The 72,089-nt window shown below is 37.6% G+C and overlaps 1 pseudogene; it reads left to right on the top strand.

Annotated features, from left to right (window-relative positions):
* Positions 1-42,012: 42,012 nt before the first annotated feature.
* Positions 42,013-43,928, top strand: LOC142433337 (large ribosomal subunit protein uL30-like; annotated as a pseudogene).
* The last annotated feature ends 28,161 nt before the right edge of the window (positions 43,929-72,089 follow it).

The raw sequence follows: 72,089 nt of genomic DNA, 5'->3' as shown, positions 1-72,089 counted from the left end.
CTTATACTAGAGTATGTACAGTATATCAATTTGGGCTGCTAACTGAAACACCAACAGTTTGAAAGTACCAGCTGCTCTGTGGGAGAAAGAAGAGGCTTTCTACTCCCATAAAGAGTTACAGTCTCAGAAACCAGCAGGGGAAGTTTTACCTAACCCTGTAGGGTCACTATGAATCAGAATTGACTCACTGACAGTGAGTATGGACTGGTTTGTAATCGACTCATTAATGTCTGGGTGATGGACACATTGGATGTAGCTTCCTCTTGTATACACAGGCAACATTTTGATTTACTGGTGTCAAACTACTATGCTGTTCTAAAAGAAGACCTCAGCCATTGGGAGGTTTTTTATTTTTGTGTATATATATATATATATATATATATATATATATATATATATATATATATATATATAAAATACAGCAAGTTCTTGAGCTAGTTCTGTGTGACTGAGAATACATTGGTGGCTAGTAGAGCTGCTTGAAAGTTTTGATTAGCTATGAAGGAACAACAAGCAGCAGAGGCTGGGCTGATGAAAAAGAGCAATGTAACAAAGACTGCCATTTTCAGGGAGTAATAGGATTCACCACACTCATCTTTGATTATGCTTTGCCTAACACTTCAGAGTCTTTGTAGGTTTCTCTTCTCTGCTATTCCAATTTAAATTCTGTCTTCTACCAAGACATAATTCAAGTCTCATTCCTCTCTCCATTAAAAACGTTTCAGCGTCTTAGCTTTCTGAATTCCTTTCCATGCACAGCATCTGTAAAAATCATTTGCCTGAGATTTTATCCAATGTATGACTTTAATAGACAACATTCTTTGGCAGCACTATCATTTGAGATATGTGAAGTCCATATTTACAAAATAAAGCTTACATTCTTGAGGTCTGGTGGTGCATTTTATACATAGTCGGTATCATTACAGGGCTTGACATACAGAAAGTTTCAGAGATACTTTAGATTTTTTGAATGAAGACAGGATAGCATTGTTTGTTTTTGTGTGTGGTATACTCTTTTATTTATTTTATAAATCATTTTATTGGGGGCTTGTACAACTCTTTTTAAAAAAATACTTTTATTGGGGGCTCTTATATCTCTTATCACAATCCATACCTTCCTCCAGTGTGTCAAGCACATTTGCACATATGACACCATCATCAATTTCAAAGCATTCTCTTCCCACTTGAGCCCCTGATATCAGCTCCCCATTTCTTCCCCCTCCCTCCCCCAAGATATCATAGTTAACATACAGACATCCCTACATGTGAGACAATAACCTTCAAAATAACAAATATTCTCTTTAATATGATAAAATACAATTTCCAAAGATCAAAAATATATTGAATAATATTAATAAATGTTAACAATCTATAGATAATAAAATATAAAGATAACAATTCTTTAAACAGGGAAAATGATGTTCAATCTTTTCACTGACAGATTGGCAAGGACTTAGAGTGGATTTGGTCACATAAGTTTTCTCTCTCATGAAAAAACTGCTTTATATCAACTATGTGGGAACTAAGAAGTTACCATCTGATGATTAACCATATCGTGAAAATGTCATTCTTATGTAATTTTGACAACGTAATGGTACTCATTAAGATGTAATTTTGCCTATAACATTACATTATATAAATAAAGAATACAACATTTTTGCATTGCTTAATATAATATTTCTGACAGCATATTTCATGGGCTTATGTTAATAAGTCATATATTCAAAAGCAGGTTATTTAGTCACATATATTTGAGAAAGGTAAACCGACCTCTCAGTGCTTTTTATATATTCATGTGCATTTTGAGTGTCCAAAAAGAAATATGTTTTGTGATATTTCCTGCACTACCTCAATCTAAGGTTGACTACAAAATATAAAGGAGCTGCACTGGGAAATGTTTAGGGTGATGGGATTGCTCTGAATGGTACTTTTGGGGTGAATATATGACTACATAATTGTTAATGTGCATAGACTTTTTGCATGATTTTATCGTGCATTTAAAAAAGATTTATAGATAATCCAGGGTGAAGTGTAGATTTGACAAACTAATCAAATTGCATAAGAAGTGTATGAAGTAACCTCAGTGTATGAGGTGGGAGAAAAACAGAATCGTATCCAAATAATTCAGGAAAAGCATTTTGACTGGAAATTTAAAGTCTAAATGCAAAAGAAAAAAAGTGTAGGTAAACACTATATTCTAGTTAGGGAATGCACGTCTCATAGGAGTCAAGGTTTCCAATTCTGAAACGACTTTACATATATTCTGGGACAATTTTCTCACTGTCAAAAAAAAGAAGTTACAAATAAGCAAGGAAGGAGGAGAGTTTAGAACAAACTCCATGGCGCCGCATTATAGTCAGAAATGTTAGTATGAACTAATGCTTATTGATAGATATAAATGCATACGTAAAATAGATAAATCTATTTTACATGTAAATACATGTGTACATGTTTTAATACACACACATATATTTCCTGATTTTAGTAGAGCTTTGAGAAGCAATGACATTCCAATAGCAACAAGCACAGCCAGCACTTCATTTCTCAGTACGACGTTTCAATAAACAGAACCGTGGCTGCTTGGAGAAGTGCTGACTTTCAGTTTGTATTACAGAAAATACAACATGATCTAGATTTAGTTTGTGGTACTAGAATATTGTAGACGTGCTCAAAATGGAGAGTGAATAGTAGAGGCTTGTTGAAATGACAGAATGAGATCATGATGATATATGTAAATGATCTAAAAGAAAAATAAATGGGAAAGAAGGAACAAATTAAATAATCCTTAGAGAATTATAATTAATAAATGTAGTAGGAATGAAGGAAATACAGAAAATCCACATTATACCATTACAATGATAATTCATCAATGTATGCTAAAATTGATGAGCACAGTGGTTTTTAACACAACAACAACAAATTATTTGAAACATCTCAACAAAGTGGAAATTTCTTCTCCTTGAGTTAATGGACTTAGTGACTTGCTTCTAACAAAGTGAACATGGAAAGGGGAAGATACTAACTTTAGTGTCAAGAAAACTCAGAGATACCACTTTAACCAAGTGATCAAGGTTAATAATATCAAATAGGTAAGGCAAGCTGATAGCATGTATTCTTTGAAATGATGCAAAGAGGACGCTTCATCTCTGTGATATTCTTCCCTCAAATCTATAATCAAGAGAACACATCATAAATACAAATTGTGAAGGACCGTTTATAACGTACCTGGACCAGCACTCTTGCAAAGTTGTCAAATCATGAAAAACAAGAAAAAGGTTAAGAAAGTCTCACAAATTGGAGTAGACTCAGCAGACAATGTTACTAAATGCAATATAGTATTATGAACTTAATCTCAAAACAAAAAATTCATATTGGTGAGAAAACTAGGAAGTTATACATGAATCATATAATTACTGAAATATAATTAATTAAATATAAATAAGCCCAATGTTAAGTTTTTCATTTGATAATTATACCATGGTTGTATAACATGTTAACATGAGAGAAAATAATGTGTACCTCTTCTATTAAATTCATCATTTATTTTGGAATAAGACACAAAGTTACTTAGAATAAAAGTAAAAGTATGGAATACATTTGCTAGGAACATTTAGAACTATGATAGTATTGTCACCAGAGTAGAATAATGGACCAATAAGCAGAGAAACATGCCTAGAAACAAATCTTTTCCAATTTCATATTGTTCAAAATGAATATATTTTAAATGTAACATGGTAAATTCTAACAAAAGGAAAATTAGTGTATCTAAATTAATAGCAAATATGATATAATTCAAGAATTTCTCAAAATAAACAGGAATAATTAATAATAAATAGGATACACTAACACGACATTTGCTATTCTACTCACACATTTATAAAAAACAATAGAGCTTCAAAGCAGGAAACAAGAAGTATACATAAATAGAAAATCCATAATCCATAATGAGAAACATTAGCACACCAATCAATGCCCAATAACATAAGCAAGTGAAAAATCCATTAAACCTATACTAGAATACTGAAATTAACATAATCAAGTAAATTTACATATGTGCAACAATAGATTTAACAACAACATACACAATCTTCATAAATGTATATGGATTATGTACCAAAATTGATCACATTCTGGTCTTAAAACCTGACCAAATATTCAGAATATGTATTTTTTTTACCACAGGGGAAGCTAGAAATTAATAGTAATAAAATAACGAGAACATCCTTAATAGTCTCTAAGAACTTAACAACAGATGTCTATATAAGCCATAGTTCAAATAATAGATAAATTATGAAGTTAGAAAGTGCTTTTGAGGAAATAGAGGAAAGAACCAGGAGGCTTGAAGATAAACAAGTAGCCATCTAGCTGCGTAGTAACAAAGCCCACATGGCAGAAGCACACCAGCCTGTGTGATCATGAGGTGTCGATGGGATCAGTAATCAGGGATCTAAGACCCAGAACAAAATTATACCCAATGTGAATGGGGGGGGCACATAGAGTGGAGACCCAAACCCCATCTGTAGACAATTGGAATCCCCTCACAGAGGGATCACAGGGAAGAGATGAGCCAGTCAAGGTGTAATATAGCACTGATGAAACACATAACTGTTTTCTGGTTCTTTGGTGCTTCCTTCCCCCCACTATCATGACCTCAATTCTACCTTACAAATCGGATTAGACCAGAGTGTGCACACTGCTACAGGTAAGAACCCACAACACAGGGAATCTAGGATAGATAAAGCCCTCAGGGCTAACAATTAGAGTAGAGACATCAGGAGGATTAGGAGAGGGTGGGGGGATAAGGGGGAAATCAATCACAAGGCTCAATCTAGGGGGATGAATAATGGAAAATGGGTGAGGGGAGATGGAAGACGATGTAAGATATGGAAATAATAATTTATAACTTATCAAGGGTTCGTAAGGGAGGGCGGGCGGGGAAGGGAGGGAGATTAAATGGGGAGCTGATATCAGGGGCTCAAGTGGGAAGAGGGTGCTTTGAAAATGATGATGGCAGCATATGTGCAAATGTGCTTGACACTGGATGAATGTATGGACTGTGATAAGAGATGTAAGAGCCCCCAATAAGAGTATTTAAAAAAAAAGAAGAAAGTGCTTTTGAATTCATTGATAATGAAGATGTGACATATGAAAATGTTTAAGATGTATTTATAGCAAGTGGAATTGATAGATTTATTTACATAGACAAGAATTAAATACTATAAATCTATTATCTGAGTTTTCATTTCCAGAATATAGAGAGCATCAAATAAAATCTAAAAGGAGTAGAAGGAAATAGGAAAAAGTAAATATATAGAAAATCAATGCAATTTAGAAAACAAACGCAATTCCCAATGTCAGATCCCTAAAAATATTTACACAATGAATAAAATGACAGCAAAACTCAACATGAAAAAGGAGAGAAAATATTACTTATACTTGAAATGAAAACATGAATATTCATGATAGATCATACTGATTATAGAAATATAATAAGAGAAAGTTATTTTAACTTAATGCTAACATATATGACATTTAAATGAACTAATAAATTACTTAAAAACATAAGTTATCAAAACTGACATAATTATATGAAAAATGGAATAATTTAGATATTTTGAAGCAATTGTATCTATTAGTAAAAACATTCCAACAAAGACATCACTAGACCAGTGTTTCTCAAATTGGAGAAGACTGCTGACATTAACCACTTTGGGCAATATTGCGCTAGATCTAGATGGAAGGTTCCAAGCATTTAATGAATAAATAATAACAAACACTCCACCCCAAAACAAAATACCTTATTTAATAGCACACATGGAACGTGCTCCTTAATACACCATATGTTAGGCCACAATGGAAGCCTCAGTAATTTTTAAAACATCGAGACAATAGAAAGTATCTTCTTAGATAACAACTCTATAAAATTAGAAACCAACAATAGGAATATCACGGGTAACGATCAATGTGTGAAAATTGAACCACACTGTGCTTAAAACTATTGAAGAAATAAAGAATATAATGAAAAAAAATTCTTCAAACAAATAAGAACAAAAATATAACAAACCAAAAACATTTGAACTACAGAAAATGCAGTACTCAGAGGGAAATTTATAGCAATAAATACACACATCAAAAAGAAGAAATAACTAAAATGAACACCTTAACCCAATAACTCCAACAACTAATAAAAGAGCAGCAAAATAATCCTGCAAACATCAGAAGAAAAGAAATAATAAATATTAGAGAAGAAATAAATGAATCAGAAAACAGAAACGAAATTAAGACAGGACAGAATGTTGGTTCTTTGAAAAGATTAATAAAACTGATCAATCACTGGCAAATCAAATGTAGGAAAAGAAGAAGTTATAAATATCTTGAGTAAGAAATGAAATGGACAATATCACAACTTAATAAAATAAAATAATAATAACACAATACTATGAAGGACCGTATTGCAAAAAATTTTAAACCTAAAAGAAACAGACAAATTTTTAACAACATACTACCTACCTAAGAGTTTGATATAGAAAATGTGAACAAGCCCATAACAAAAGAAGAAATTGATCAGATCTTTATAAAACAAAACAAAAACAAAAGTCCAGGAACCAGATAGCTTTAAAAGTGAATTTTACCAAACATTCAGAGAAGTGTTGACATTAATTCTACTCCTATTAATCTAGAATATAGAAAAAGGAAGTCAAGCTCCTGAGTTCATTTTATGAAGTGAGCATAACCAATAATACCAAAATAACATGAAGGCATCATCAGAAAAGAAGGTTAAGTACTAACATGCCTCATGCAAAATGTCATGCAAAAATGCTCAACAAAAATAGAATCTAACAATCTACATATAAAAACCCAACCTGCATACCAAGTCTCCTCATTCAACATCAGGAAAATATTCAAAGCAATCCATTTTATAAATGAAACAAATGAAATGAACTATATGATCATATCAATTGATCCAAAAAAGGGCATTAGGCAAAATCTCATACCCACTTCTAATACAAACACTCAAGAAAATAGGAATATAATAGAATTTACTCAGCATAATAAAGACCATATATGCAAAACCAATGGCCAACATCTTGGTCAAATGGTGTGGAAGTGAAAGTGAACCAGACAAGCATGCCCTTCATTACCACTCTCATTCAACCTTGTGATGGAAGTCTTATCCAGCGCTATTAGGCAATAAAGGGAAAATAAAGATAAACAAATTTGATGCTATGATATGATTCTATATATGAAACACCTCAAAGAATCAACAGAAAAATTATTTTGGCATTAACTGAAAGATCCACCAATGTGACAGAGTACAAGATCAACACCCCAAAATCAGTTGTATTCCTGTATATTAACATAGTGAGCTCTGAATAGGAAATCAAGCAAACAACACCATTTACATTAGCCACACAGAGATGAATAAACCTAACCAGAGAAGCAAAAGACTTATACAAAGAAAACTACAAAGCACGACTACAAGAAACCTACATAAATGGAGAATATACCATCTTCATGGAGAGAAAGATCGAACATTCTGAGATTGTTTATACTACCACAAACTATCAATAAATATAAAGCAGACCTACCCAGTATCCAGCTTTATTCTTGGAAGAGGTGGAAAAATGAATCACCACTTTATATGGAGAGAAAAGAGAACTGGTATAAGCAAAGCACTACTAAAGATGAATAATAAAATGGGAGACCTTTCCCTTTGTGATCTCAAAACACAGACATGGTAGTCAAATGAGCCTGGTACTGGGACCTGAATGTAGAACAGAACTATAAAGACCATCAATAACAAATAGGGACAACTTTTGGAACCTTAATATATGGCACAAACACAGTATCAAACATAATTAAACACACACACAGAACAAAGGACAAAATAGATGACTAGGATTTCCTTAAAACAGGCATTATGTGCATCAAAGTACTTCATCAAAAGAGTAAAAAAAGAAGCCACAGATAGGAAATCATTGGCAATGACATATTAAACAAGAAACTCTAAAATCTATAGAAAACTCCAATATTTGAACACGAAAAAGATAAATAATGCAATTTTTTAAAAGGGCATAGAACATGGATAAACAATTCACCAAAGAAGACATTCAGGCAGCCAACATACATATGAAGAAATATGGATTGGAAAGGGGGAACCGATGACAAAGATCTACATGTGACCTCCTCCCTGGGGGACAGACAACAGAAAAAGGGGTGAAGGGAGACTCCGGATAGGGCAAGGTAGGACAAAATAATAATTTATAAATTATCAAGGGCTCATGAAGGAGGGAGGAGCGGGGAGGGAAGGGAAAAAAGAGGACTTGGTGCAAAGGGCTTAAGTGGAGAGCAAATGCTTTGAAAATGATGAGGGCAATGAATGTATGGATGTGCTTTATACAATTGATGTATGTATATGTATGGATTGTGATAAGAGTTGTATGAGCCCCTAATTTAAAAAAAGAATTAAATGTGAAAAAAGAGAAGCAAATTTAGACACCACCTCACCTTAAAATTTATAGCAAAGTCAAACACACACACAAAGACAACCCCAAAGCAAAGCAAAACAAAAACAAAAACAGCAAATGCCAGAGAGACTTGGACATTCATATACTGCTTGGACTGTGAAATGCTACAACCACTGTGGGAAGGGCTGTGATGTTTCATCACAAATTTGGGAATATATATTCTATATAACCCAGCAATCTATCTATTTGCATATATCATAGCATTATAAGAACTACAACATAGGAAATTATGCTAAGTGAAGTCAGCTAATCACAAAAGGAGAAGTACAGCATGAGCCCCTGAGGTAAGTGTAATCAACACGGTAGGTATAGAAGAGAAGCCACCTATATCATAAGAATTGGGTTGAGATTCAAGGAAGTGGGAGGAGGTTAGACCAAACTCAAGGAGGTACATGTTGGTCCAACACAGTAAAGGGAAAAGGACAGAGTGGAGAGGGAGAAAAAGAGAGGAGGGTGAAAGTGAAATGATAATGGAGGGAGCAGGGTACTAATCCACCCAGAGGGAGAGTACTGGTCTTGTCTCCACAGAACCTGGAAGAGCATGCAGACCCTACCAGGAAGCACCAAACCATGAGACAGCGTGGTCACATGGAAGAATGCATGAAAAGAGAGAGCTACAGGGCTGGCCCCAACCAGGGCCAAACTGACCCCCTCCCTGGAAATGGTTTGGCAGAGAGCAGTTTGGGGAGAGGGCCCAGCATGCTACACCCACTTGGAGGTAGGCCGGGAGGGAAGAAGAGAAAGAGTTGGACTCGACCCTATGCTGGCACAGAATGTCAGAGGATGACATCCCTGCTGGGAGCTAATGGGACTCAGAGGGGACTGGGCAAATGAAAACAGCATGTATCACGCTGTCCCTTTACTGGACCAGACTGTGACAGAGGACAATTCTGTGACAAGTCTGTGACAGACTGTGACAGAGGACACATGGTGGGGAAGAGCATGGTCTGAACCCCCAAAATGGAGCAAATCAAGAAGGGAACATACCTGGATAAACAATCTGGAGGAGAAAACAACCGGGCTGACTGTTCAGGGGGACAAGGGAGAGGGGGAGTGGGGTGGGGGGAAGGAAATGGTGCTAACAAACTCAGGGCCAAGGGAAAAACAAGTGGTCCAAAATCAGTGGCGAGCAAGGTGTAGGAGGCCTGGTAGGGCTTCAGCAAGGGTAATGTAACAGAGGAAATGCTGAAACCCAAATGAAGGCTGAGCATGATAGTGGTACAAGAGGAAAGTAAAAGGAAACAGAGGAAAGGACTAGGGGGTAAATGGCAAATTTATGTGCATATATTTATAGGTTTAGTACTAAGGTACCAGATGGACATTGGGCCTCCACTCAAGTACTCCCTCAATGGAAGAACAATTTGTTCTATTAAACTGTCATTCCATGGTGCTCACCTTCCCTACATGATCACCGAAGACAAATGGGTGCATAAGCAAATGTGGTGAAGAAAGCTGAGGGTGCCCAGTTATTAAAAGATATAGCATTTGGGGTCTTAAAGACTTGAAGGTAAACAAGCAGCCATCTAGCTGAGAAGGAACAAAGCACACATGGAAGACGCACAGCAGCCTGTGTGATCAAAAGGTGTTGAAAGGATCAGGTTTCAGGCATCAAAGAAGGAAAAATCATATCATTGTGTGCTCTCCTTCCCGATTCAATCGCTGAGGACAAATGGTGGCATAAGCAAGTGTGGTGAAGAAAGCTGACGGTGCCCAGCTATAAAAAGATATAGTTTCTGGGGTCTTAAAGGCTTGATGGTAAACAAGTGGCCATCTAGCACAGAAGCATCAAAACCCACATGGAAGAAGCACACCAGCCTGTGTGATCACAAGGATCAGGTATCAAGCATCAAGGAACAAAAATCACATTATTGTGAATGAGGGGTAGTGCAAAGTGGGGACCCAAAGGCCCAACTTAACACCCCCTTACAGAAGAGTCTCAGGAAGGAAACAAGCTGGTCAGGGGGCAGTGTAACAACGATGAAACATACAACTTTCCTCTAGTTCTTAAATGCTTCCTCCCCCCAACTGTCATGATCCCAATTCTATCTTACAAATCCAGTTGGACTGGAGGATGTACACTGGTACAGATGGGAACTGGAAACACAGGGGATACAGGACAGATGAACTCTTCAGGTCCAGTGGTGAGAGGGGTGATACCAGGAAGGTGGGGGTAGAAAAGGGGAACCTATTACAAGGATCTATATATAACCCTCTCTCTGGAGGTCGGTCAACAGAAAAGTGGGTGAAGGGAGATGTTGGAGTGTAAGATATGACAAAACAATAATGACTTGTAAATTATCAAGGTTCATGAGGGAGGGGGTAGTGGAGAGGGAGGGGAAAAATGAGGAGCTGATGCCAGGGACTCAAGTGGAAATCAGATGTTTTGAGAATGATAACGGAAACAAATGCGCTTGACACAATTTATGTATGAATGAATTGCGATAAGAGTTGTATGAGCCCCCAATAAAATGATTTTTAAAAAAAGAACCACAACCCGAGTAGCTATATGCATGTCCATGTTCATCACAGCACTAGTCACAATGGCAAGAGGAAACAACTACAAAGTCCATCAATTGAAGAATAGGTAAATGCACTTCACTCCATACACACAATGCTGCATTAAAGAATAGTGATGAATCTGATTAACATCTCATAACATGTATGACTAAACAGACTTTGGTGGCTACAATGTATAGGAGGGAAAGGAAGGGAAGGGGAGCTTACAGAGTCTGTTATTTTAGTGTGGAAACTTTTTCTTGACTCTTGGGTGAAGGGGAAGACAATGTTCAACAAAAGTTTGACGGAAAATTATGGGAACAGGGAAAAACATTGGAAATTTTGATGAGTTGGGTTACTGGATGTAAAACTGATGTTCTGCTCTATAAACTTTCACTAATTAATAATAAAAAGTTTTTTTAAAAGATGACTATAAAATTTTGTGTAGTGTTTCAACAGAAATTTATTGTTGTTTTTAAAATAAACATAACCCTGCAGTTATTTATTACAACAAAATCATTTTAAGCTCAATTTACATGTATCAATATACCTACAAGACATAAACTCTATGCTAATTTAGTTTTTGAACTTTGTAATGAGCGTCTGTCAGAGATGCTATTACTCAATCATACTGTTGTGTTGAATCATGTGGTTTGGTCTACACACACTACAGGAAAGCACTGGTGCTGTTTTTGTTGTTGCTATTGTGTAAAGCCACTGATTTTGTCAAAGTTTCTGGTGTTTTAGGCTACATTGCTTTGTAAGTAGTATTTGTGAAACTATATCAATAACTTTTTAAAGACATAAGTAGTAATTAAAGGTAAAAAAGGAGAAAAAGTATTTTAAAGGCTTCTGTTCAATTACTGGTTATGTTCTAACTACTATTGTAAGTTAATGCAGACAGATTATAAAACATTTTGTCAGTCTTCATATCATTTAAGAAATATTATGCATAAACAATTATTAAGTGCAGTTATCATATATTATTCTGTGATTAAAATTTAAAATAAATATAAACTTTATGTTAAAGATTATGTACGGTCTGGTGGGGGAGGAACCCCATGGGGTGGGACACAATAGGTTCATGACACCAAACCTAGTAATGCCACTGTCGGAAATGATAAATGCCCTAATAGTAAATGAAGTAAATAGAATTTTAGTGTGAGCTTTTATGTTAATATGGTTGGGAATTACGCTATGTTTAATGTTTTCAGTAGTTGTAGGAGCCAGAAGTGTCAAATTCTTACAGTGTTCTTGTTTTTGTCTACTCAACAAACTTGGAGTTCCCTGCATAATCCTGACAGACTTGTGTCATATTTTTGAAACGCTTATCTGTGAGTTTCCTGCACCCTGTTGGCTTGTCTGTTTCTGTGAGGCTGGGTGCTATGCTACCAGTATTTAAAATCCCAACAGGGTCACCCATGGTGGAAATATTTCAGCAGAGATTCCAGATTAAAATAGACTAGGAAGAAGGACTGGGTGATCTGCTTCTGAATAAAAATGGCCACTGACAACCTTATGAATAGCAGTGGAACATTATATGATATGTAATGGGAGAGGAGCCCCTTAGGTTAGAAATCACTCAAAATAATACAAGTAGAGAAGACTTTAATGATGTGAATGGAGCAAAGCTTCCGGGCCCTTTGTTTGGTATTGTGGAACAATTTAAAATAAAATGAAATAGCTGAAAATATCCACATATAACTGGAAAATGGAATCAGAAAACCTATAAATGATGAAAAATGAAATGGAACCCATAAAAACAATCCCCTTGACATTAATGAAGTGAAATTGGCTGGTATTGGGAATTTTGAATCAGTCAATCATATAGTATGCTATGCTAGGTGTGATAGTTAAGGCTTTATGTCAATTTGACTGTCTTGATATCTCCTTGCTGGCCTTAGATTCATTCACAAGCCTGACCTACAAACCTTAGATCTATTTGTCTCAGTAGCCAGAATTTTGGTTATTTCCCTTCCAATCTTGAGTTCACTAGTTCCTGTAGCTACATGAGTCAGTAGGAACCTCCAGCCTAACATCAAACCCATGGACTTGGAATTTCCTATTTATACAACTCTCTCCACATAGACGAGCTTCACTGGTTTTGCATCTTTTGAGAACCCAGCCTAAGACACTAGGGACCACATATTGATAAGAAATGCTGTTCAATTCATTGTTAAAAATAATATTATACAATCTAGCTACTAATACAACACTTTTACCAATAATAAAATATCCATACACCTTTAAGGAAGACTAGTTAATACAGTTATTATTAAGTGTACACACCAACAATTAATGCCAAACATAAAGAAATTTGAAGGGTGTTTTTGCCAACTTCTGCAGTCTGAAATTTATCAAACATGAGGTCAAGATGCATTGATAACTACTAGTGATTAGAATATGAATGTTGATAACAAAGAAAAATCCAACTAAAAACCACACTCAGAACCAATGAGTTCATGCCGACTTATGGCATCAGCAGATGGAAAATATTGCCTTGGTGACAGAAACAACTGTGGAGATCACATGATAGAATTTCATTGCAAATATCTTTTTTTCAACAATATAAATAGTGACTATACATGTTGACCTCACTGGATGGAATACACAGGAATCAAATCATCTACACATTTGGAAAAATACACTGGAGAAGTGCAATACCATTCCTCAGAACAAATCATTAATTTCTCATATGCAAGTTCAAGTCGATGCTGAAGAAAATTAATAAAAGCCCATTAGAGTCAAACTGAGACCTTGAAGATATCTCAAGTGAAATTAAAGACTACCTTAAAAATAGGCTAGCTATTTTTCACTAACAATCAAAGCCCAGATGGGTTGTGGAATGACATCAAGGAATCAAGCATGAAGGAATCATTCAAAGGTCTGTAAAGGGAAAAAAGGCCAAAATGGATGTCAGAGGAGACACTTAAACTTGCTCTTGAACATAGAAGCCCCAACTAAAAAAAAAAAAAAAAAGGAAGAAATTATGAAACTAATTGAATGCAAGATTTCAAAGAGCTGTTTGAGAAGACAAAGTAACATATTATAATGAAAGGTGCAAAGACCTGAACATAGAAAAATAAAAGGGAAGAACAAACTTGGCATTCCTCAGGTTGAAGAAAAAAATCAGACCTTCAGTTGTAATATTGAAGAATTCTGTGGGAAAATTATTTAATGGCATTAAACCAAAACTAAACTCAGTGCCTTCCAGGCAATGCCAACTTATAGTTACCCTATAGGAAAGGGTAGAACTGGCCCTGTGAGTTTGAGACTGTAACTGTTTATGAGAGTAGAAAGCCCTGATTTTCTCTCTTGGAGAAGTTGGTGGTTTTAAACTTTCAACCTTGCGGCCCAATTCATAAGCACTATGACACCAGGGTTCCTTTGAATGACATGGGATGTATCAAAAGAAGGTGGAAGGAATACACATAGACACTGTACCAAAAAGTAATGCACACAAAAGACTAGTGGATGCGCAAACGTTTCAAGAGGCAGTACATAAGAAACGAAATGATGGCATTAAAGGGAAAAGTTCAAGTTTTATGGAAGTCATTGGCAAAAGACAAGGTCCCAGGAATTGATGGAATAACAATTGAAATATTTCAACAAGTAAGTGAGACACTGACACTGTTGTCTATGCCAAGAATTTGGAAGACTTGAGTCATCAACTGCTAGAGATTCATATTTGCGTCCATTCCATTGAAAGATGACTCAACGAAATGTGAAAGTTATTGAATAATATTAACATTACATGCAAGTAAATTTTTGCTGAAGATGGTTCAAATATGTTTACAGCAGTACAACAACAGGGAGCTGCTAGAAATTCAAGCTGTAATCAGAAGACGTGGAAACAGGAATGTCACTGATGATGGCAAGTGGATCTTGGCAGAAAGCAGAAAATACTAGAAATATGGTTGCCTGTGTTTTATTTTCTATGTAAAGACATTCAACTCTGGGGATCTCACCAAATTATTGATAACATTATTTGGAATGTGAATTCCAGAGCACCTAATTATCTTTAAGTGGACCTGTGCTCCTGAGTTCTGACCTTCACAAGTGTTTCTTTACTTTTTGATGATACAGGAATGCTGGAGTGGGAAAATGCTCTTTCTCTAGAAGAAAATTACTCTTCTCTAGGTGGGATAGAGCTCTGGCCAAGTTTCTATCTGTCCTTCTAGTGTAAACCTTTGTCTCCAGCAGATAGTTTGAGTATGTTTCATAATCATTATTTCTTTCTCTCCTTCCAAATCCATAAAGGAATATGTCTTGGCTCTTCTACTAGATAACCTAATGTTGTTCCTAGGGGTAAAACTCCTAAAAAGTGTGGGGTACATTTAAGGTTGGTGCTCCAGAAGTTTCTGAATCTCATGCTAGACCACACTCAGCCTCCAGCAATTCACTAAAACAATCATTTAAGTGTTCCTACAACTTTATGAATGCAGAGTCTTCTACTCAAAATCAAGAGATATGTTTTGGCCCTGAATTTCCTTTATCTCCAGAATTTGAGTTGGTGGTTTGCTCTGTCACTTCATTTCTCTGATTGGTCCATGTAAAGTACAAGATTTTAGTTTGTTCATCATTTTCCTCCTATAAGGGTGGGAATGAAATATTCAACTCTACATGTTGGAGCTGAACTTAGATGTTTTCACTTCCACAGAACTTTTTCACAGCCAGTTAACCCTGAAATATTGCTTCCTTCCTTTATAGTCTTTAGAACCTAGAGCAAACTTTACTTTGTAAGGCAAGCCAGGTGTGTTGGACAGGATTCTCTAGAGAAACAAAACCAGGAAATTTATGATTAGATATATAGATAGATAGACAGACAGACAGATACAGCATGAAGGAATATAATAGCTAATTAGTCGGCACAGTACAGAAGACTCAGTTCAAGTCCCTTTTGTCAAACAGTTAATATACTGGAAGTACTTCAACTCACGAGGGCTTCTGGGTCTAAAGTCAAATAAGCAAACAGCTAAGTCTTCCAGACAACAGGATCCAACAGTCCCAAGCTCAAGCAATGTATACACCAGTAGCGTGGCAAAGCAGGTCTCGAAGGAAGCTCAAACTCTAGCGACACGATCAACAGGTTGGGTATCCCACAGGAAGTGTAGCTCACAAGTTGAGGCAGAGAACTAGTAGCTGCACGCTGGTCTGATCACCAGAGAGCAAGAGAGAGATAGATGGGGCTTGCAGAGTCGTTTATCTCTGCCCTCCAATCAAACTGCGACCTTATTAATCCCACATACTCCTATTGGCCAGGTTGGCACAATAAACCTACCCATCACACCAGGTAAAAAAGCATTTGTATTGTACATCAAGGCATAGACTATGACAGAAAACCGGAGTATTTTTAAGACTTTTTCTTGCCATTCTCTTCCACATCTGTTTTATAAGTCGGAATCTCTGTAGTTCTACTTTCCAATACCCCCTGCCTATGCTCATGTGCCCAGGTGAAACCTCCATATTTTGAGGAAACACTGATCTGTAGTTCTGCATTATAATGAAGCTCTGGTTGACAACTGACTTGAGTTTGATATATAAAGAGAAAAATTAATCCTTTCACTGTTTCCATTGATCAAGGAGTTGTTATTCCTATAAGAGCTGGGGAATGAAAACCAAAATATTTCCTTTTACAGCCCTGTGGACACAGACCTCCAACAGCTCAAGGTTGGTTCTAAATTTAGAACTGCTAAAGTTGGAGTGCTTGCTTAGTCTAACAAATACACTATTCTCCTGCGTGTAATAGTTAGAGCCTACATATTTACCCAATTCACAAAATGCTAGAAATTGTGACTGCTATTTAACAGGAAAATTTAAAATTCCAAGTCATTCTGACTTTGAACTTTGCTAGGCCTGGTAGGACCGACATGTTTTACTAAAGCAAAATTTATTTACCATTTTCCCCATGTTATTTTGTTTTAGATTTTTCCTGGATTTTCTCCAGAATTTAATATTTGAAATGCCATTTTGGGAACATATTTGCTCATTGTTTCCCTATTTAGATACGTCAAATGATCCACGGTGCTCATTTGTAACTGCACCTTTCCTGCTGCTGAACTGCCCAAGGCAGGAAAATAAGGTTGTGCCAATCTGCTCCAGAATTTGGAGAATGGCGGAAAACTCTTACATTTGATTAGATGTTACTTTTCAACCATTTATGGGTATTTTCCCTTCTTAATGAGAACATTCTGACTCTCAACAAGAATTTAACTATCCCAAGAGTTTGGGTGGCTTATGAACAGAACGAATGCTGTAGTGTCCACGAAAAGTGGGCTCCCAGCATCCATGGATTGTTCTGTTTGTAGTGATAAAGCCCATGTTAGGTGCTTAGTGGCTCACTGCTTCAGTAGTGCATTCAGTCTAAATACAAATACATATATGTGTGTGTGTGTGTTAACGTGCATATGTTTTCATTACAGTGGTTTGTTAGATTGTTCTTTCCTTTGAAGCAATTTAGAGGTCTACACAAATGTCTGTAGGTGTCTATAGTATGAATCTATAGTGTGAAAGATGAAACCTAGTGGATGCGAGAAGGGGCGCTAATACATGAGCCGCATTCATGACTCATGAACTTTATTACAATCACGGTGCATGTGTCATTCTTGGATGGAAGGGCTGGGCCATAATGAAGTACAATTTTTCTTTTCTTGTCATACTGAAGCATTTAGGGTAGATTCCTCATCCTAATGTCTCTTGAGTCTTCAGAGGTATGCCTACAACATGGTCTCTGCAAAGCCCACTGTAGTCTCCGCTCATCTGCTTCGTTTGTTTAGGGCAGTTATTTCCAGGATGGGAGAATTGATGAGTTTTCTGCTTGTTAACAGTTTAGAGCTCAAACTCATAGGCTACACTCACAGTCTGTTTAAGAAGACATTATAATTAGGTAATGTTATTTTTCCAATCAGATAATGTCTTGTTAAAATCCCAACTACCTGACATAAAGGAGGAGAATGTCATGGACAGCTTCCTCCACAGGTAATATAACTATATTTTACCTGAAAGGTAAGTTTCTAATGCCAAGGTGGAAAGCAAGACTTGAATTGTTGAAGCGAATATATATAGGTTATACATATATAGGTTATAACAATATCACTGAACATAGAGATTGTGCTAAGTTGTAGGTTTAAGGTTAATTTCACATAAAGCCAGAAAGGGTGTATCATTACTTTAGATTTGAGTTCTGAGAACAGTTTTAGCAAATTAGAAATAACATCCTTTGTGGATTTAAATTTCAACTTGGCAGTGAAGTCATTTTGTTTTTCATGCTGATTCACCCAGAACATGCCAAAAAAAGTACCCATAAAAAGTTCATAACATTTTTGGTAAATGAAGCACAGGGCAGAGAGATTGGTTTTGAGGCCTTATGAGTTATTTCTCCAAACTCTTCTTGAATTAGGAAGATAAATCTGTACTTATTCAGGCATTGAAGGTCAAGATAGACTAGCTATGACTTTTCCAGGAAATGAGTAATAGTAAGACCATGGGACTCATTTCTGGAGGCCAGGAGGAACTTTGTATCCAGAACTTGTAGGTGGGGATTTTCCCCCTACAAAGACTTCAGGGAGTTCCAAAGGCGTGTGCAGATTTGAAATGGGAATAAGCCAAGTGAACACAAATTCACCCCAGAGGCTCTGCCACCTCTCTTAATTCTCAGACTGGTTTTCCCCACTCTGGGTGGCTGATCCCTTACATTCCTTCTTACATATTCCTTCACCCTCCTCTTACTTTCAGCTCACTTTTCAATCCATTACTCTTCACCACTCCAAATCTTTAATGTCCATGTGAAAGTCTGAGCTTTCTTGAGTAAGCATCACTTAGAACTTTCCCTTCCTGGAAAACATAAATGCAAACTGCTGCCAAGTGCTGTTTTAAAGACTCACACACATGCTACAGCCATGGCAAGCTCATAAGAACCATTGTTGGGAGGGCCACGGTCATCATTCTTTTCAAATCTGAATTCTGTTTAAAGAGAAATTTCGTTTTAGCATTAAAAAGCAGTTAATAACTTTATTTTCTTCAATCGTTCATTTGACAACAAAAAATTATGCATCTACCATATGCTATATATGGTGTTGTGGGATATTGAGATAGGAAACAGTCTTCCTGGCTATCAACCGTAGAACTACACTGGTCTTCCTGAAATTGCGGTCAGAGCTGTCATCTCTGTGTCTTCTGCACAATGATGACCTGAGGGGCTCAGCCTTTCTGTGAGGCAATGCTTGTGCTCGAGGTTGTCTAGAGAACAACATGAATTTGTGCAGTAATTCTGGAAACCATGGATCGGACCTATATAGCACTACCATATGTGCAGCCAATCAACTCATGAACGGTGTATTGATGGAGCATGCCCAGCTGAAGGAAAACAGAAAATAAAACGGCACTGTTGGGGAAACACCCTTAAAGACCTTTTCCCTCTATGTTCGCTTTTGAGCTTTTCCTTCGAGTTAACTTTGTTGATTACCAAAACCTCAGCTACTATGGTCATTTTGAGAAGTGAGAAAATGCCACCAATGTTGCAATGTTTTTCCCCAAACTGAGTTTTTCCCCAAATAAGCAGTGATAATCAGCTTTACTGCATTGTTTCCAAGCAAAGCCTTGGGCATGGGGGTGGGGTGGGGGCTTCATGAAAATGCAGAGCAAATGGATAGTCAGGCTCTTCCAGCCAAAGGGTCCTGAGATGCCTGGGAGGAAAGCATGAGGAGCAGAGGGAGCTTCTAGGATATTGGAACTTGGGGAATGAGTGCTACTTCATTTGGGAAGAATTCAAGTTATTAACAAAAGCCACGTCCTCGGGCTTATGAATGTATTGGGGCGTTTTCGAGCACTGAGTTTGTGGAAGACTATGGTTTATACTGGATGCCAAAATCCATTTATGAGTCTCCACATGAATTCTGGCGCCACTGAATTCCTTCTGAACATGAACCAGCAGTGTGAATAGTTTTGCTCTCAGGCAGAGTGCATTCAAAGTGGATTACTGTTTCCCTTCTAGCCAGTCCTGGAGAGAAGGGACAAAATGCTTACTAATTTGTCTAGATGTCCCTTTAACGGACACTGGGGTTCTAGAGCCACATGGTCATGATTACCTTGGTCGAAGAGACTTGAACCAAATCTTGTAAGCTTTGTCTAGCAAAATGTATGCATCCCAATCATGTTCTCATTCTTGCTTCAACAACTGTGATGTATTGATATTGATCTGTCTGTCACCAATCATGATTTTGTGACACTTTGCTTTGCCTTCCCATGCCATTTCTAAGTCTTTGACTCTCTGCAAACCCTTGAATATCATTACAATTTGGTGCTAATGGTCTTCTTCATCCAGATAACTATGTCTCTTATTTTCTCAAGACATAATAAATGTTCTGCATACATTATATTTGAGAGTGGGGATCTCTTTTGTACATTCCACAACAATATGATTGTATAAGCACAATAGTGAAGCATGCTAAACTTTCTTGCACATCCTCTTCCCTCTCTGTTATGCTCTCAATTTCAACTGTCTCTTTCCGATCTTCTCGCTTCCTAATTTTCAGAAAAGCATGAATGGGCTTTTTTTGTGGTTACAGTTTATTGCTTACCATTCACAAGGATATTTGTATTTAGGAAGTTACTTCAATGAGTGATCCTGACTTGTTTTATGACTTGAAGGAAGGGAAAAGGCAGAAGTTTCTACCACAGGATTCTATTTGTAAGTCAAACGAGGGTGAATTCCAAGTGTTGCCTGCATACTTTAGCTTTGCTGGCTTGTGCTTACATTTAGTGTTAGGAAGACTTAGAAAAGTTAGCACTTGTTTGGAAATATTTGGTGCAGTGACACTGATGAACTTGATAGCTCCCAACTTTCAAACGCCGTTACTTCAGCAAATTAGATGCCTACTAACTTCCACCTATTATTGGGCATAAAATTAATAAAATAAAAGAAACAGGATTATTTATTAATTTCACCTACTTTTCTATGAGAAAAGAATATCTGAAAATGTCATGAAATGAACTGTAAATGAGTATTAACCCTGCTAACACTCATTTCTCTCTCTAGAGTCAAACACTGCTAATATTTCCTATTTTCTCATAGATTTGATTCTATTTTCTAGGCATACACAAAATATTAGCATTTTTAAGGTGAGAAATGTTCCATTCTAATCCTAGATGTAGGTGCAATAACATATATACTGCTTTGATGTATTTAATTTACTTTTTCTCAAGGTCTCTTCTGTTAAAACTTTTTTTTAAAGTTATATTTCTTAAAATATACCAGGAGGTACCCCCCAAAAAAACCCCAAAATTCATTTTCAAACCTATGTATTTAATTTCTTCTTTTTTTTTTTTTTAACAAAACAACCTTATCACCCTCAAAGTACTCTCCATTACACGTAATACATTTGTCAAAATTGTGATTCCATTCTTGGAACCAGTTTTCAAACTCAGCTGTTTGGATGGCTGACAGCATCTTCCTTGATTTTTCTTCACCTCTTCTTCATTGTCCAGTCACTGTACTTTCATGTCTCTATGCATTCATGGGGGAAAAAAGAAGTCCCATGGAGCAAGATCAGGTGAGTAAGCAGATGCATTGCTATGGTAGCAAAACCAGTTTCCTCTCTGTCAAAAATCAGGCCTTTTGGTCACATTTTGTTACGCGATCTTTTTAGAACCTCTAAATAGGAATGAATTTCAAATGCACCACGAGTCGACATTTGTGCCCATTCAGGAAGGTGAAGGGCATTCAGAACAAGGTTTGTCATCAATCAACATTTCACCTTTTTGAAATGAGAAAAAAACCACTCCTACACTTAAGTTTTCCCCATATTGCTGTTCTTGTAAGCTGTATTCAACATCACAACAGTTTCTACGACTTTTTCCTGAGCAGGAAACAAAATTTCACAATCACATGCTTAAATTGGGCATCACAAAAATGAGGTTCGAGCAAAATTCCTTTTACGATAAAATTCACTGTGATCAGAGAGAATCTTCCCAGGAAATGCCACTGGGTGCACAAACTTAGAGCAAGTTGTTTGATGCCCGCCTAGTGGGGGAAAATGCATACTATGAAAGTTCGGCCCAGTGGAGCTTTCTTCAATTTTTTTTTGCAGGGCGTAACCCCTCGCACATATAAGGAGTGCGTTAGGCAGGGTTGTCTAGAGAAACAAAACCAGGACATTTACGATTATATATATATATATAAAGATAGGTTTACACAGAAAGAAGGAATATAACATGTAAATAGGACACAGAGCATCACAGAGTGCTTAGTTCAACTCACTTTCTTGGAACAGTTAATATAATGGAAGTCTTCCAACTCACGAGGGCTGCTGGGTCCAAAGTCAAGGAAGCAGACAGTGGAGTGTTCCCTCTGGCAAGGCAGGCAGTGTATGTCCACTGGCAGCAGACAGCAGGGTGGGTCAGTAACAGTCTGTAGCTCTGGGGCTTAGCAAAGCAGGCCCTTATGGGATCTCGAACCCAAGCACGGTGACAGGATCCACCAGTCTTGCTTGAGTGCAAGCTCATGCAATGTACGCACCAGTAGCATGGTGCAGTAGGTCTCAAAGGAACCTGAAGCTCTTGTGACATGATCCAGAGTTTGGGGATATTGTATTGGTTGTTGAGCTCTTTTCAAATCATACATACATTAGTGACAGATATATTTACATGAAATGAAAAGTGAGCAAGTTAAGGACAATAATGTATGTGTAACCTGTCCTCAAGAAAACACATGTTGGATGCTTTGTATTCTGTGAGGATGTTGCATTAATAAAGTCTGTATTGTTTTACAAAATACCACATTAAAAATCCATTACTGTGCTTGATTCACCTCCTTGAAGCTATGACTATTTGAAATTTCAGGAAGTTATTGATATGATTTTTTAAGAACCAACGCTCGTTCTATTCTGTGTCTCACAAATGACAAATTACAAAATATTGGGATAACATTAATCATAGGTTATGCTATTATCTGATAAGAAAATAGGATGATTTTTGTAGTTTTAAAACTGATTTTAGAAGAACAAAATCCCAGTGAAGTGAATGTTTAGCTTCCTGAATGCCTTTTAACAAGACTTTTCTGTTTTGTTTTGTTTTCCAGCCTTGCTGAAAGCCTGGATTCCAAGCTCTTCTTTGTTGCTAAATACCAAACTCTGAGACCCAGCCAGATCTCCTGCTGTCTAAATTGATCCATTTAACCAGATAGTTGCTAGGTTTCCACTTCAACAGAAATGACTCACACAGAAACTAGAATGGGGCATTTTAAGATGAAAAATTTCCAACCCCTGCTTTAAGTCTATATATTAGTAATGTGGTATGTCCCCCCAATGGTGTAAAATTTTTAAATTTATTGGCATATCATCCACACATCATGCTATTTAATAGTTCAATCATATCAAGAAGAGTTGTACAATCATTACCACAATCAATTTTAGACATTTTTTTCTTTTGTACTTTCTTCCTGTACATTTCATTCTTGTACTCCCCCCAACCTTTCTTGTCATACCCCCAAGAAACCGTTAATCCAGTTACTGTCTCTATAGAGTCATGCATCCTGGATTTCATATACCGAAAAACATACAAAAACGAAGACAAAGAAACAAAAAGGTAACAACAAGAATAAAATAGAGAAAAACTTCAATTGAAAAGAAAGCAGACCATATTAAAAACTCTGTAAAGCCGGGTTGGTCTTATAAACAGTGGTTTGCTACTTTGCCATTCAAAACGTGTGTACGTGACTGAGAGCGCAGTGAGTGCACTAGCACTAGTGCACACAGGGCGTCGTCTGGGGACACGCATGTTCGCTTGAACCTACGCATTCGCAAGAAGGCATCCGGATGGGAAGAAATCTAGGACCTTCTGCCAGCAGGACGAGGAAGAAGTCCACATTTGCTGAACTGTACAAGAGAACAGCTTTTGAATCTTATGCCTTTATTTTCTTCTAAATAGGATGTTAGGGGAAAGCTCTACAATAGATCAAGATTGTTGTTGGCTGTTCTTAAGGCTTTTAGATTCAGTTGGACTCGGTGCAATCCCACATGCAACTGAGTAAAATACTGCACCACTCTCACAACCATCACTGTGTTGTTTTGTTCTTCATTCATTCATCTTTACCTGCTCTTCATAATGTTATTATGTTTCCAAGTCTACACATTTTCGCTTTTTTTTCAATCTTTTTATTGGGGCTCATAAGGCTCTTATAACAATCTGTACATACATCAATTGAGCAAAGCACCCTTATACATTCGTTGCACTCATCACTCTCATAATTCACCTTCCACTTGGGTTCCTGGAATCAGCTCGGTTTCCCTTTTTTCCCCCCATCCCCCTCCTCCCCGATCCCACCCCTGGTCCCTTGATAATTTATAAATAATTATTATATCTTATCTTACACTCCCCGGCGTCTCCCCTCACCCGCCTCCCCCTTGCCAATCTCCCAGAGAGGAGGTTACACATAGATCTCCGAGATCGGTTCTCCCTTTCTACATGCCCTTCCCTCCTGATGTCGCCACTCCCACCGCTGGTGTTGAGGGGTTCGTCTGTCTTAGATTCCCTGTGCCTCCAGATCCCCACTGCACCGTTGTACATGCTCTGGTATAACCAGGTCCGCAAGGCAAGGTAGGATTGGGGTCATGATGATTGGGAGGGGAGGAAGCGTTCAGGAACTAGAGGAAGGTTTTGAGTTTCATTGTTGCTACACTGAACCCTGCGTGGCCCATCTCCTCCTCACTACCCCTCTGGAAGGGGTGTCCAGCTGTCTACAGGTGGGCATTGGGTCCCCATCATGCACTCCCCCTCTTTCACGGTGATGTGATTCTCACCACCACACCACCTTTGATGTTGGAGACCTGGTCTCCTCTGTCCTTCATGGTCACCTATGTTGGTGTGCTGCTTCCATGTGGGCTCGGTTGCTTCTGGGCTAGATGGCCGCTTGTTTGCTTTCAAGCCTTTAAGTCCCCAGACGCTATATCTCTCAGTAGCCGGGCACCATCCGCCTTCTTCACCACACTTGCTTATGCACACTTTCGTCTTCAGCCATTATGTGAGGAAGGTGATCACACAATGATTGAAATCACACTCTCAGTTCATTACATTTCCCATCCATTTTACTGGGCAGAACTATAGTTGTTCTATGTTGTCTAAAACACAGCTAAACTATGGTTCTTTATTCATCATCTGCATCTGGCATTACAGGAAAACCTAGATCAAGATAAAAAACATTAGAAGAATGACCAAATCACAATTACTTCTTCTTCTCACACACAAACCTCTCGGGATGGTGGCTCTTCCCTGGCCCGCTTGGTTTCTGTGCACACTGCTGATTGGTAGCCCACTTCATGTTTCTCCTCCATGCATACAGCCAGGCCTTGTCAGAAGGCCAAACGCAGTAGTTCTCTGGCAATGTGCTTGCTTCAGCTTGTTAAGAGTCCTCAGCAGAAGCTGTCTTTAACCTATACATCATACAAAATAAGCACCTTTGGAGGGATGACGAGCTGAAATGTTGTTTTAAAATCATCATCATTTGTGGACATTCAAATGAAGCAACCTGTCAAATGAAGAGGCTGTTTGGGGGATTTGTTTTTTTTAATCTTTACTCTCTTTTGAATGAAATGTGTATCCTGTGCTACGGAATACCAATGAGTCCCAGAACCCAAGGTTTTCGGGCTTCCCTCAGGAAGGTCATTATCAGCTTTGGTTGGAACTAGGGATTCCAGTAAAGCAGAGTAATGCTTGGATATGGTCTGGGAGAAAGGGGAAACAGAACAGAGGGGAACTACTACATCAGAAATGAGGATGTCCCCCAAGACATAATAATAATTGAAATGGCATCTCTATATACTACATGGAAAGGCAGCGAGATCCTGGCCAGAACCGTCTGTCTTCCTGGCATGCTGTGGAGTGGCTCCTGGTTCACTGACAGAATGACTGACTTCTCCAGAACATGGTACGAGCCTTGCTATGCCATTGATGGAGTCACTGTGCCTGTCTATCAAGTTGAGTTTCTTTGGTGACCTACTTTACCAAGCATAATGTCTTTATCCAGGGACCGCTCCCTCTTTATAACATGCCTAAAGTAACTGAGCCAAAGTCTTGCATCCTTCTTTTGAAGGAGCATTCTGGCTGTACGTTTTAGTGAAATCTCTTCTTTCTTGTGTCAGGCCGTGGTATATGCAATATTCTTCACCAACACCATACTGCAAAGTCATCAGTTTTGCTTCAGTTTTCCTTACTCTTTATCCAGTTTCATATACTAATGAGGCAAATTAAAATACCCTGGTTTGGGTTAAGTACACTAATTAGTCCTCAGTGTCATCTTTGCTTTTTAACCCTTTAAAGAGATCTTTTGCAGCAGATTTGACCAATGCAGTACTTTGAGTTCTTCACTGCTGCTTTTATAGGTGTTCTTTGTGGATAAAGTTAAAGGAAATCCTTTATCCTGCCAGTATTTTCTCCATTTATCATGATATTATTTATTGATCTAGTTGTGAGGATTTGGATTTTCTTGATGTTGAGGTGTAATCCATACTAAAGCTGTAGTATTTGGTCTTCCTCAGTATATTCTTTAAATTCTTTTCATTTTCAGCAAGCAAGATTGTGTCTTGCATATCAGATTGTAAATTAGCATTCCTTTAATCCCGATAATTTGTTGCACTTCATATAGTCTAGCATCTCAGATTGTTTATTCAGCATACAGATTGAATAAGTCTAGTCAAGGAATACAATGCTGACATTCACCTTTCATGATTTTAAACCACACAACACTTCTTGTTCTGTTTTAAGGATGGTCTTATGGTCTATGTGCGGGTTTCTCATCAGCACAATTTAGTGTTATGGAATTTTCATTTTTACCCACAATTTGTTGTGATACACAGAGTAATTTCTATTTTCAATCAACATCCATCTGATATCAGCCATGATATCTCTGGTCCCATATCCTCTTCTGCAACTGGTTTGAATTGCTGGCACTTCTTTATACTACTGCCACCATTTTGAATGGTTATTACATTTTTACTGGTGTGTGGCATTAAAGAAATTATTTAATAATTTGTAAATTCTGTTGGATCACGTTTCTATGGCAGGGACAGAAAGGTGAATCTCTTCCAGTCAGTTGAGCAGTCTCACATTTCGTGGTCTGGATGAGTGAGCACCTGCAGTGCTGCCTGCTTTTGCTGAAACATTGAAATTAGTGTTCAACCTGTTCCTTGGTTTTCACCAATGCCCTCAGGGCAGCTTGCACTTTTCCTTCAATACAATCGGGTCCGCACTATCTTCTAAAATGACAGAATGCTGACCCATTATTTTGGTACAGTGACTCTGTGTATGAGTATCACTTCCATTTTATTTTGATGTTTCCTCTGTCACTCAATGGACACAAGGTTTGAATTTTTCTTCAGTTCTTTCAGCGTGTGAAATGCCAAGCATGTTCATCCCTTTAGTTTGTCTACTTCCAATTTTTATATATTTCATTATAATAATTCCCTTTGTCTTTTTGAGGCACCATTTAAGATCCTCTATTCAGTTCTATTATTTCTTTTTTTTAATTAAAAAAATTTTTTTTCAGTTTTTTTTTCAGTTCTATTATTTCATCATTTGTTCTATTTCCTCTACTAATTCTACTTTCAAGAGTACGTTTCAGAGTCTTTTCTGATAACTATGTTAAATTTTTTCTTTCTTTCCTGTCTTTTTAATGACTTTTTTTTCCCCCTTGCATGATGTCCTTGATGTCACCCCCAACCAGTCTCGTCTTCAGTCTTTAAGGTTCAATGTCTCGGTCTATAAGTGATATAGCTCTAAATTCAGGTGAACTATGCTAGAGGTCATATTTTGGCTATCATGAACTTGTTTAACATTTTTTCAACTTGAACTTGCTTGTGAACAATTGGTGGCCAGCCTCTGAACTTGCTCTGACTGATGTCATTGAGGTTCTCCATTGTCTCTTTCCATAGCTGTAGTCAATTTGATTCCTGTGTGTTCCATCCAGTGAGTTTCATGTGTATAGTCATAGTTTAAGTATAAAAAATATTTGCAGTGAATAAGTCATTCATCTTGAAAAATACCATTATGTGATCTCCATATCATTTCTACCATCAAGGCCATATTTTCCAGCTACTGATCCTTCTCAGGTAAGTATTAGAGTATTAACTGCCTGTTCTACAGTTCCAATCCCCCAGGTGCTCCTAGGGCTAAAGGTGAGGCTATCTGCTTCCATAAATATTTACAATCTCAGAAACCCTATATGAATCCCTATGAGTTGGGGCCAAATTCATGAGAGTAGGTTTTGTTTATTTGTTTTTAGTTTGTATCCTTTTTTGTTTGTTTGTAACATTCACCCTCAAATCACTAGTAATTATCGATGTATCTTGATTGCATCTTTGATCAATTTCAGACTGTAGAAGTTGTTAAAAATCTTCAATGTCTTCATTTTTGGCAGTATTAGTAGGTGAGTAAATTTGAATAATTTTCATATAAATTGATGTTCTTCATAGGTACATGGATATTTTCCTATCACTAACAACATTGTATTACAGACTAGATCTTTAATGTTCTTTTTAATAGTGAACACAGTGCTATTCCTTTCTGTTATTCCCAGAATAGTAGTCAACGATATGGTTGTCTAATTCAAAATGGCCACTATTAGTCCAATCACTGCACTAATGCCTATCATATTGATCTTCAATGTTCCATTTAATTTTTAACAACTTCTAATTTTTCTAGATTCATATTTTGGACATACACATTTCAATTATTAATTGATATTAGAATCTGTTTTTTATTCTTTTGGATAATGCTATGTTAGCATATGAAAGCCCTGGAAACTTTATTCCATCCACATCATTATAAGTTAAGAAGTCAGATACAAAATGCCACATATTATATGATTTCATAAAAACCACTGAATTGTGCTTATTGGACATCGAACTTTATGGTATTGAATTTTATCTCTATAAAGCTGTTTTTTTAACTAAAACTATAACTTCCCAACTCTAAAGAAAATAACAATTTACCATGGATAAGACTGAGTCATTGTTGATATTTAGATTTGAGTCTCTGGCTTTTCATCCAACATGTCAGTGCCATCAAGGTAGGTACCTGTCACCTACCTACCCAATTTCTTTCTGACTCGGAGTGTCTCTGTAAGACAGAGGGCAGCTGACTCATGTTGTTTCCAAGGCTGTAAATATTTATAGGGCAGACTGCCACATCTCCCTGCAGAGCAGCTGGTGGGCTCAAACCACTGATCATTCAGGTAGCAGCAGAGTGCTTAATTACTGTGCCAATAGGGCTCCGGTCAGCTACTTAAAGGGGAACATCAGAAATCACCAACCAATGTCAGATTCCATTTTGCCAAAATTATAACCATCAGGATCCCTGGTATACAAGCAATAGATATTTAGAAGAAATATTTGTTGAAATAAATTGCATTGCAATAAGTTCTATCAGACAACAAATTATATTTATCTGTAGGAAACTCACAATTAATCCCCAGCTGCATTGCTCTGATTCTGGCCACCTGTGATGTTTACATGGATGGTTATTACCTCCAATATCTTTCTGTTTTCACTGCCAGCATTAGTGGCTATGAATATTCTTGGTCTGACTTGTTTCACCTCATTCTGACTGTGCTGGGCAGATTCACTTCCAACTACCTGTCAAATGACTCCAGGCTGTTGGAGAGGTTGAAGATTCTGAGACCACCCACACTCTGTAATTTAGATAAATGCCAAAACCTGGTCTCCCCTGTTGCTCTCTTCACATTCTCATTTTCACTTCACATTATAGCCAGAGTAATTTCAAAATAAAATGTAAGATGAATCACGCCTCTTTTCTGCTTAATTGTCCATATGAATTGAGTGCTTAATATCAAGTGCATTTTTAAAGCCTTTATGTCTTGATGTGTGGTAGTTATATAATTGTCAATTTAAGGATTAAGCATGTAGGGGTAGAGTCTAGCCTGTCAATCAGGTCATAGACAATGAGGCTTCTGTGTGGGCATAGCCTTCCCTAAGAATTCTGGAAATTCCAGTATTTCCTCCTTGGAGATGGGAGACACTCTGCTCACACCCTGGGAGATGTAGCAGCTGGCAAGACACAAGGATACTCTCTGATGCAGCCCTGGGTGCTGGAGAAGCCATGTGGAGACCCCTGCCAGTGCTGAGATGTTTCCAGTGCCACTGGATCCAAAGACTTTCTACCCACTGACCTGAGATCTTCTACATTCGTTGTCATTGCTTGTGTTTCATCAGTCTGAAGAGGACTTTATAGATTTGTGTCGAAAATATGGGCTAATATAAGTCTTATGGACTTGATCTGGACTGGGCTGGGATGTTTTCTCAATGTTCAACTGCTCTTTTATATAAATCTCTTTCTTATACACATATGTGTGTCCATGGATTTGTTTCTCTAGTCTACCCAGACTAACACATGATGCATTAAATCTTGACAGCAATAGGTATCATTAGTCCCATTTTATAGATGAGCAAGCTAAGGCACAGAAGAGATATATTGCTCGTCCAAATTCTCTATCTTTGAAGTGGTTCGAGTGAGTAAATGATGATGATGTCAACATATGTACAAATGTATGGATTATAAGAGCTGTATGAGTCCCCAATAAAATAATTTTGAAAAAAATAAATGACTTGAGAATCCTTGCACTTAATACTATGTGTTCCCTTTTTAATAGTTGTGCTTACCATTGAAATGAAAATCCTAACCATAATCTTCAAGACCTGCATGATCTACCATCTTCTAGCACCCTACTCATCCAACCCACTGCCATTGGATCAATTCCAATTCATAGCACTCTTATAATGTTTCTGAGGTTATAAATCTGTACAGGAACAGACAACCTCATCTTTTTCCCCAGGAGCAGCTCTGGTAGGTTTGAACTGCCGATCTTGCAGCAGTTCAACACTTACCCAACAGCACCTCTAGGGCTCCTTCCCTGCATCCTTGGCTCACCAACTCTAGTCACACTAGCCTGCCCTAAGTTGATAGTCTGTGTAAAGATTTGTCACAACTCAGAGCCTTTGCTCTTAAAATTGTCTCCATCTGCTATGTATCTCCTCTCTTCCCTTCCCCCTTTACCTATCTGCTTGCTTAAACTTTGCCTGATTTTCCTAATTCCCCTCCACTAGCTCTTTATCTCCATACCATTCTCTTATGACAATGGCCTCTTCATTTCTTTCAATAACTTTCTGTGTGGTTGCCAGATTGCAAACTGTCCCCTCTTTATTGGAATATGAGGTCTTGGAGAGAAAAATTATTTCTAGTTTGTTACCTGGGATGTAGCACACTGCCTGGCACAATGTCACCACTCAATCAAAAGTTAGGGTATGATGAAGTGGACTTGTCAACTTATGTTGTAATTGTTTTGTGCATTTATTTATTCCACTAAACATAGGTTGTCAAGGTTGAGTCACTGCATGGATAATTTTTACCCTGAGTATCTAACATATACTAACATTCAGTAACTATTATATATTGAAGAAAGGGAAGTAATAAAGAGGAGAGTTACTGAGGACAAGAATTTCTCAGGGAAAGTTTCATGGAAGAAGTATACTTGAATGACTTGCACCATTTGCCAAAACATTTCTTTTAACATGAAAGATAAGCATTTTAAAGACTGCTTAGGGAACAAACACCTCATATTAAATAGCATATCACAATCATTTAAGGGTAAATGAGAAAATACCATGCAGACACTTGCATTGAAAAAAGCCATGGGCTTCAGTTATATGTGAATATACAAAGAAAATAAATTTTGCCTAACGTGTAAATAGTGACAAGATATTAATACCACTTGCAAAATCCAAAAATGCTGCAGAAAACCTATATACACTCTAAACTGTATCGGGGCCAGCTGACTTAATTCTCATAATGCTGGCTGCTGTGGATCAATTTTATTCCATTCAAACGAGTGATGACGAAGGCAGATACGAATTAATTCTGTTGTGGTAGAAGTTGTTCACTTCATTTTACTCATATTAATAGCAACCTACATTTTACCTTTGTTATAGTACCGTGCATAAGTCAAAAGTCTCTGGTCACAGTGCTTGGCTTGAATTACAACTCTGTCATTTGCTAGCTGTCTAACTTCAGACAAATTAATTGATCTCTCTGAAATTCAGTTTCCTCGTCTGAAGTAAAATGGTAACACCTGCTCCATTGAATACAAACTGTTCCCCACAGTGTCGGGAAATAGAAATTCTTAATAAATGTCAGATAGTGGAAATATTATTTTGGTCATTACGAAACATTATGAGACAAAGCATTGAATAGCTATCAGGAGATTTGAATTCTAGGTCCCGTTCTTAAGTAGTGGTAAGGCTGTAGGAAAATGTCTTGGTCCCCCTCTGTACCAGTTTCTACTTCTATAAATAAGGGTGTTTATATGTCTATGTGTTTCAGGTATGTATTGCTTCATAATAGAAAAACAGTTCATTATTTCTCATTATTCTGGCTATTAACTAATAGCAACAGGGCGGTTCTTTCGCTCTATGTAGGGTGGCTGGAGTGTCAGTTCTATGACTGCACACAGCTGGACTTTTGGATGGGGCTATAATATGCAAAATGATCTCTCTTCATTCTCTCTCATCAGCACTTCATTCCATTTGTACGCCCAAATAACATTACATTGTATGGACGTACCACATATTCTGTATACACTCATCATTTGCTTGGACATTTGGGTAGTTTACTTTTTTACTTTATGAATAATGAATGTGGCTATGTGCATACAATTTCTTAAGTATACATATATTTATAATTCTCTTGGATATATATTTGAAAATGGAATTGATGGGTCATGAGGCATCACCAGTTTACATTCCTAGGAGCAATGTATGAGGGTTCAAAGTTTTCCTTATCTACACCAAAGATGATTCTTTCCCACTTTTTTTATTGTAGCTATCTTTGTATGTGTGAAGTGCTATCTTATTGCCTTAGGCTAGGTTCTCTAGAGAAGAAAAACTAGCAATGACTAAGAATGTATACAACCCCCAAACTCACTGCCATCGAGTTGACGTCGACTGCTTATCCTAGGTCTCTTTTCTTTCCATAAAGAGTTGTTGATGAGCTTTTATATTCGAATTTTTTGTTTATTTTAGTAATGCTTTGTAGTTTTCTTTTTCGCAAATCATTTGTTTATCTGGGTAGATTTATTGCTAAGTATTTAATCTTTTATAATGATATTGTTTTCTTAATTTCCTTTTCAGAGCTCTCTAATATACAGGAATCCAATTGATTTTTATATGTGATGATCTTGTGCCCCGCGATGTTGCTTTATCTTTCAGTGGTTTTCAACAATTTTCTGGTTGAGTACTTCTGGTTACCAATGTATGGGATCATATCACCTGCAAATCCAGAGTTTTACTTTTTTGTCGATTTGGACGTGCTGGGTTTCCTTTTGCTGCATAATATCTCTAAGGCTTTCAGCACAATATTGAATAAAAGTGATGGTAATAGCCACCCTTATCTGGTTCCCATTCGCAAGGAGAATGTTTTCAGTTTCTCTCCATTGCACATGATGCTGGCCATTGGTTTTTGCATATATGGCATTTATTATGTTGACAAATTTTCCATATATTCCCGGTTGGTTTAATGCTTTGATCAGGAATGGCAGTTGGGTTTCATCAAATGCCTTTGGTTCTTTAATTGGTATGATCATATAGTTATTTCCCTTTTTCATTTATATGGTGGATTGCATTGTTTTTCTATCGTTGAAACGTCTTTGCTTATCTGATATGAATATCCTTTGATCATAATGTATTTAAAATATATATATTGTTGGACTCTCTTGACTAGAAATTTGTTGATAATTTTTGCATCTGTGTTCATGAGTGATTTTGGTCTGTAATGTTCTATTCTTGTAACATCTCTGTCAGGTATATGCTTGCTTTGTAAAATGAGTTCAGGAGTTTGCTGCCCTTTTCTGTATTCTGGAATAGTTTGAGTTGAATTAGTGTCAAGTCTTCTTTGGATAATTGCTAAAATTTCACTTGTGAAGCTCTCTGGTCTTGAACTTTTTGTTGTTGAAGATTGTTTAATGACTTAGTGTATTTCTTCTTTTGTTATAGATATGTTGAGGTTTTGCACATCAAATTGTGCTCATTTAAGTAGTGTGTTTATATTGATTTGTTCATTTCTTCTAGGGTTTCAAATTTGTTGAAGTCCTTCATAGAATTGTATTAATCTTTTTAATTCACTTTGGCTTTATTGTGATGTCATCCATTTCATTTCTGATCCATGACACTTGTGTTTTTTCCTCCTTTGTTATCCATTTTGTCAATCCTTTCAAAGAATGAACTTCTAGTCTTGCCGATTCGATTGCTTTTGTGTTTTCTGACTCAGTTATTTCTTCTCAAATTTTTATTATTTCTTTTCTTCTGGCAGCTAAAAATTTATTCTGTTGCAGTTCTAATTGTTGAGGAGGTTGAACTAATATACTGATTTTGATTCTTCATTCTTCATCAGTGTGTGCATTTATTGCTATAAATTGCTTCCTGATAACTGCTTTTGCTGTGCCCCAAAATGTTTGGGTCCGTTTTCATTCTTATTTGTTTCAAGGTATTTGAAATTTTTATTCTTTATTTCTTCAATTAGCCAGTAGTTTTTAAAGCAGAGTTCTGTTCAGTTTCCATGTATTTGGGTTTTTTTCCCCTTCTTAGTCTTCCTATTATTGATTTCTCACATTAGGGTAATGTGATTTGAGAAAATGGTTTATAATATCTCAATGTATTTACTAAAACTTGCTTTGTGGCCAAACATATGGAGAATATTCCGTGTGAATTTACAGTGAAAAAGAATGTAAGTTGTCATGCTTTTGCAATGAACTGTGTAGATCTAAGGGATTAAGTTGATTAATTGTGTAATTTCATTTATCTGTGACTTTGTTGAGGGTTTTTTAGTTCTGTTCTTCCCTGAGAGTGGTGTATTGAAGTCTCCTATTATTGTAATATTATCTATTTCTCTCTTCAACTCTACAAGAGTTTGATCGATGTGTTTTGAGGAGCTCTCATTGGGTGCATAGATACGTATTATGGTTATATAGTCCCGTTCAATTGTCCTTTCAATCATTATGCCTTTGTCTCTCATAGTGGATTTTACCTTGAAGTCTCTTTTAACAAAATTAATATTGACCCCAGTGTTTTTAATAGCCATTTACTTAATGTATTTTGTTCTAACAATTTATTTTAGTCTATTTTTGTTTCCTTGTTTTTTATTTGCAGCGTGCTTTTTGCAAGGAACAGATTGGTGAGTCCTCTTAAGCACAATTACTCTCTGCCTCTGGATTCATGCATTCAATCCACTTATATGCAGTGTCATTACTGATAGTAATGCATTTGTTGCTGTCATTTTGCTGCGTTTTGTGTGTGTGTGTGTGTGTGTGTGTTATTGATGGTTTCTGTGCTGAATGCAACTTTTTTGTGAATTTACTTTTCAATTCTTCTTTGCTCTTATTTTCCAGTTTTCCAGCATTTTGTGATTTTTCTCATTTTATTTTATGAAGTTTTCCCATTTTCTTTGAAGCTACATTGTCCCCAAGTTTAAGGCAGTCTGTTCTCTCTCATGAACTATTTGACTTTCTGTCCAGTAGAGGATTTTATATTGACAATGGTTCCCTACTACTTTGCAATTGTCTTCGTTGTAGAATTCTTTATATCGGTCTCTGTTTTAGTCTTGTTTTACTTTGAGTACTCTTTCAAGTGGGTTTATTTCTGAGTGGTGACAAATTTATGTCGATCTTAGTTTGATGGCCACTGCTGCTCTTGATTCTCTGTCACATTTCCTTAGTAATTTTTGTAAGTTTGGTCTTGTTTTCATAAATTCTTTTCATTTCTCCTTACGTGGAAATGTTCTTATTTCTCCTTTATATTTGAGGGATAATTTTTCTGAGTATAATGTTCTTGTTTGGCAATTTCTTTCTTTTGGAGTTTTATATATATCATTCCATTGCCTTCTTGCCTATATGGTTTCTACAGAAAGGCCTAAGCTTGCTCTTATTGGTTCCATTTGTAGGTAGCTTTTCTGTTAGTCCCAAACTGCTCTCAGGATTATTTCCTTATCATTGATAGTAATAAATTTGATTATGCTATGTTCTGGTGATTTTCTTTGGGGCCTATCTAGTTTTGGGTTCTTTCAGTTTCTTGAATAGTATTTTCTTCTCTTTTATGGTGTTAGAGTAATTTTCTCTCAGAAGCTCTTCAACGCTTTTCTCTGTGGGAAATTTTGATTCTTAGTGTTCTTGAAGACCTATCAGGTGAATATTATTCCTCTTGCTAGTGCCCCACACTTTGATTTCTTCACATGTTTTCTTCTTTTTATTGATTGTTATACTGAAAAATTGGTATTGAGAGATTCTCCCCAGAGTTAACTCATTTAGATTTCCATTGCATCCATTCCACTGCTTTGCTTTGATAAAGTAATGTCTAAATCTATTGTCTTAATATTAATCTTCTGGGCTTCTATTTCATTTCTTGTTTTTTTTTAAATTTTTCATTTATTTTTTTCCAGAATGTGTTTATAGTGTTTTCTCGAGTTCTTCTAATATTTTCCCCCAGAGGTTTCTGGATATTTTTCTCCATCCATTAAAATTACCTGAGACTCCTACGTCTGAATTTCTCTTCTGGTGGTTCCAATGCCTTTTTATCCGTGGGAAGATGCCATGCTTCTGTGCATTGGTCACTCATTTATTTCATCCTATCTTGCTTCTTCGTGTGGACTGAAAGTGTCAGTTGTTGTTTTCATATTTGTTTTTATTTGCTGGTCAGATGATACCGGAGTGGGTTTTCACTCTTTCTCACTAGTTATAACTGTTGAAGGTGCAGGGGTGGCTGGGTCATATGGGGATAATTGAATCTGTCAAGTGGAACAAGAAAAGAATAATAACACGTACGAATATGCAAATAACAAGACTGAGAAAATAGTCACACGTGCACAGAAAACACACACGCACACACCAGTCAGAAACAACAGCTGCTTCCTCTTTCACAGTCACAAGTGTGTGATTGTCAAAGAACTTCCTAGGATGCATACAATAAGAGTACAATCTCATGTGTATAAATGTGGGAGTTGGTTGCATCTCTGGTCAAAATAGGAATGTGGGAAGTTAGGCATGAATCCACCTCTGTTGTCCTATATTTCTCTACTTGTGGTCTATCCTAAAAACAAAAGAATAGGGGAAAATAAACAGACCAAATAAACCAGAACTGGCTGCTGCTTTTTATCAAGGCCCCTTTTCTGAAACAGACTTTCCTGTTTTCCAACATATGTCACCAAAAGGGACAAGTCCACCACTGTGTGGCTATGTTTGTTGTTTATCAAGATAAATGCAAGAAGGAGATGGGTGGGGATCCTAGTCTTTCCTTCATCCTCAGAGTCACTTCAGACCTAGGCAGCAGCTCAGAGTCAGTCTTTGCTGAAGCCGAGTTTCAGAGTGGGGGCCAAATGCTAGATAGTAGCTGATTTGACTGACTGCCTGAGTGCACATTTATGAGCCCGTGTTCTTCCTGAGCTGTAGGGTGCCACAAGGAACCTGGTGGGTGTAGCTCATCTGGTTACCTCATCATGTTCACTGAAAAATGCTAGACCCTCTTAATGGTATTTTTTAAAAAGCACTTTGAGGTAGACACTTTGCTATTCCATTTTCCAGAATCCCAGAGAAGCTAAGGAATTTGATCTAGGTTACACAGCTAGTAAATTGCAGAGCCGGTATGTCATATTTATATGAAGACAGTCTACCTAGCTTCAGTATTCGTGTTCTCCACCATAATGAAATGTCTCTCAATGAAACAGGTTTTGAGGAATCCCAATAATGTATAATCTTCTTTCCCAGCTGAGTTTTCAAGACTTAAAAAAAGAGATAAAAATGTAAGCTTTACTTTTACTAAATAAAGCATGCTCATTATTTTTCTTTATTTACATTGTGTGTAATAATTTATTCAAAGCCTCTCTCTTTCCATCTATGCTGTAAATTCCATGACTTTCGTCTTCCCTCTTTCATATACTCCAACATTTTTGGTGCTGAGAATAAAAGTTGGTAGTTAAATGTATAAAAATAATCAATTTAAAGAAATTTAAATGCCATAGATTTCATATTACTTAAAAATGATGGTTTTTTAAATAAGGAAATTATAGCTCCCCCCCCTCACCCAGGCACACACACAAACATTTTCTTTTTCCCATTTAGTCCTAATATAGTCAGTTGTTTTAATCAATTCAATAAAATAGTTAATTCAGCTAAAAAGCACAGTGCTTTTGTTGGGCTGCATTGATCACTAATTTGACTGGGTGACCAAGAGAGCACTTCGATTCATTAATAGTGCCATGGAACACAGAGTCCCATGGGAATGCTTTACTCAGGTCCAAAGACACAGCCAACTCTATTTACTGATTGCCAGTTGTGTCTGTCCCTTCAGGGACACCCAAGGTTATTTTAAAAAGAAGGAGCTATTTGGCAAAGATAAACAAAAAGCATGTCTGGTTGGTATCCAGCTTTCCCTGTCTCTGTGTTGATTCTCTTGGGAACTGAGCATTTGTTATGCTTGGGGAAATTGGAAAAGGTAACACAGAAGAAGAAGAAAAAAACTGTCATTGCTTCTTTCCTCGCTCCATTCATGTGTAAACTTCCCAAGAAACTCTTGCATCAAAGAAAGCTTGACATGTATGTTTTGATAATTGACACTAGAGAAGGGAATTTTTTCTCCTAGATTTTTCTGGGGCGCAAACAGCAATAGGTCCCAGATTCACAGGAAATTCTCTGAAATTGGCCGTTGCTATGTACTAGGATTTTAAGTCCTGGTAATATTTCAATATTTGTTTTATTTACAGAGCTATCATTTTATTTTCTCATTCTTTAGGGTGAAGATAAGACTTTAAATTAACAAGGGAATTTCCCCCCTACAACTGTCATTTCAAATGAGCCAGCTTTTTCTTATTGATTTCCTGAGAACTTGAATTCTTGACCATGTTACATTTAAAAAGGCTTTTGTAGTGTGTGAGTATATATGTACATGTGTTTTAATATATTAAACACAAAATATATATGACATGTTCCTTTACTGTCACATGAATAAAATTAGCTTTCCAATTACATTATAAAAAGTTCTTTTGACTCTGTTGCAAGTGTGAAACAATCTGTTAGGCATAGTTTAATGGTTTAGAGTTAGAGATATTACTATGAACTCATTTTTAGCTCCATATGGGTACAGATGACTGCATTTAGCAATATTTATACTTCTGTGTATATATACAAGTTGGTATATAAACAAGTACCTTCTGGTTATGTCAGCTAAAATAAATGACACCCTAGTAGACTGATGAGCCTACCTATAAATCCAGGTCCTGATTCCGGCATAATTCTTTAATAAAAGGAACTAGGACCTCAAAGACTTGGAAAGAAATATTCAAGATGAACTTGGAGAATCTTGTAATTCAGAAAGTAAGGAAATGTGCAAACAAACATGATCACAATGTTGTGAGCATGTCAAAGGAACATAAGAACCAACTGAAAGTGTTCCCAGTAGCCAAAGCTCAAATAATTTGAGAAGCAAGTAAAATAACATTGGATTAAACCCAAAGAATAAATCAAATATCTAGGAATCCATACTAATATCAACAAATTATTGAATAAATACACCAAATAGAAACATTTTTTGTTGAATTCCAAGTAAATCATGTACATACTCAACCTTGAAGGAGATGAGACATAACTCCTCACTCAGTAAATGTGGGCTATGTATACTGCCTTTCTTCTATACTATACTCTTCTATACTAAAAAGTACAGTATAGAAAAGGGAACAACAACTTTACAACAGAAAATATGTCAAACGATATTTCATACAGTTGATCAACTTTAATCAGGCCATGCTGATAGTACATGCTCTATATATTATATAAAGGGAATGACACTTCTGTGATTTTCCTTCCTGAAACCCACAATCCAAGGCTAATAATGAGAAAATATCAGGTAATTATCAATTGAGAGACATTCTAGAAAATACCTGAACCAGTAACCCACAAACCTGTCAAGGTCACAAAAATAAAGGAAATCTGAAAAACTCTCACAGCCAAGAGGAGCCTAAGGCAACAAACTAGGTATGTGAAGTGATTTTCTATCATCTGTGCCCAGGGAACGCAAGATTACTAAGTATACTTCCCCAAAGGTTTTTGTGGGGGGATGTATCCCAGGCAATTTGATGCGGACACCACAGTTGAGCTCTAGTCAGGTCCTACTCAACTGTCGCCTTCTCTGCTAAGCCAGCAGCAGAGAAAGCCAACTCTCTGAGAGAACCATCCCAGGGAGGGAGGATGGTGGGGTCAAGGAGGTCAAGTGCTCACTAAACAGGGGGCTAGGGTATGTGGGGAACATGACCCCCCCCTCCCCCATTGGCACTACACAAGGTGAAATTCCTGGACGAGATCCACTGTAACAGTTACCATAAGGAACCAGTTGGCTGTTAGGCCTTCATTGCTGCAGACCAGATGGCTGTGCAGACATCAGTAGCAGCTGGGCAAGAGTGAGAGGCTCCAACCTCAAGATGAAGCCCTGGTATTGTGGCACTCAAACACTTGGGTGCCCTGGCCTGTGTATGTATTTTAAGTTGCACATTGTCTAAATATATATTAAGTAATACATACCTGGATAAGGTGATATCCTGGATGGAATCCTGGAACAGAAAAAGGACATTAAGTAAAAGCTAAGTAAAATAGAATAAAGTGTGGAAATTAGTAAATGATAACTTACTAATAATGGTTCATTAATGCTGTTGTTATGAAACAACATCATGAATATATCACCTGCTAACAATTTTTTATAGTAAATAATCTTTAAAATGACTTCAACCATTCATCCACAGATAACTACCCGAAATTCATCCTGAATTCAGAAAAAACATAGAACTGGGGATATCACTGTGGATGTCAGATGAATCTTGACCCAAAGTAGAGAATCTCAGAAAGAGATTTGTTTATTTATAGTGTCTTGACTATGTGATAACTGTGTGTTATAAAAAAATTATGGGCATTACAAAGAATGAAAATTCCAAAAACACTTATTTGTGTTCATGTGAAACCTGTACATAAAGCAGTCATTGGAACAGAACAAAGCAATCCCTAATGGTTAAAAATTGGAAAACTGTGTTGTAGGTATGCATGCTTTCACCTTACTTGGATCGTGTCTCTAGAGTTTAATATTTCTTCATCACATGAACTTGAAGCTGGTCGGTCCTGTTGCCTTATATTGCTTGAGTTTGGTATCTTATCCGGGCCTGTTTTGCTAAGCTCCCAAGCTACTGACTCTTACTGCCCTGCCCTGCTGTTTACTGCCCATGGTCAGACTCTGGACTCTGCTGTCTGCTTCCTTGACCTTGGACCCAGCAGCCCAAATGAGTTGAAAGTAGGACACACTGGGAAAGAAGAATGAATAGAAATGGGAACCATGTGTGGGGGAGGGCAAGGTGGTTAGAAGAGTGCTCTTACATTGAAGGAATTATGAGTAATGTTATAAAAGAAAATATGTATATATTGTGGAAATGAAAATGAATTTGCTTTGTAAACTTCCTTCTAAACCACAATGAAAGAAAAAAAAAACCCAAATTACAGGATTCATTGTGGCTTACACGTAAACATAGAGAACAAAATCTTCACAGCTAGTCCATGATAGATAGGGAAAATTGAACAATGATTTAATTCTACTTTCATCAATAATCAAACAAAATATTGTATTCAGAAAATTTGATGCAAAAGACTTTTTTAAAGTTTTAAAAAGCAAAGATGTCACTTTGATAATTAAGGCACACCTTAAGCAATCCATGATTGCCTTATAGGCATATGAAAGTAGGGCAACAAAAAAGAGGATAAAAGAAGAATTGATGTATTTGAATTGTAGTGTTGATGAAGAATTTTGAATATATTCTTAGAGAAGAGGGAACAAATAAGTAGTAAAAAGTACACACAAAACCTCCTTTTTTAAGCCTCTGGAATCGTGGTGGGTGTCACAGAGAAAATTAAAATGTTCCTACTGTTCCAGAGACACTTAATAAAAAGTGAAGGTAGCCAGGCACCATCAGTTTTCTTCACCACGTTTGCTTATGCACCTGCTTTGTCTTCAGCGATTGTGTAAGATGAGCATCATAGAATGCCAATTTAATAGAACAAAGTCTACCTTAATACTAAACCTATAAATATATGCACATAGATCTATTTTCCCATCCTCATATATAAATATGTTTACATATATACATGAAGACAAAGCAGGTGCATAAGCAATTGTGGTGAAGAAAGCTGATGGTGCCTGGCTATCAAAAGATATGGCATTTAGGGTCTCAAAGGCTTGAAGATAAACAAGTGGCCATCTAGCTCAGAAGCAACCAAGGCCACAGGGAAGAAGCCTGTGATCACGAAGTGCCGAAGGTATCAAATATCAGGCATCATCAGAACAAAAAAATCCTATCATTGTGAATGAGGTGGGGGGAGTGCGGCGGAGTGGAGACCAAAAGCCCATTTGTAGGCCACTGGACACCCTCTTACAGAAGAGTCTCAAGGAGGAGACGAGCCAGTCAGGGTGCAATGTAGCAATAATGAAACATACAACTTTCCTCTAGTTCCTAAATGCTCCCCCCCCCCCACTATCATGATCCCAATTCTACCTTACAAATCTGGCTAGACCAGAGAATGTACCCTGGTACAGATGGGAACTGGAAACACAGAATATCCAGGGAGGATGATCCCTTCAGGACCAGTGGTATGAGTGGTAATACTGGGAGGGTGAAGGGAGGGTGGGTTGGAAAGGGGGAACTGATTAGAAGGATCTACATGTAACCTCCTCCCTGGGGGACAGACAACCAAGGGAGACTTCGGACAGTGCAAGATATGACAAAATAATAATTTGTAAATTATCAAGGTTTCATGAGGGAGTGGGGAGCAGGGAGGGAGGGGAAAAATGAGGAGCTGATGTCAGGGGCTTGGGTGGAGAGCGGATGCTTTGAGAATGATGAGGACAATGAATGTACAAACGTGCTTTCCACAAATGATGTATGTATGGATTGTGATAAGAGTTGTATGAGCCTCTAATAAAACGATTAAAATTTTTCTTAAAAAAAAGAAAAAGTGAAGGAATTTTGCAGAACTAAATATCAAGAGCCTGAAAAAGAAGTTTTCCCAAAAGACGCTTCAAAAGGCAAGGAGAGAATTTATTTATGAGAAGGGCAAGCATGATCACAAGGAATCTAGGCAGATGTATGGAACTGAAATCCGAATGGCTGGGATGGCAAGAAAAGCTGGCAACTTCTATGTACCTGGAGAGCCCAAGCTGGCATTTGTCAGGATAAGAATTCTCGATGGTGTGAGACCAAAGGTTAGAAAAGTGTTGCAGCTTCTTAGCCTTCGCCAGATTTCCAATGACACCTTTCTTAAGCTTAACAAGGTTACAGTTAATATGCTGAGGATTATGGAAGCACACTGTATGGGGATAGCCAAACCTGAAGTCAGTAAATGAACTCATCAACAAGTGTGGTTATGGCAAAATTAGTAAGATGCGTATTGCCCTGACAGATAACACTTTAATTGCATGATCTCTTGGCAAATATAGCATCATCTGCATAGAAGATCTGATTCATGAGATCTATACTGTTGGGAAATGCTTCAAAGAAGCAAATAACTTCCAGTGACCCTTCAAATTGTCTTCTCCAGAACGTGGGATGAAGAGAAGGACCACCCATTTTGTAGAAAGTGGTAATGCTGACAACAGGGAAGACCAGATCAACAGACTTATTAAAAGCATAAACAAGGTGTCTGCCACAATTATTTCTGTAATCTGGTCAGTTGATAAAACAGTAACTGCTTTCAAAGGGGATAAAAAGGATACATGGAATCAGACAAATGTATTTTGTCTTGCTTTCGTTGGACACATCATCAAGGAAGATCAATAACGGTAGAAGGGTATAGGTTTGGTAAAATAGATTATCAGAAAAAATAAAGTCCACCTTCAATGAGATTGAATGATACAATAGCCACAAAAAATAGACACAAAATACCAAAGATCATGAATATAGTGTAGGACTAAGCTCTGAGCTGTAGTTGATTCATAGGTAACTAACAATGATTATAAATTATAACAGGGTACCCTTCTAATAAGATAATAATAACCTTTGGCAGAAAGATCTTAGACTTTGAAATGACACAAACTTAGATATTCCTTGAGTAAGCCATTTAAACTTTTCTGAAACTCAGTAACAATTTTTTCCTTTTAAATGAGAGTAGTAGCATAAGATCAAATTAGGAAATAAACTTAGATTTTGAGTAATTGGGCATAGTAAACCAATAATAAAACCCAATTCACTGGCATCAAGTCTATTCAGATTCATATTGGCCCTATGGGAATGAGCAGAATTGACCCCGTGGGTTCCCGAGACTGCAAATCTTTAGGGGAGCAAAAAGTCTCATCTTTCTCCCATGAAGCAGTTGATGGGTTTGAACGGTTGACCTTTAAGCCAGCCCAACACATAACCCAATGCCTTTTCCACTGTGCCACGAAGGCATGTTGTTAGTGTTGTTAAGTGCTTGGGAGTCAGTCATAGCGAACTTTGCACAACAGAACGAAACACATATTGCACCATCCTCACAATCATTGTTATGTTCGAGTCCTTAGTTGAAGCCACTGTGTCAATCATCCCATTGGGGTCTTTCATTCACTTTTTTGTAGAACTCAATACAAGCTAGGCTTTTGGTTTCTGGTGATAGCTTGTCACAGCAAATATATCCACTCTAGGATCAGGTTTGGATTTGAATCCTGTCTCGATTTGAGGTTGGATGGCTAAGAATCAGTTTCCTTATCAGAAGAATGAATTTAATAGTATCACAATGCGTGGTAAGCGTGAAGGTTAAATATATCAGCCTAGAATGTAGTAGTCACTCAATAGCTAGGTTATTTTTCTTCCTGTGGTAACCATCTATATTTCATTATTATAGTATTAGACACATCTGAAATAATGACCAGTTTCTGAGAGAATGCCGTAGAGCAAAACTAACAGCTGTAAGGTTCCTAGGCTGCAGTAAATTACAGCTTCTCTCCTTAATCCACTTCATTTCTCTATATTAATAACCAAGCATCTGCTAGTATAATGGGGAAAAGATGTAAGCAAAATGGTAACTATTCTTCATGACAGCTGAGGACATCTGGGTGCTCTATTAAAATTTGACCTCAAACTCTTGGCGTTTGACCTGAAAACAGAAAAATGCAAAATTTAGATTAGATGAATAATTGTATACTTGTTTTTAAAGAGTCCTAGGCTTAGCAAACAACTGTTACACACAGTCTAATCATTGGAGTCTATTTTATTTAGTCTTAATATGATAGAAAATTGTTTTTAAAAATATTCTCTTCTCATAAAAGAAAAGCCAGAAATGAACTGTTATTTTGCCTTTCGACCTACAGTGAAATCATAACTGAGGGTGAAAATTAAGCTAACTTTCTTTTCACCTCAATTAAAATTAGATGAAAAATAGTTGATAAATACACGCTGGTTTCATTTTAATTTGGGCCCTCTATTTTTATAATGGATTCATGGCACTTTACATCTACTGTAAAACCTAATTAAATGAAAGAACACAGGGTTTCAGTCATGATATATATGGGGAAAGTGAAAAAAAAAAAACCAAATGATTCATTTTTCCATGGTCAACTCTGTTACCAAGTTTGAGTGAGTTATTTTTAAATGTGCTTTAATATTGGAATAGTAATAACAATAGCAATAGGATATGTAATCTTCTATAGTGCTAATAATAGTGGAGACCAAACTGAAACTTACTTCTTCCAATTTTCTACTTAGCACCAAGTGGCCCTGCTGGTTCATTTAAAAGTTAAATTCCATCATCAAGTTAGGTGAACTTGCCCCAGAATTCCATGGATGTTCTTGGGTGTGGAAAGAAGTGAAACCTGTTACATCGAAGCCCTGCATGGAGATAAATATACAATTCTCTGACTCTCCCTTATTGTAAGAGCCTAGATTGGGCTAAGTTTGACTACATCACATTTTAAAAGTCTTCATTTAACAGCATTTACTTATTTCTTTAGGCTGTTATGCTTGTCCACTGAGTAACAACTATGTGAGGCTGCACCTCAGGGTTCTTCCCAGCTGCCCACCGTGTTCTCTTAAATTCAAGGAAATCCTTCTGCAGTATCTCTTCCCTTGCCCTTTGTTTGTTTCCTTTAAAAAATTATTTTATTGGGGGCTCTTACAGCTCGTATGACAATCCATACAGAAATCCAGTGTGCCTAGCACATTTGTACATATGTAATCATCATCATTTTCAAAACATTTTCTTTCTACTTAAGTCCTTGATATCAGCTCCTCAATTTTTTCCTCTCTCCCCCACCTTCCCTCCCTTATGAATCCTTGAGAATTTATACATAATTATTTTTTTCATGTCTTACATCTACCACGGTCTCTCTTCACTCACTTTTCTGTTGTTTGGCCCTGGTGTGATCAGTTCCAAATTTCTCCCCCCACCTTCCCCCTACCCTCCTGGTATTGCTACTCTCATTATTGGTCCTGAGGAGTTTATCTGTCCTGGATTCCCTGTGTTGCGAGTACTTACCTGTACCAGTGTACCTCACTCATCTTGGACTTTGATTAAAAGCTAGACTCACACTTAATCAGATCTGTCAAATCAGGAATCATAATTTTAATCAAATCCTTAAGAAATTGGTGTGCTTATGAACATTTGACTATTGCTATCTCAAAGGTCATTGTTTTCCATATTTAATTACCAACAACACATATTGTTTTAGGAGTATTTCTTCAATGTTTAGAACTTAATATATTTTGATATTATATACTAGAAACAAACTATATGCTTTAGAAAAGGAAAATGAATTAATGTATTGAGTCTTTTGGACAGATTTAATGCAAAACTAATGGTTGTTATTGTTAGGTGTCGTTGACTTGGTTCTAACTCATAGCTACCCTATGTACAACAGAACAAAACACTGCCTGGTCCGGTGCCATCATCTGTTGCAAACACTGCATCAATTTGTGTCATCGAAGGCCTTCCTCTTTTTTACTGCCCCTCCATGGGCAGTAAAAGAAGGCATCATGGCCTTCTCCAGGGACTGGTCTGTCCTAGGAACATGACCAAAATACGCGAGGTGATGTCTTATCATCCTTGGTTCTATGAAGCATTCTGGCAGCACTTATTCCAAGACAGCTATTTGTCCCTTTGGCAGTCCGTGGTACGTCCAATACTCTCTATCAACAGCACAGTTCAAATGCATCAGAAACGATGCCAGTGACATAGCTCTCAGCAACACAGCAACGCACGCTACCGCACTACAGCAAACTGCCAGACACGTGTTGGAATGCAACACTGTAAGTCAATATCAAAGTGAAGCCATTTTAGTCCTTTAAACAAATGTAACACAAACCGTGTTTCACCTTCAACTACAGATATGATTTTCTTTGACTTCTGAGTGTCTTACCAAGTTTTCACCCCCTGAACCCATTGTTTAAGGAAATTGCACCACACTAGTTACTAACCAGATCTTTTTAAAAAAATTTATTGGCCTATGGTTGTTTAACATACTTAGAAGTTTTGTTCTCCCCAATTCTATTTTTATTCTATTTCAATTCACCCATTTATTCTGCTATTCAGTAATATGTAGAGGCCTTCCTGTGGGCTGAGCCCCATGTTAAGTGGTGGTAAACAGGGATGAATCAAATCAATGTGTGTTGTCTTCATGGAACTCATCGCCTTATATGGAGACAGCAAGTCTGTAAGTGGATGTAATCATGATTCATGAAACAGTGAGAAGGAACCAAGGAAAGCCTCCCTGTGATGCTGATATTTTAGCTAATATCTGAAGCAAGAGGATGAGTCATCTACTCCTAAACCCAAGCCAGATGAAGAGCACCAGTTCGAAGGAAGAGGAATACACAAACCTTTCTAAACGGGGAAAGACCTTAAACTTCTCAGAGGCAATGTGGTCGAACACTGTGATTGCCACTAAGACACCCCTTCAGTAAATAAGTTTTGGTCCTAGCTTATAGTGTTACAAAGAGCCCACAGACTCCCGTGTCAACTCTTTTAGAGGCTACCTCAGTCACAGAGGTCATAGATGTCTCAAAAACACATCACTGTCAGTGATCATTCCACATTGAAGTAAAAGATTGGGCCATCTCATTTCAAAGCCATTGAAAACCTAATGTCACTCCAGAATTCCCTACATGGTGAGCAGGGTGAGTCACTGGGCTGGTATAAAAGCTCAAGTTCATCCCATCCTCACTCTGCTTCCTTCTATTCCCATATCAGGGGGTATTCCTAATACACTCTCTAATAAGCATCCTGAATGTTAAACTCCAACTCAATGTCAGCTACCTGAGAAATTTAACAACACCAACTATGACCAGAGAAGAATAGTTCAAGGTGAATTAAGATGTCAGGCTTGGTCCATGGCATTTGCTTTTATTATTAACATAATGAAGCCACTGAAAGTGTTTAAGTTCCCTGTCTCATTCCAATCATGAGTAAACACAAATTGTGGGATATTTGACAAAATAACTCATCAATACTCTTCAAAGTCATGAAAATAAGGAAAGAATGAAGAACTTTCATAAATTGGAGATTATGCAAAAATAACAATTACGAGGGTGTACCCCCCAAAAAACACGTTTTTTTTTCAAAGCTATGTATTCAATTTTTTAAAAAAGAACAACTTTATCACCTTCAAAGTACTCTCTATTACATTCATACATTTGTCAAATCTGTGATTTCATTCTTGGTAACATTTTTCAAACTCAATTGTTTGGATGGCTGACCGTACCACTTTCATGATTTTCTTTACCTCTTCTAAGTCATCAAATCGCTGTCTTTTCATGTCTCTCTTGAGTTGCAGAGGCAAAAAAGAAGTGGCACAAGTGAGGGCAGGTGAGTAAGGTGAGTGGGGCAAGAGAAGTATGCTAATTGTTTGCCAAAAACTGGCACACAGAGATGGCTGTGTGAGCAGGTGCATTGTTGTGGTGGCAAAACTAGTTCCCTGTTTGCCACAAACCAGAACTTTTCCACCGCAAACTGTGATGCAATCTTTTCAGAACCTCTAAACAGAAAGCTTGATTAACAGTCTGACCTGGTGGAACAAACTCCAAATACACTATGCCCTTCACATCAAAAATCAAACAAATGAACATCATCTTGATCTTTTATTTCAGTTGATGAGATTTTGAGTGGGGCGAGGGGATAATGTCATCTTCCACTGGCTTGATGGATGTTCACGTTCAGGGTCAAAGGACAGAATGTTTTCACTTGATGCTCTTTTCCCTGGTCAGTCAGAACTCAGTGCACAAATTTCACAGTGACCCTTCTCATTCCCAAATCTTGCATTAAAATTCATTGAACCGAGCTCCAAGGTAGTCTAGATAACTTCTCCATCTCTTCAATGGTCTGTTGTTGGTCTTTGAGCACAAGTGCATGAATTTTCTCAACATTTTCATCTGTTCAGGAAGTTGACAGACATCCAGCACGAGGTTTGTCATCAATCAACATTTCACCTTTTTTGAAACAAGTAAACCACTCACACACTGTCCTTGTAAGCTGTGTTCAACATCACAACAATTTCTGTGGCATTTTTCCCGAATAGGAAACAAAATTTCACAGCCTGATGCTGTTCTCTTAAATCAGCCATCACACACAACAGAACTAGGTTCGAGTAAAACTGCTTTTATATATAAAAAAAATTCACTGCAACCGAAGAGAACCTTCCCAGGTGACATCACTCGGTGCACTACCTCAGAGTGAATTGCTCAATGCTCACATAATGGGAAATATGTGTACTACAAAAGCTTCGCCCAGTGGAGCTTTTCCCCATTTGTGGGGTGGGGGTACTCCCTTTAAATGAAATGTATGATATTGGATAGGATCTGGAACAGTAAAAACAAGAACATTATTGGAAAAACTTTTGATGTTAGAATAAAGCTTGCAGTTTAGTTAATAGTATTGTACTAATGTGAATATTCTGGTTTTGATAGCTGTACTATGACTATGACGATGTTATTATTAGTAAAACCCGAGTGAGGAATATAAAGGAGCCCTCTCTATTATTTTAGCAACTTTTCTCTAAGTGTTAGGTTAGTTCATAGATGGAATAATTCAAGCTGATATGTGGAAAAAGTGCTGAAGGAAGAACAAAAGTGAAAGATCACCAATCCAAAGATTATTATAATAATCCAGGTGACAGAGGACTACAGGACTTGAACCAAAAACAATCTGCCAATTGAGGTAAAAAATATACAAGATTCTGGGCTTGGATAATCTTTGAACATTTTATTATTGTTGCTAATTACAAGGGCAAGTTAAAAGATATTGCTACAAATTCATAAAGATATATATTGTGAAGGCATCCTATTGAGAGTATGGCAAATTTATTACTAAGAAAACTTGTCTTTATCCATTCACTGAACACAGAGATGTGTTTAAACATGTTTTATTTAGAATAAACCCACATATGCATGGATTGGAACCCTAATAGCAATACATTTTGACTTAGTCTTGTTTTCGATCAAGTCCACATATAGAGTCCCTGTTTATATCACAAACACACACACAAAAGGTGTTTGACGTGAGTAAGTTCTTATCTTGCAAAATCTTATTATTTAACCTGTTGAGGAAGCCTTTGGTGTAGGACATTAACATTGGACTGGTTTAGCAGTTCGAAATCATTGGTCACTCTGGGGGAAAAAGATGAGGCTTTCTACTCCAGTAAAGATTTACAGTCTCAAAAACCTACATGGGCAAATTCCTCTAGGGTTGCTATGAGTTGGAATCAACTGAATGGTAGTGAATTTGGATTTGGTTTTGTTTCTATCATGGAGGTCATATTTCCCAAATACTAATTTTTCTTTTTTGTGTCCAACTTTCGCATTCTAATCACCAGTGCAGCAGCAAAGCACTAACTAGAGTTAATTCCAACTCATATGGAGCCTGTAGGATAGAGCAGAACTGCTCTTTGGGTTTCAGAGTAGCTGGTGAGCTTGAACTGTTGACCTGGCAGTTAGAAGTCCAATGCTTTCCCGATGGCACCACCAGGGCTTCTCCCTAGGACAGAGTAGAACTATCTAACAAATTTCAAGGCTGAAATCATTCCAGAGCAGATTGCCACATCTTAGTTTTGAGGAACAGCTGATGGGTTCAAACCACCAACCTTTTGGCCAGCTGCCAAGTGCATAACTACTACACAACCCCAAACTCCTTCCAAGCCACTAGGTGGGTTCCAACAGCCAACCTTTAGGTTAGCAGACAAGTGTAAACTGTGTTACATAGGGACTTCAGAAGGTCAGTAAAAACCCTCAAGAGACAGATATTATTATTGCTGCTATGTAAAAATGTATGGATGTGGACAAAGAAAGAGAACACACAGAATTGAAAAAAATGCTGTTGAAGGGTAGTGAAATTTTAAGTGCTTTCCTCTAATCATTTTTAAAATCATTTCCTCTAATAATTATTAAAAATCATTTTATCATACAACTCTTATTACAATCCATACATACATGCATTGTGTCAAGCACTTTTGTACACTTGTTACCATCATCAATATCAAAAAATCTGCTTTCTACTTGAGCCCTTGGTATCAGCTCCTCATTTTTGCCCTCCTTCCCTGCTCCCCCTCCCTCATGAACCCTTGATAATTTATAAATTATTGTTATTTTGTCATATCTTACACAGTCTGATGGCTCCCTTGATACTGGGAGGGTGGGGTGGAAAGGGGGAACCGATTGTAAGGATCTACATATAACCCCCTCCCTGGGGGACGGACAACAGAAAAGTGGTGAAGAGAGACATCCTCTAATCATTTTAGAACTTTTATGCAATGCTTTTATACTGTCTTTAAATCAACAGAGGAAAATATGACACAATCATACTCTTTGATGTAATCTTTTGAGTATTCCAGTCTATAAAAAGAAGTTGTTCTTGTTTGATGCTGCTGGGTTGATTCTTACTCATAGTCACTGCCTGTTTAAAAAGAAGTAACCGCTAGGAAACAAAGGAAGAGGAAGTAGTAGCTGTTAGAATTGCTTATGAATAATAGCCAAGGGCAAGATGAATATGTAGACGTCAGGGAACATGTGTGAAAATCTAAAAGCATATTTGAATATATAGGTCCAGAGTTTATAACCACAGGATTAAAATGGCGCTAAATTACTCCTACGTAATAAAAAGTCTTTAGTTTGTTTTCTTTATTTATATTTGGAATTAGCCAAACTCCGAATTAAATGAATGGTGCAATACCTGGCATATATTTGGTCAGTTTCCTTCCTTCCTGTGAAATACAAGTTACTCTAAATTAAAAGTAGTTTATGACCCTAAAAGAAAAAGAGCTCAGGAATGAAAGTCAATGTTAGCTTTATTACAGGAAACACTTTTAGCTTTGCTATACTTTTTTAAAAAGGAGAAAGCCCTCTATTAATTGGTTTTTCCTAATTTTTTCTTGCAAGTTAAATATTAAAATTTTTGAAGTCTATCAGGTATTTTAGTCCTGTTTCTAGGAGATGGCAGAGTCAGCTCAATTATACTTTCTCTCTATTAGCTGTATTATCAAGAAAAAGAACCTGCATAATTTAGTGCAAATATATATATATGAAATAGAAATGGTTGGGCTTTGTTAGGCTATCTGGAATTTAAGTAGTTGTTACAAGAAACCTGGGCCTTTGGGGGGCAACGATTTTGAAGTTCAAAGGGATTGAAACAGTCCATTTGGGGGCGGGGCACTCAATTTCAAGAACAGCCACTTCTTAATGATGTGGTCAGGAGGTAGTTACAAAAGCCTGATGCCGCTGGCCTCGGTGAGCAGCTGCAGCTTCCTATCCAATCAGTCGTTTCTTCATTCGGAGTACAGTCCAGGCTAATGCCTGACTTATTCTTCCTCTCCTTCCTTTGGAGTCTGACCTTTCTGTATACAGATACAAGTTGTCTTCCTCCAGAGCCTAAATCTATGACCAGACTCCTCCCTGCTCCAAGGACCAGTAAACCCACGTAAGAGTGTGGTATTTTTATACTCTGCATCTAACTCACCATTCATTTGTTTTGTACAATAAAAGCTAGAGATGTTTTGACTTTGCAATTAAGGTGATCTCAGACATTAAAAGATTGATTTGGTTACTTGAGACTGGACCTCTTTTGACTTCTAGTAACATTGTAGCTGCAACCCAGAATAATGTTTCTCCACTGAGAACAGTCTCTTCAGATATGATAAGAAAATGGCATTTTTATAGAGGCAACAATTTATCTAAAGATAATTTCAACTCCGACATTATTAAAGGAATCTTTTATGTACCGTATACCAAGATGCATGAAACATGTGTATTTTGCCCCCACCCTTTCTCTCTGTGTGGGTATGTTCTCTATGAGCATACACATTTATATACGTGCATAAAACCCCACTGTTTTTGAGTGAATTGCAACTCATCACCACCTATAAACACAGAGTAGAATGCCCCCACATGGTTTCCAAGGCTGCAAATCTTGATGGAAGCATCTTTCTTTTCCAGAATGGCTGGTGGGTTTGAACTGTAGATCTCTTGGCTAGTAGCCAAACCCTTAACCATGGCACTGCCATGGATAATAATTTCCGTGTGCGCAGGTTGTTTTCCAAAATAAATTGTGTATCACGGTGAAAAATTAGCTCTCACAGTTCTTCCATATTTTTCATTGTGTTTAAGTGCAATACAATAAGCTTTGAATAACACCCTGGGCCCCGCAACATGTCACTAATAATACTGAAAATGCTGCCACAAAGTAAAAAAGAAAAAAAAAGTCATGTCATTATAAAGGAAAAGGTGAATTGTTTGCTATGTACCATAGACGGAGGCCTTCAGCTGTGGTTACTTATCAATTAAAGAGAATATATATAAACATATACATACAGCATAGGAACCATTGTTTATTTTTATAAAAGGAGAAATTTATGAAACTATCACTACAGCTATGCCTTGCACTTTTTGCAAAATACTCTTTTGTCTCATATTGCAGATGCAGCTTTATGTGGTTGTTGTAAAGGCTGAAGCAAATAGACTAAATGGTGAACTAAAAGAGCTGAATAGAAGATTCCAAAGGTGCCTGAAAAAGACAAAGTTTTCTAAAGAAATGTGCAAAGACTTACAGTTAAAAAACCAAAAAGGAAGAAGACACCATTTCTCAACTCAATCCAGTTTCAGAAGAACTGAAGAACAAATTAAAGCATTCATTTGCAATGTTGAAGACGGCTATGGGCAAAAGAGTCAATGATGCAGGAGGCATGAAAAGAAGAAGGAAGGCATACACAGTTGCTGTACTAAAAAGGATTGGTCAATGCCAATGATTTCAGCCTATACTATATAATCAAGTTCAACCTGCACAGAAATAAAAAGTCCAACCTGCACTGCAGATAGGGGTGAAAAACAAGGTTCCAAGAGTTGAGCAAATGCCTGTTGAGATGTTCCAATAAATGGATACAGTGCAGGAGGTGCTCACGCATCTATTCCAAGTAAGTTCGAAGACAGTTTACAGACTGGAAGAAATCTACATGTGGGCTCATTTCCAAAAATGATTTAAAGGAACGCAGAAATTATTGAACAACAACATTAATATCACATGCAAGTAAAATTTTGCTGAAGATAACTTTAAAATAGTTGCAGAAGTACCTAAACAGTGAACTATCAATAATCCATTATTTTTTTAAACTTATTGGCATATAATTTACACATCTTACAATTCAATAGTTAAATCACATCCAGAAGAGAGGCACAATCATCATTACAATAAGTTTTAGAGATTTTCTTCTTTCCTGTACTCATCATTATTAGCTCCACATCTCCCCCAACTTCCCCTGTCATACTCCCAAGGAACCATTCCTTTAGTTGCTGTCATATAGATTTACCTATCCTGGATTTCATATGCAGAAAAAAAACATTAAAAAACAAACAATAGTAACAAAGCAAAACAGAGATAAACCCCAATCAAAAGAAAATGTTAAAAACTAGAACAAATTTAAATGGCTTATAAGGGAGATCAAATGATATGATGCTAAATTTTACCCTACCAGCACCTGCAAGAATCCACTTTCCAATGCATTGTGCATGGTAGCCAGGGTATTCATGTCGCGGGTCCGTGGTCAGAGGGGATTGAGTCACCAGGTGCTTAATCCACATGTATTTCCACTTTGTCACATATTTTAAAACAGAAACTGCTTTAAAATGGCTGAAAGGGGAAAGCAAATGATAAGATATTACATTTTGACCTAACTACATGTGCCATAATCACCTTTATAATGCTTTCTGTCTAAAAATAGAGCTGTTCACATTCCCCAACTCTGATCAGAGGGGATTCACTGAAGGCTTAATCTATAGGTGGACACTAAATGGATTTTGGGTTTCCATTGCCATCCATAGCCTTTTGCAAACCAGGTATTCACATATTGAAGCTCTGATACCATTCTCTCCTTTAGATTTGGATTATATTATTTATAATCCTTGGATCACACAGGCTGGCGTGCTTCTTCCTTGTGGATTTAGTAGACTCCTCACTTAGATGGAAGCTTGTTTGAAAACAAGCATTTTAGACCTCAGATGGTATTTTTCCCTCATAGCCAGGTCCCTTCTAGGTTCTTCATCATGCTTTGTTATAGCACCCCTATCTTCAGTAACCCCTTCATGAGGTAGAGCATCAACAGGACCGTGTCATCAGAACTGATTGTTCTTAGGTTTGGGCTAAAATTACGTGCAATCCCAAAATCCAATAATTCATTGTTATGTCAGACAAATCTTGGCTGGAAGCAGAAGACACTAGAAAGATTCTTACCTGTGTTTTGTTGATTATACCAAGATATTAGGCTATGTGATCATAAAAAGTTATGGTTAACATTGTAAAGAAAGGGTATTACCAGACACTGCATAATCACTGGAACAGAACAAGGAAATACTGAGTGATTGAAAATCTGGAGAGGTATTCATCACTTTTGTAGACTTTCAATATTCTTTTTCAATCTATGTGCTGAGTAAAACGTCTGAGAAACTGGAATTTAAGAAGAATGAGCCTTCTGGTAAAATATAGTGCTTTAGACAGACATGCTGCATAGGCCTCTTCAACAAAGACATTGAAAAGATAGATAAGGGGAGGAACTTAGACACCTGAATCTGAGGAATGAAAAATAAGTTAACAACATTGACAGAGAAAATTTGAGGGTGGCTCCCACACAAAGAGATGGAAGGGACTAGCAAATTCCCACCTGGCCAGCCATGAGGTGGAAAGTACCTCCCACAGCATAGAACAGACTTAGCGCACTCAATCATGAGAAAGTTGGGCCAGCCTCTCATTACCAACGCCCACTAGGTGAACAGAGGTTTACCCAGGATCCAGTCTGATCCATAAGAAAATGGTCGCACCCCCTCCATCCACACGCTCAGGGCAGTGTATGCATTATGAAGGTGGAATGGACTTGACAGGAGGGTGAAGTATAGCTGGTTTTCTGCTGCCCCCTGTGGCCTGAAGGGCACATAGGTTGACAGGTTCAAGCTTGGATATGCCAAGGTAGAGGCTGCTGTTATCTACCACTTGACCCTAGCTGAGACACACAGTTCCAGCACAAGCTCCAAATTGAAGCACTAGCTTGGGGATGAAGTGGCTCCACAGCTAGATGACAGTTTCTTCCCATTCCCTACTTCTTGCAATTCCCCCTCATCTTCTGGCACTTGGCTCGATAAACAGCTAACTCAGAGGGGCAGAACCATTCCTGGTATCTGTAGCTCCCAATGACCATGGAGGTTAACTTCTGGAAAAGCAGTGGTTAGTTCTGGTTTTGGATTTTGTCTTTTTTTGTCTATTTTTCTTCCTTATTACTTTGTATTTGGATAAACTGCAATCAGAGAGATACAAGATAACAAGGGTAGAAGCATCTCTACAACCCATTTTTGACCAGAGAGACAAACAACTCCCATACTTGTGCACTTGAATTTGCACGCACAGTGTGCATACCCTAGGTAGGTTTTTGACAAGCATGCACTGGTGACTGAGGAAGAGAAAGAAGCTGCTGGTTCACACGGTGTGTGTGTGGGGGGGAGGGGTTTGTTAGCTCAATTTTGTTATTAGTGTGTTGTGTGTCTTTTGGATTTTGTTAATATACCTTTTGTACAACATTTAGTGGACTCAACTGTCCTAACACTCTGTAGCCACCCTTGTACCTTCAACAGCTTCTAGTAGGCAATGGTCAATACTCACTCTAATACCAACTCATCAACAAATGAAAACAAATATAATTAACAATGCAAAGTCTTGGAGATAACATTACTTTCTGTTCACACGAAGAAGCAAGGCAAAAAATGACAGTGAGTATCCAATGCACAAAGCTGAAAGATCCTCTTTAGGAAAGATGCATTGAAATTATTGGAAGAGAACGTCAGAAGATTAGTTCTCAGTTGCGTGCAATGGATTGAGAAAGTTGTGGGGAAAAGCAAACAAACAAATGGAAGAACTATAGAACTCAAGAAAACACTACAAGAATAATCTGAACAAACAAAAGAAAAATTGTAGACCTTACAAAAACATCAAGTGGCAACCCATAAGATTAATACTAAGATATTAGAATAAGACAACACTTTGAAAGAGCAAGGCAATATAATTGAAGCAGTGAAAGACTGAATTAGTGGGCTTGAACATTCTTGAGAGTAATCTATGATAAGTACAGTTGATTAAAAAAGAGAAAACTAATCCAAAATTTGAGAATTATGTAGGACTCTATCAAGGGTGACTTATGTCTCATTGGTGTTCCAAAATAGGAATAAACAAAAATCCAAAGAGCAGAGTGTAAGAATTAATAGAAGAAACCTTACCTAACATCATAAAATGGGAGAAATAATTATTGCAGAATATGAAAGGACTCCAAACAAGATACACTTTCCAAAAGAATCATAGTCAAACTTTCCAATATGAAGGACAAGGAAAGAACCTTAACAGCAGCTCAGTAAAAAAATAAAACTTATTCAAAATGGGGGTCCAATAGGAGAAAGCTCAGATTTTTCGGAATAAATCATTGCAGACAAGAAAACAATGGAATGGCATATATTAGACCAGGAGAGACAAAAATGCCAATTAAGAATCTTATAGTCAGGAAAATTGTGCCTTAGATATGAAGGAGCAATGATAAGGAGAACTTTAAAGAATTAATAAAAATAAGACCAACAAAAATTACTAAGCAGAATTCTTTGGAAAGAGAATTAACAACAGAAGTTAGTAACTTGGCATCAGTACCACCTAGAAATTGCTCCATTTAAAGCAGCACTTACAGTAGTAAAAGAAACTTACAAGGCTAAAACAGGGAGGGTGGTCGTTACATAATTTCATGTCAACTTGAGGATGCATAAAAGGTAGGGGTGGAGTCTACCCTGCTAATTATGTTACAATCTGATGGTGACTTCTTGTTGGCCCTGGAAATCTGCCTGCCGCCTCTGCCTTTAACTTCCTGCTAGCTGTCCTTGATTGCTTCCAGAGCAATGGCCATTGGATCCACAGGACTTTGCACGCATTGGCCTGTGATCTCTGTGAATTCTGCATCATTGCATGTGACTGCGTAAGTCTGAAGAGGTACTTATGGACTAGTATTAGATTTTTGGACTTTAGTTGGACTGGGATGTGATATTTTCCTGATAAACAATCACTTCTTGATATAAAGCTCTTTCTTACACATATATGAGTGTCACTGCATTAATTTCTCTAGTCAACCTGGCTTAACACATTTGGTACCTTGGGAGTGGGGTGCTAGAGGAACAAATCATGAAGATAGATAGTGGGTGCTTGTCTGACCTCTGCCTTATGGTAGTTTCTCTTCTTTGGCTAGACCAAGGTCTGATAGGTCCACACTGTTTACTTGATTATTTTCTGGATAGGGCATGGGAAGTGAAGGTTTTGATTACTAGAAGTTGTTTTTTGGTTATTCTTAACTAAAATGCTAAAAATGAATGTGATCAATGTAAATTTTAAGTTCAGGGGAAGAAATTGCACCTTGAAAGTATTATCTTAGGCCTTGTTGCTTAGTCAAAATGGCAGACAGAAGGCCTGACCCTGGTTCGAGGCAGTCAGAGACCTAAGACCATATTGCATTTGAATGGATAACTTAGATAAGATAAGATTGAATTTGACTGTCTTAAGAATGTGTTAGGATCTGGCTCTCATAGGATTATATTGATTTTTTTCTAACTATTCTTATTGATATAATATGTGATGGAAAATGATTATTGGGAAGTATGAATAGAGAGCTTGTAAGCCCTCTGCCTTCAGATATTAAATTGGATCTGTTAACCCTCTGCCTTCAGATATTAAATTGGATCTGTTAATGGGTCTAGGAAATGCCAGTAAAGTAGGCTTAGAAAAGGTAAGCCCTGCCCAGTACCTTGTGTTCTCAGGAAACTTGCATTTGAAAATACTTACTGAGAGAGAGCTGTTGAAAACCTGAAGGCAAAAAAAGGAGTCATTTGGCCTTTTTGAATTTTGAACTGGAGGTTTGCTTCTGAAGCTGGACAAAATTGGAGCCATGAAGGAACTCTCCTCTCTAGAAGTGAATGTTAAAAGTAGCCTGCGGGCAGCCTGAAATGCTCATGAGGTGACCAACTGGATCTACTTGTTGAGTGAAAGTATGAGAAATGCAGAAATAGAGAGAAAGGGTGAGTCTGGCTACTGACACCTGTGGAGCTGGTTCACAGGCAGTAGAGGAGAGATGAGAGCAGTTGGCTGGTCTGAAGTTTAAAGAGTTGTGCGGAACCTGAGCCCATGGCATGACCTAGCCTAAGAAGGCTAAGGTTGTTGAGACTTTGGGAAGGGGACCATGGTTCAAAGGCAAGGAAGCCAATGGGCACCCAGGTGAGTCTATGTGAGGCGGCCCATATTGAGTTGACCAGAATCTGACCAGATGAAGTTAAAAATTTTGAGTCTGTGAATTGTTGTATATTGCTGCTGACTTTATAGATGGCTTGTCCTGGTTTGACATTGCTTATGCAGACTCACTTGGTTCCAACTGGATTGATGATTTTTCACATCAAAGAACATGCTTGTGTCCTCAGAATACGATATGGAAATTGGGTGGACAAAATGAAGGGGATAAAGGCATGAAGTGTTTGGCTTACAAACTTTCATGGGTGTGGGAATATGTTGATAGGATTATGGTGTAGGTGTTCACCTAACTGTAATGGTTAGGCATAGAGTATTTTTGTTTGGTTCACTTATAGAAAATGATATTTAAATGAGGCTAGTGTGCTTTGAGTTATATGCATTTTAGTTTTATCCTGTTTTAGTCACAAATATGATTTTATTATAGTTTTGTCTAAAATTTATGTATGGCTAAAGAGTTCTGTAAATGTGTTAAGTTGATAAGGGGTGGTCTGTGATAGTTACATAATTTCATGTCAACTTGAAGATATATAAAATTTAAGGGTAGAGCTTAGCCTGTCAATCAGGTCACACTCCGATGTTTACTTCTTGTGGGCATGACCTTCTCATATAAGAAGAGCCCTCGGAAACTTTCCCCCTCTTTCTGCTTTCACTTTCCTGCTGTCTGACCCTGATTGCTGCTAGAGCCACCGCCATTGGATTCACACGACTGCATACACCAGCCTGTGATCTTCCTGCATTCTGCATCATTGCATGTGTCTGCAAGAGTCTGAAGGGGGACTTTTGATTAGTATTGGAATTATGTACTTGAATTTGACTTAAATTCTTGAGTTTGACTAGGCTGGGATGTTTTCCTGATAATCAACTTCTTCTTGATTTAAATATAAGAATATATATGACTTTCTTACCTACATATGACTGTCACTGGATTTGTTTCTCTAGTCCACTGGGAGCCAGACTTATCATCCCACAATGAAGACAGTTATAAAGTAATTTAGAGAACCATGTAGATACAAAACATTCTAATGGAAAGGAAGTCAAGTAGTTCACAACAGAAAACAGACTGTCTTACACTTGGGAAGAATCTAATATAGAAAATAACCTAAAACTGGGCAGGGGGAACTCATAAAACATAAATACTTAATGAATAGTAAAATAACTGCAAAGAAAAAGTTGACAAGATAATCAACAAGCAAAATGAATTCAGTACAGAAAACTATAGAAATAGCAGCACTACAAAAAACCACAGCAAAATGACAGTAATAAATTCATGCCTATTAATACCAACACTAAATGTAAATGGATTAAATACACTTGTCAAAAGGTGGAGAGTAACATAATGAACAAGACACCCCAAACCAAAAAACTGAACACTTTGCCATTGAGTTGATTCTGACTCATAGTAACCCTATAGGAGAAAGCAGAACTGCCCTTGTGAGTTTCTGAGGCTATAACTCTCCACAGGACTGGAAAAACCTTAATTTTCCCCACAAGGAGGCTAGTGTTATTGAACTGCTAACCTTGTGGTTAGCAGTCCAATGCATAGCCCACTACATTAAGAGGGCTTCTGGATAAGACAATGGCACCCATCAGTTCACTTTTTATTAGACATAAAGAGACTAAAAATCAAAAGTTGGAATAAAATACATTAAGCAAATGGCAATTTTAAAAAACCAAGGGGAAATATTAATTTTTAATAAAATAGACTTCAAAGTGAAATCCACCATGAGAGACAAAAAGCGGCATTACATAATGATTACTATAAATACTTGAATATAAAACATAACCATAATAAATATCTATGAACCCAATGGAAAACCCTCAAAATACATTAATCAAACTCTTGTAAAATTGAAGAAAACAATAGACTACACTATAATAATACTAAGAGACATCAATATGCCACACTCAAGGAAGACTAGAACTGTAAAGAAATTCACTAAAGACACAGAAGAATGAAATAAGACAATCAACCTCTTAGACATATTTAGAACACTCCACTCAATGACAACTCAATATATATTATTTTCTGGTGCCCATGGAGCATTCAGAAAAATAGATGATGTGTTAGTCCACAAACAAATCTTAATAAATTAAGAAATATCGAGACAGTACAACCATTTGTCTCAGATTAAAATACTATAAAATGATAAATAACAATAGGAAGATGAAAGAAAAAATCAAATATATGAACATTAAACATTACTCTGTTTAAAAACTATTGGGTAATTGAATACATGAGGATTAAATTTCGAATTTCTTGAGACAGATGAGAATGAAAATAGAATATATTAAAACCTATGGGACATAGCAAAAGCTGTACTGAGAGGGCAAGTTTTAGCAGAGAATGCACACATTGAAATGAATAAAGAATAAACATCAACATTATAACTCAAAATCTTCAACAACTTGAATAAGAGAAACAAAATAAACAATCAACTACAAGAATTCAATAAAGATTAGAGCAGAAATAATTATCTCAGAAAACAGAAAAGCAATAGAATCAACAAGACCAGAAGTTGAAAGGGTTAACAAAATTCACAGTCTATTAGCAAACTTAACACATGAAAAGAAAAAGAACCAAATGTAAATAAAACAAAGAATAAGAGCTACACAATCACATCAATGGATGCAAAAAGGGCATTTGTCAAAATGCAACACCTATTCCTAATAAGAAAACACTCAGCAAAATGGAAATTTCTCAACACAATAAAGGTCATATAGGCAAAGTCAACAGTCCATATCTCACTCTATCAGAAGAAAGTGACACTATTCTTCTTGTGAATAGAAACCAAATAAGAATGCCCTTTATTACCACAGATATTGGAAATCAAAGATATCCAAATTGACAACAAAGTAACTCTATTTTCAGATGGTATGATTCTATATATAGAAAACTCCAAAGACTTGACAAGTAAATCATTGGAAATAATTGAAATTTTTGACAAGATTAACATACAAAAATCAATCAGTTTCTGTATGCTAACAAAGACAGCTCAGAAAAGGAAATCAAGAAAACAATACCATTTACAATAGCCAAGTGAAAGATGAAACACACATGAATAAACCTAGCCAGATAAACAAAAGACTTGTACAAAGAAATTTATAAAACATTTCTACCAGAAACCAAAAAGGACCTACATCATTGGAAGAATGTTCTATGTTCATGGATAGTGTGGTTGTTATATAACTTCATGTTAACTTGAAGATATATAAAAGGGTAGAAGTGCAATCTAGCCTGTCAATCAGGCTAGACAGTTACTTCTTGTGGGCGTGGCCTTCTCATAAAGAGGGTCCTGGGAACCTCCCCCTCTCTGCCTTCACCTTCTTGATGGCTGACCTTGGTTGCTGTAAAACACCAGTGGATCCACCAGACTTTGCACCCATTGACCTGTGATCTTTCTGCATTCTGCATGATTGCATGTGGCTGTAAATCTGAAGAGGGACTTATGGTCTAGTACCAGATTTATGGACTTGAGTTGGACTGGGCTGGGACGTGTTCTTGATACCCAATTACTTCTTGATATAAAGTTCTTTCTTAAACATGTATGTGTGTCCCTGGATTTGTTTCTCTAGTCAACCTGGCCTAACACATATAGGAAGACATAACATTGTGAAAATGTCAATATTACCCAAAATGATCTATAAATATAATGCAGATCCCAGCATTATTCTTCATACAAATGGGAAAAAATTACCACCAACTTTATATAGAAAGAAAAGAGACCCAATATAAGCAAAGAATTACTTAAGAAGAACAAGGTGGGAGGCCTCTCATTTCTCAGCATCAAATCCTACTACACAGCCACATTAGTCAAACCATCCTATTACTGGGACAATGGTAAATAAATAAACTTTGGTACATACATATAATGGAATACTATGCATCACTAATGAATAATCGAGAAAGTGTGAGACACTTCATGGCATGGATGAATTTGAAGGACATTATGCTGAATGAAATTAGTCAATCACAAAAGACAATTGTTGTATGAGACTATTGTTATAAAATGTTATAGCAATAAAAGTTAAAGTTTTTCATATATAAAGATTACATTTCTATGTAAAGAAAACCCAAATCCCCACAAACATCATAAAAATGGAGAAAAGATTGAAGTCAAGAATTTCATTTGCTTAGAATGATAATAAATGCTCGTGGAAGCAGCAGCCAAAAAATTAAATGATGCATTGAATTAGGATAATCTGCTCAAATTATTAAAGAGCAAGGATGTTAATTTGAGGACTAAGGTGCTTGTGACCCAAGCCATGGAATTTTCAATAGCCTCCTATTCAGGTGATAGTTGGTCATTGAAAAAGGAAGGCCAAAAAAGAATTAGTGCATTTAAATTATAGTGCTTCTGACTAATATTGAAAATACCATGGACTGATAAAAGAACATAAAAACACTTCCTGGAAGAAGTACAACCAGAATACTCCTAGGAAGTTAGGATGGAGTGACTTCTCATGTACTTAGGAGTTGTTTTCAGGAGAGACCGCTCACTCACTCCCTGCCATCAAATCAATAGCAGTCCCGCAAAGAAGACATCTGCCTGGTAAAGTAGTTGGGCAGCAAAAAAGAGGATGACCTTCAACAAGATGGATTCACACAGCTGCAACAATGGGCTCAAGCATAACTCTAATTGTGGGGATGGCACCGAAGCAGGCAATGTTTCATTTTCTTGTACATAGGGTCTATGTGATTTGAAACCTACTTGACAGCACCTCATAACAGCAGCAGTATATAATATGAGGGGGTATCCCCCCAATGGAAAAACACTCGGCTGGGCAGAGCTTTCAAAGTATGCATTTCCCCCACTTCCCAAGCACTGAGCAATTCACTCTGAATTAGTGCATCCAGTGATGTCACCTGGGAAGGTTCTCTCTGATTACAGTGAATTATTCCTAAAAGCAGTGTCACTCAAACCTCGTTCTTTTGTAATGGCTGATTTAAGAGAGCAGTGTGAGACTGTGAAATTTTGTTTCCTGCTCTGGAAAAATGCCGCAGAATCTGTTGTAATGTTGAACAAAGCTTACAAGGACAGTGTTATGGGAAAAACTCAAGTGCATATATTGTTTTCTCATTTTAAAAAAGGTGAAATGTTGATTGATGACAAACCTTGTTCTAGACGTCCATCAATTTCCTGAACAGACAAAAAATCAACCTGCAGTGCATTTGGAGTTTGTTCCACCAGTTCAGACTATTGATCAAGTTTTCAATTTAGAGGTTCTGAAAATATTGTGCCACAATGTGAGACAAAAAGAAAACCTGATATGTGGCATACAGGGCACTGGTTTTGCCACCACGACAATGCACCTTCTCACACAGCCATCACAGTGTGCCAGTTTTTGGCAAAAAAAAAAACAAACCCAGCATGTCTCTCTTGCCCCATGCACCTTACTCACATGCCCTCCCTCTGTGCAACTTCTTTTTGTTTCTGTGAATGAAGAGAGACATGAAAGGACAGTGACTTGACAATGTAAAAGAGGTGAAGAAAAAATGAGGAAGGTGCAGTTAGCCATCCAAACACATGAGTTTGAAAAAGTTTCCAAGAATAGAATCGCAGATTTGACAAAGATATTAAGTGTAATGGAGAATATTTTGAAGGCGATAATGTTGTTTTATAATAAATTTTTAATACATAGGTTTTTAAAAATTATGGATTTGAGGGGTACCCTCTCATAGTGGGTCCTAAATCTAATCACATCTGAATTATAAAAAGAGCATGTTAGAAAGGGGGCATCTGGGAAATGTTACTGTATACAAATATTCTTGGGGTGAGGACTGTGTAGCATTGCCATACTACAGAACAATGCCAAAACCAGGGCCTGTATGCCACGAATCAGGTTTTCTTTTTGTCGCACATTGTGACACAATATTTTCAGAACCTCTAAATAGAAAGCTTGATCAATAGTCTGAACTGGTGGAACAAACTCCAAATGTACTGCAGGTTGATTTTTTGTCTGTTCGGGAAATTGATCTGTAGTACTGTATTGCCATGTTACCAGATCAAATCCAGGGATGCACATGGTAGACAACTGGGGAGGAGGTGGGGAAAGGAAAATAAAAGGACGAAAATAAGGGATAAAAGGGGAATGGGGGCATGGGGCACTAATCCACCAAAGGGGAGGGTATTGTTTATATCTCCACAGGAAGAGGGATCAGACTTCAACCCAGTGCCCCAAGATGTGAATGCAACATTCCTGCGTGGAGTAGGGAACCAGTGGAGAGGTCTGGGGTCTGGACCCAGTACCAAATACTAAGTGGATGCCTTCCCCTTCCCCCAGAAGAATTTATTTCAAAGGACGGCATTGAATCTGCAGCTCCGGGAGAGGGACATACCTGATCAGAGCACACGGGAGCAGATGAAGGGGGAGTAGGAGAGAGTGGAGCACATCCTGGACCACTAGGCCTTGAGGACGATGACCCCAATTAGAGCAGCCAGTCCACAGAGAGGACCACATGGCCAGCCCCACTGTGATACATGACGTCCCTCACTGACCCATGGCCCTGCGGGGGACATGGTGTGGGAATTGCGCTCCACCTATCCTACCACACTGAGGCAAAGCACTGGAGGAGAGCAGCAGAACAGCAAGGGAATGGAGTGGCATGGTCCCCAGGGAATGCTGAAGGTAGACTTTTGGGTGCCCCAACAGACTGGACTCGAAAACACTCCTAAAGACCAACAAGCGATCCTTGAATTAACTGCAAGCTTTTGTTTCTTGCTGTGTTTTGTTTCGTTCTTTGTCAGTGGTTTGTTGTTCTTGTTGTTTTGTTGTATATTGTTGATTGTTTTTCTCTGTCTTGTTTTTGTGCATGTTATTATCTCCGCAGGTCTGTCTAAATAAGATAAGCTGGATGAAAAAACTGGAGGAGAAAACAACGGGACCGACAGTTTTCTGGGGGGACATGGGATAGGGGGAAGTGGGGCAAAGGAAGTGGTGTTAAAAAACCCAGGGACATGGGAACAACAAGTGATCCAAATTGGTGGTGAGGTGGGTGTGAAAGGCCTGGTAGGGCATGATCAAGGGTAATGTAACAAAGAGGTATTGCTGAAACCCAGGTGGGGACTGGGCATGATAGTGGGACAGGAGGAAAGTCAAGGGAAATAGAGGAAAAGCTGGGAGGCAAAGGGCATTATAGAGGTCTAGATAAAGACATGCACATATGCAAATATATTTGTATATGAGGATGGGGAAATAGATCTATGCGCCTATATTTATAGGTTTAGTATTAAGGTAGCAGAAGGACATTGGGCTTCCACTCAAGTACTCCCTCAATGCAAGAATACTTTTTTCTATTAAATTGGCATTCTATAATGCTCATCTTCCCTACACAACCACTGAAGACAAACCTAAATAAGCAAATGTGGTGAAGAAAATTGATGGTGCCTGGCTATCAAAAGGTATAGCATCTGGGGTCTTAAAAGCTTGATGGTAAACAAGTGGCCATCTAGCTCAGAGGCAACAAAGCCCACAGGGAAGAACTTAGCAGCCTGTGTGATCACGAGGTGCCGAAGGGATCAGTTGTCAGGCATCAAAGAACAAAAATCATGTAATTGGGTACACACCTCCATGATAAGATCCCCTAGGACAAATGGGTGCATAAGCAAATGTGGCAAAGAAAGCTGATGGTGCCTGGCTATCAAAAGGTATAGCATCTGGAGTCTTAAAGGCTTGAAGGTAAACAAGTGGCAACCTAGCTCAGAAGCACCAAAGCCCACATGGAAGAAGTACACCAGCCTGTGCGATCATGAGGTGTCAAAGGGCTCAGTTATCAAAGGGATCATCATCAGAACAAAAAAAATCTTACCATAGTGAATGAGGGGGGGAGTGCAGAGTGGAGACCCAAAGCCCATTTGTAGGCCACTGGACATCCCCTTACAGAGGGGTCTAGGGGAGGAAACGAGCCAATCAAGGTGTGATGTAGCAACGATGAAAAATACAACTTTCCTCTAGTTCCTAAATGCTTCCTCCCCCTCCTCCACTATCATGATCCAAATTCTACCTTGCAACTCTGGCTAGACTAGAGGATGTACACTGGTACATATAGGAACTGGAAACACAGGGAATCCAGGGCGGATGATACCTTCAGGACCAGTGGTGTGAGTGGAAATACTGTGAGGGTAGAGGGAGAGTGGGTTGGAAAGAGGGAACCTATTACATGGATATACATGTGACCTCCTCTCTGGGGGATGGACAAAACAGAAAAGTGGGTGAAGGGAGATGTCACACAGGGCAAGATATGACAATAATTTATAAATTATCAAGGGCTCATGAGGGAAGGGGGAGCAGGGAGGGAGGGGAAAATGAGGAGCTGATGCCAAGGGCTTAAGTGGAGAGCAAATATTTTGAGAATGATGAGGGCAGTGAATGTACAGATGCGCTTTACACAATTGATCTATGTATGGATTGTGATAAGAGTTGTATGAGCCCCTAATAAAATGATTTTTTAAAATGAACAAACAAACAAAAAAAGAAATAGATTGACACACACAAAGGGAAGATATAATGCCAAGACAGATACATTGCAGATTCATTTACAAATCCAGGAGCTCCAAGGATTGCTTGCTAGTAGAAGCTAAAAGAGATGAGAAAAACCTCACCATGGAGTCACTCCTTCTGAATAGTCACCTGAGTTCTGATAAAGAACAGAAATATATTTCTGCTCTTTAAAGCTACTTACGTATGTTTTTTTGTTTTGATAGCACGAGAAAATATCAACTGGGAGTAGTTGACAACATCAAGTCTCTTTACCAAAAACTGAATGTGCATTTTCTACGAACAAGGGCATTGTCTTAAATAACAGGACAACGATCAAAATTAGGAAATTTAAAATTAAAGCAACCCCCATATCATATTGATATCTCACCACTTGTGGTGAAGGTAACTTTTATGGCTTTTCTATCCATAATCTTTGTTACTCCCACTTAAGAATTTGAGTGTGTGAAACTAATAGAGAACTAATATAGAATTGGTGAGTGTTGCCATACTACTCGATATAAAAGGAAACTTTTCAGAAGCAGGAACAGAGACTCCCACAACCAGCAAGAAAGCCGACTAAGGAATGAAACACACCCAACATCCCTGGGTGTCAAGAGGCAGAGGCGCTGTGTCCATACCATAGGTTCCCAAAGTTATTTGATCTCCCACTTCCTTTTCAGAAAGATACTTACTCTGCACCTGCCAATGAAAAACCTTTGTACTATAAGCCATAATCTAGAATCGAGTGTAGGTATCTACTACTTTGGCAGCTCTCCTGTATTTTTCTACTCTCCCCTAGAAGAAACACTGATTGAGACAGTAGGATGGACCAAAGAAGTGATGCAGAGAGCATGAGGCAGAGCAATGGGCTTCCCAGTCTATAGAATGAGTAAAGATGAATGCCTGTGGGCAGGAGGCTTGCAGAGCTGGATGCACTTTGGACATGTACCAGCACTAAAGGAAGTTGGTAATACTTGCCCAAGCAGGGCAGAAGCCAAGGAACTAAATGGCTAAAAAGTCAAGGACCAAGGGAGACAAGACTGCCAGCATTGCTGTGAAAAAGTGCTGCAGACAAAAATACTGAGTCCTCGATATTTTTCAAACCGTTAACTTCTCTAATAAACCTCACAATTGTGACTATTATCTGTGGGTTCTGTGTAGCTATTGCAATAGTTTATCCTACCAGCAAATAAGTACAGTGTTCTAAGACATAAGAGGGATGTTAGTGTCAGAATCGGGTAAACAAAATTGGAGGGTGGAGACATATCTGACTTCTGTCCCAGAGGAATCATCCTTGGGTAGGTAGAGTCTCAGATTCTCCTCTGTTCTGTAACCAGAAGAGGTAAAAGATGGCCTCCATGCCATTTCCTCATTGTTATTCAAACAATGGCCTTTGTAACTATTTATTCTCTCGTTCCTAGCCAGGATTGAATTTACTCTCATGCTTTTCATTTGGTTGCCATGGCTTTCTAGCCTCCTTCAATCTGGAAACGCTCCTTAGCATTTCTTCGTCTTAAATCATCTTACTGTTTTGCAGTTATAGGCCAGTTATTTTGCTGAATGCCCATCAATTTGAGTTTGTCTGATATATCCTAATTATTTTCATTGCCACTAATTGATGCTGACCCCATAATGACCCCTGTGGGTTTCTAAGACTGTAACTGTTTATGGTAGTATAAAGCCCAGTCTTTCTCCCATGGAACTGCTGGTGGTTTCAAACTGCTGACCATGTGGATTGCAGCCCAAAACCACCATGGCTTCTTCATGAAGGTTATAATTATTGTCAGGGTTACTGCTTTCGTGTATTATGTATACCAGGTGGAACACAATAATATGTGTCTTATTTTTTTTGTGTGTGTGTCTTATTTTTGATGATGAGGATGATATTTGATTATTTGATTAAGTTGGCATCCTCCAGGTTTGTCAACTCTAAATTTATTCTTTTTTTCATTTGGAATAAGTATGCAAGTTTGGGAAGATATTTTGAGACTATGGTAGTCGCTTGTTACTCATCCCAATTTCAACAAATTGAGATTTTTAAGTAGCCACTAATTCAGTACAGTTTTGAAAATCAAGGAGAGCTATTTCTAAACTCCTTATCTAACAGCATCCCCTCACACTTTCCAACCCACCATCACCCCTTTCCTTTTAATTTGGGATCTCTAAATGTTTTGGTCTACCATCTGTTTGTCAATTTGTCATACCGTGGTGGATATGTGTTGAAAGTTATGTCGCCAGTATTCCAAATACCAACAGTCATCCATGGTGTACAGGTTTCAGCAGAGAATCCAAAATAAGACAGACGAGGGGGAAAAGACTGATAATCTACCTCTAAAAATTAGGCAATGAAAATCCTATGGCTCATAATGGAATTATATCCCTTATTGTGCTGGAAGATGAGCTGCCTAGGCTGGAAGGCTACCAAAACACACAGGGCCTGCAATAATGGACAAAAGCACGAACAAAATTCATGAAGATGGCAGAGGATTGGTCAATAATTTGTTCTGATATTTTTGAGGTCACCGTCAGTCAGAGGGAGTTAACTGAAAGACAACTAACAACAACATTTTTCACAGAGTTGAGTCTGTATTTGCTATCTAATTTATAACTTATCCTCGGTATCTCCTCTCTTTTCACCCTGAACATCTGGCCTGTGCCAGGCATGGTGTTTGGGGCATTCTTACTTAATGGGTAATAATTCTCCCTTTCATCTTTTTATATAAACCCCTTCAGCGCTGAAGTAAAAGGTGAATGTCTATATAATACCAGTGCACTCCCTTTTCCATTACAAGTGCTAACATGTTGCCGTATTTGCTTTATCTCAGTCTCTAATTTGAAAATATAATAAAAAACTAAAAACGAAACTCATTGTCATGAGTCAATTCTCATACATAGGACAGAGTAGGACTGCCCCTGTGAGTATCTAATATTGTAACTCCCCCCCCCATTACTGTACCTCTTAACAGAGGAAAAATCCCAATCTTTCTCCTGCAGAGCAGGTGTTGGTTTTGAACACCTGACCTTGCAGTCGGCAGTCCAAGGTGCAACCAGTACATCACGATGGCTCTTCACTGTAACACTTCACCTGTAAATACCTCCACGTGAATCTCCTTGAAATGTCAATCTAATAAATTATTGTACCTTAGAAAATTTCTATACCCATGAAAATTAACAATAGTTCCATGGAATCTTCAAGTTCCCAGTCCAATTTTATGGTTGTTTAAAAACATATCCACAAATTATTTGCTATTCCTCCCTTTTAGAGGCAGAGTGTACCTCCCTCCCTGTAAGTATGCACTGGACTTAGGGGGTTGCTTCCAATCACTAGAATGTAGAAGAAACAGTGTGTAATTTCATAGACTACATTTTCCTTTTTGATCTCTCTTTAGATAATGTTTTTCTTTTGAACTATTCGCTTTTAAGGAAATTAGCTGCAATGTTGTAAAGATACTCATCAACTTATGAAAAGACCCATGTGTTGAGGAACTGAGGCCTCTAATATACAGCCAAGTTGGTGAGCTTGAAAGTGGATCTTCTAGTCCCAGTTAAAACTTCAGATTACTGCAGCTCCTATTGACATCTGATGAAAGATCAGGAGCCACCTAGCTAAGCCACTCCCAAATTCCTAACTTACAAAGCTGGAAGATAACAAATAAATGTCACTAAATTTCAGCAATACATAATAAATGTGATATTCAAATCCCCCCCGT

Source organism: Tenrec ecaudatus, chromosome X (assembly GCF_050624435.1).
Source record: "Tenrec ecaudatus isolate mTenEca1 chromosome X, mTenEca1.hap1, whole genome shotgun sequence".
Classification (NCBI taxonomy): domain Eukaryota; kingdom Metazoa; phylum Chordata; class Mammalia; order Afrosoricida; family Tenrecidae; genus Tenrec; species Tenrec ecaudatus.
This window is presented reverse-complemented; position numbering and strand designations above follow the sequence as displayed.